We start from the raw sequence: 72,089 nt of genomic DNA, 5'->3' as shown, positions 1-72,089 counted from the left end.
TGACAAATATAAGTAAGCACAATAACAAAACCCGAATAGAAACATTTCTAAGGAACCTCCCATTGGCCCTTTGATAACTCTATCCAGGCACGCTTGGAGTAAGATTTTATTAATACTAACCCCTCGACCCATTGCCTCAGGTCGGGGATCACTTCCAGGACAACGGCCACAACTACAACACAAAAAACATAGAAAAGGGGAAGGCAAGAAGCAAAATGGCGAAATGAATATTCAAAGGTAAAACGGTACTTACGTTTCATGTTCCACTTTTCGGGCAACGACATGTCTTCTACAGGGATTAGATCCGAAGACTTTTTTCGGACAAATCTGCCCATCCAACCTCGGTCTCGGGTCTCATCTATGCTCGAGAACGGGGGTTTGGTGGCTCGGCGATTAAGCTTGATCATGCCACCACGATAAAGTCGGGAACCGTAAAGGCGCATGAGGTGATCAGGGATAAAAGGATGTCCCTCGATCTTGCTTACAAAGAATCGAAAAAGGAATACGATCCTCTAGAACGACGGATAGATTTGGCCTAGGGTGACATCACACCTCTTGCAGAAGGCGACGATGATGGGATCTAAGGGAGCTATCGTGAAAGGGTAAGTATAGGAGACCTTCCATAATCGTACACACGCACCTTGACATCGGCTCACATCGACCCGGAATCGGGGGTGTGTTCTCCACCTTGAAATTAGTAGCAGTAGCACACTTCGTCGGAACAAAGTCCTCAAGGGGACGTTCCGTTGCGGCCGCGGTGCTGACTGACTTTGATGAAGAAGCGGTTTCCTTATAAGGGACAGTTTTAGAAGTCTTAGCCATTTTTGTGAACAAGGAAGAACATGGATTAGGATATTTGGTGTTTTAAAAGAGGTTAGCAATAAAATTAGAAGATTTGCAGAATGAGGAACTTGAAGAATGCAAGGAGCTTTGAAGATTAGAGTAGAAGAGATTGAGAGTAAAATTTGAAGGAATGGAAAAAAAGGTCTATCTATGGGTTCCACGATGACGATTCAAAGTTGTTAGTGGCCGACCGACAACTCACGTGCAATAAATGCATGGGAAATTGAACCGGTGGGACGTTTCGGTCACCTCTGCCGCTTACGTCACGATGCATACGACATGATAAATCGAGGGTAGATTCGAAGACTCAATTCGTTTCTTGTCATTGCACTCTAAAAAATGAGGAGACTATCTGTATACGGTCAGTATTGGGCTTGCCTAATTTCATACGACTAACCAAAATCGGGACGTAAGATCAAGGCCCGGCCTCAGTTATATCGGAACATGGTACAGAGATGGATTGGTAAGCTCGTGGATCAATGGCCGATCAGGATCGAGGTCAATTCGAGACCGAAGCAGAGATTGAGCATGATCGAAGGAGGACTGCTACGTCGAATAACAGAAAGCCGAGATATCCGTGATCGGGCGAGGATCGTGGCAGGAATCTCGGCACATATCAAGTTAGGATCGGATATTTAGCCTATCATGGAATTTACTTATGTAATTAGAATTATACCATAAATAGGATTCCTCTGCTATATAAAGAGGGTCTTAATCCTTTTGTAACAATCATACATTCACGCATAACAAAGCAATATATCATATTTTCTCTTGCAAGCTCTGTTGTTAAAGTCCATACTTTTTAATAGCATATTTAGCTGGTTCGAGGGCGGTCTAGCTCGAGGGCCATAGTTATTCATCACATTGGTTAGCTTTATTTGCAATTAATCCCTAGCATTAATTCTGACATTTATCAGTTAGTCCCAAGTGAAATCAAATATCCTTATAATCACTTATAAGTTTAATTATTGTCCGATTTTAAGGCAAAACACCCTTTTTACCATTTAGCAAAAGACACAATAAAAAACCATAAACCAAGTAATGCACGTATAATCAAAGATTTAACCCCATGTAAATACCCACTTCAAAAAAAGCATAAAAGAGTAATCTTTACACTTCAAAAAAATGCATAAAAGAGTAATCTTTAAGAAGAAAAAAGAACACACACACAGAAATAGTAAAGAAAACTCACTAGCTAGAGTTGAATTGCAAGGTTGTGTACAGAATATTTCAAGCAGTTTTAAGTGTTTTCAGCGAAGAAGATACAAGCTAAGGGGACTATACGTAGGGGAAAGGACTATACTTAAAACATCCAGTAGTTCATATGGTAGTTCCTTTAGCTATGAAGTAGGGGTAGAGATGACTTTCTAACTTCATTTTACTTGTTCAAAATGCTTCTTTGAGTTTCTGGGATTATATTTCAGCCTCTCTTTCATTTAATTTTGGTTACCCATTTTTCATGCTATTCGAATGGGTCGTCGGCATCTCAACCGGTGCTTATTTTCTGATGAAAAATATTACGTTTAAAAATGACTTGAAGCAATTGTGGATTTAGAGTGGCTTAACAGGGCCGAATTGTCTTTGGCTTTAGCATGATGTAATTAGATTATCTATATCTATATCTGTCTGTCTGTCTGTCTGTCTGTCTGTCTATCTATCTATCTATCTATCTATCTAACTATCTATACTATATTAAAAGTACGAATACCATTAGTGAAATGTCGTTCGCCTTTTTAACCCTTCAAAAATTAATTTCACACTAGATAAAATAATTATTTAATTAATTTCTCTAATATTTAGGCTTATGAATTAAATTATTTCCGTATTGAAATTAGGTAAAAACTCCTAATATTTAGGAATTTAAATCGAGTAAATTCTATTCATATAAATCCTTTGCCTAAATTAACTAAAAATACACCCCATGTTTTCGTACGTGAAAATACGCCATAAGTAAATTGATGAAAGCTCGGAAAAGAAATTATTTTGAAGTTACAAGTATTATGTTATTTCAAACAAATGATAAGTAAATTCGTGAAGGTGAGAGGGTAAGCGAATCGAAGAAAATGAGTTTAGTCGAAGGTTGTCATTTTGAGATAAAATATGGTCCGAGCTATAATACCCGGTATTTATGGACTAGTACCATACAAGGTACCATATGACCATGATAGTAAGGTATATAAAGTGTGTTAAAAGTAAGAGTGTCACGGCCCAAACTAACCCATGTCATGATGGCGCCTATCGTGGAACTAGGCAAGCTGACTCATTTCCAAAACGAACCGATATTTTCATTTCAAAGATCTCAAGGTTATTTAACATAAAAACCTTCGTAAAGGAGTTCAAATCAAAACAAAAGTGCGAAAAAAAAAAGTCCGACATCGTGGTGTCACTAGTCATGAGCATCTTCTACCATTTGTATGAAAATATCAAGACTAACATAGTCTGGAAAATAGCTAAATACAACTAAAGGAAGATAAGAGGGAGAAGAACAGGGGATGCGATCGCCAAGCAACTACCTTGCTATCCCCGAGAAAATCTGCAACTAGAATAATCAACAACTGCTACCGTGTCCAGCTACACCTGGATCTGTACACAAGGTGCAGGGAGTAACGTGAGTAAGCCAACTCAATAAGTAACAACAATAAATAAAGACTGAGCAGTAGTGACGAGCAATAAGCATATAAAGTTCATATCATGAAATCTCGGTAAAATATAACATGCTTTAAAAATCAGTGTTTGAATCAAATCATCTCATTTAAAACCCAGTTCCAGCAAAAATTATTTAAAGATATTTTTCAACAGTTTCAAACAGAGGCTCAATGCGAAGGTGAGCAAAAATAATAAAATTATGAACAACAGCCCCTCAGGCATACCTCACAATCACTCGTATATAGCCCCTCGGGCAAACCTCACAGCCACTCGTGCCACTCGGGCATACCTCACAACCACTCGTGCCACTCGGGCATACCTCACAATAAATCTTGCCATTCAGGTATACCTCACAATCACTCATGCCTCCCAGTCACACAGCACTCGGCACTCATACTCAGTAGGTACCTGCGCTCACTGGGGGTGTGTACAGACTCCACAGGGGCTCCTTCAGCCCAAGCGCTATATCAAGCCAAATCATGGCATGAATCACTCAGGGCCTCGGCTTATATCAAACATGCTGCGCTGTGCAGCCCGATCCCATAAATATCCTCACAAATCAGGCCCTCGGCCTCACTCAGTCATAAACCTCTCAAGCCACTTGGGCATTTCAGTAAAAACAGGGTACTCAGCCCAAAACAACAATTATATGCATCAAAATAGAGTAAGAAAACTGAGTTATACAGTAAACATGTATAACCATGACTGAGTATAGATTTTTTAAATCGAAAACAACGATATGATAGTAAGAAAAGGCCCCTAAGGGTCCAAACAATATTGGCACAAGGCCCAAACATGGCATTCAGCCCAAATTACAGAAACTCATTTCTAAAACTCATAAGTATCATATAGTTTCAACAAAATATGCAACTTTACAGTTGCTACGGGACGGACCAAGTCACAATCCCCAACGGTGCACACCCACACGCCCGTCACCTAGCATGTGCATCACCTCAAAATAGTAAATGATACGAAATCCGGGGTTTCATACCCTCAGGACTAGATTTACAATCGTTACTTACCTCAAACTGGTCAAATCTCTACCCCGCAATGCTCTTGCCTCTGGACACGACCTCCAAATGCTCCAAATCTATTCACGATCAGTACAATACAATGAATATACGCTAATGGAATGAATTCCACAAGAAAAACTACCAATTTAGATCAAAAACCCGAAATTGGCTCAAACCCGTCCCCCGGGCCCACGACTCAAAATCTGACAAAATTTACAAAACTAGAAAACCCATTCAGTCACGAGTCTAACCATACCAAATTCATCAAAATCCGACATCGTTTGGTCCTTCAAATCCTTATATTACTCTCTAAAAATTCCAAGCCCTAACCCCTCATTTTCACTAATTACATGATTAAACAACGGAAAATCATCATATATACGTATTTTGGGATCAAGAAACTAACCTCACTGATAGTCCTTGAATCACCTTTCAAATATCACTCCAAAAGCTCCAAAAACCGACTTGAAAATGGTGGAAATGAACAAAATTCACGAAGGGTTCTATTTATGGTTTCCGCCCAGGCTTTTTCGCACATGAGGACCATTTCTCGCTTCTGCGCAACCGCACCTGCGAAAAAATCCATCGCAGGTGCGGAACTCACTTATGAGCCCAGGTTCCGCATCTGCGGCCAACCTTCGCACCTGCGCGCGACATGCCGCATCTGCGAAGCCAGCCTTCTTCCTTCCTTCCGCATCTGCGTCCCAAGTCTCGCACCTGCGGGCTCGCAGATGCGATAGACTTCTCGCACCTACGTATCCTACCTAGCCTAGTACTGCCCGCACCTACGAACCCCCATGCACACCAGCGGCCCTGTACTTGCGACTCCCTTTCCGCAGGTGCGGAAATATCAGTAGCAGCAGCTTCAGCTGCATTTTCCAAGTTCGACAAATCCGTTAACCACCCGGAATCACCCCGACGCCCTCGGGACCTCAACCAAAAATACCAACAAGTCCTATATCAACATAAAAACTTAGTCGAACCTTTGAATCACTCAAAACAACATCAAAACACCAAATTACCCTCGGATTCAAGCCTATGAACTTCTAAATTTCCAAATTCGGCAACAGATGCCGAAACCAACCAAACCACGGCCGAATGACCTCAAAATTTTCACACACATCACAAATGACACTACGAACCTACTCCAACTTCCAAAATTCCATTCCGACCCCGATATCAAATTTTCCACTGCCGACCGAAATCGCCAAATTTCCAACTTTCGCCAATTTAAGCCTAATTCCACTCCGGACCTCCAAATCACATTCCGGATGCGCTCCTAAGTCCAAAATCACCTAACGAAGCTAATGGAGCCATCAGAATTAAATTACGAGATCGTTTATACATAGGTCAACATCTGGTTGACTTTTCCAACCTAAGGTTCTAAATAAGAGACTAAGTGTCTCATTCCACTCCGAAAATACTCCGGACCCAAACCAACCAATCCGATAGATCACAATGCATCTAAATAACACGTCAAGAAGCAGAAATGGGGGAAACGGGGCTATAACTCTCGAAACGACCGACCGGGTCGTTACATCCTCCCCATCTTAAACATCTGTTTATCCTCGAACGGGTCTAGAAACATACCTGGTGTCTAGAATAGGCGTGGATATCTGCTCCGCATCTCCCGATCGGTCTCGCAGGTGGCCTCCTCCGCAGGCTGACGTCTCCACTGCACCTTCATCGAAGCTATATCCTTTGACCTCAACCTTCAAACCTGTCGATCCAAAATGGCCACCGGCTCCACATCATAAGTCATATCACCCTCCAACTGAACCGTGCTGAAGTCCAAAACATGGGACGGATCGCCAATATATTTTTTGAGCATGGAAACATGAAATACTGGATGCACACTCGACAAGCTGGGTGGAAAGGCAAGCTTATAAGCCACCTCCCCTATCCTCTGAAGATCCTTAAAAGGCCCAATGAACCGGGGGCTCAACTTGCCCCTCTTCCCAAACCTCAAAGCACCCTTCATGGGTGATACCTTTTGCAAAACCTTCTCCCCAGCCATAAAAGACACATCACAGTCCTTCCTATCCGCGTAGCTCTTCTGCCTAGACTGCGTCGTGCGAAGCGGCTCCTAAATCAATTTCACCTTATCTAATGCATCCTGGACCAATTCTGTACCTAAGAGCCTAGCCTCACCTGGCTCAAACCATCCTACCGGAGATCTACACCTCCTCCCATATAAAGCCTTGTACGGAGCCATCTAAATAATCGACTGATAACTGTTGTTATATGCACACTCCGCGAGTGGCAGAAAATGGTCCCATAAACCCCCAAAGTCAATGACACAAGCACGCAACATGTCCTCTAATATCTGAATAGTGCGCTCGGACTGCCCGTCCGTCTGAGGGTGAAAAGTTGTGCTCAAATCGACTTGAGTACCCAACTCTCGCTGCACTGCCCTCCAAAACTGCGATGTAAACTGAGTGCCCCTATCTGAAATGATGGAAACTGGGACACCATGCAGGCGAACAATCTCTCGGATGTAAATGTCAGCCAACCGCTCTGAAGAGTAAGTAGTACCAACTGGAATTAAGTGCGCGGACTTGGTCAGCAGATCCATAATAACCCAAATAGCATCGAACTTCCTCGAAGTCAGTGGGAGCCCAACTACAAAGTCCATGGTGATCTGCTCCCACTTCCACTCTGGGATCTCTAATCTCTGAAGCAAGCCACCCGGTCTCTGATGCTCATACTTAACCTGCTGACAGTTGAGACAGCGAGCTACAAACCCAACTATATCCTTCTTCATCCGCCTCCACAAATAGTGCTTCCTCAAATCCTGGTACATCTTCGCGGCACCCGGATAGATGGAGTACCGCGAACTGTGGGCCTCCTCAAGAATTAACTCCCGAAGCCCATCTACATTAGGCACACATATCTGGCCCTGCATCCTCAACATGCCGTCATCACCAATGGTCACATCCCTAGCATCACCTCTCCGAACCCTGTCCTGAAGAACGAGTAAGTGGGGGTCATCATACTGACGCTCCCTGATACGATCATAAAGAGAAGACATGGAAACCACACAAGCCAGTACCCGACTAGGCTCCGAAATATCCAATCTCACAAGCTGGTCCGCTAAGGCCTGAACATCCAATGCCAAAGGTCTCTCTACTGCTGGAAGATATGCTAAACTCCCCAAAATCTCCGCCCAACGACTCAAAGCATCGGTCACCACATTGGCCTTCCCCGGATGGTACATAATAGTGATATCGTAGTCCTTAAGAAGCTCCTACCATCTCCGCTGACGCAAATTAAGATCCTTTTGTTTCATACTGCAAACTCCGATGATCAGTCTAGATCTCACAATGAACCCCATATAAATAATGGCGCCAAATCTTTAAGGCGTGAACAATGGATACTAACTCAAGATCATGGACAAGATAGTTCTTCTCATGGGTCTTCAACTAGCACGAGGTGTAGGAAATCACCCTATCCTCCTACATCAGAACACATCCAATGCCTATCATCGAGGCATCACAATACACGGTGTAAGAACCTGAAGCTGATGGAAGAACTAACACTGGAGCTGTGGTTAAGGCAGTCTTGAGCTTCTGAAAGATCTCCTCACACTCGTCCGACCACCTGAATGGAGCACCCTTTTGGGTCAGTTTGGTCAAGGGCGATGCGATAGACGAGAAACCTTAAAAGAACCGACGGTAATAACCAGCCAAACCGAGAAAGCTCCGAATCTCTGTAGCTGAGGACGGTCTGGGCCAACTCTGAACTGCCTCTATCTTCTTCGGATCAATGTGAATACCCTCACTGGACATCACGTGTCCCAAGAATGCTACTGAACTGAGCCAAAACTCACACTTGGAGAACTTTGCATAAAGCTTATCCTCCCTCAATCTCTGTAATACAATCCTCAAATGATGAGCATGCTCCTCCTAGCTACTAGAGTACACCAGGATGTCATTAATGAATACAACAACGAATGAGTCCAAATAGGGCTGGAATACACTGTTCATCAAATGCATGAACGTTGCTGGGGCATTGGTCAGCCCAAAAGACATCACTAAGAACTCATAATAGCCATATCGGGTCCTGAAAGCTGTCTTAAGAATATCTGAATCCCGAATCTTTAGTTGGTGATAACGTAACCTCAAATCAATCTTGGAGAACACCCTCGCTCCCTGAAGCTGGTCGAATAAATCATCAATACGAGGCAAAGGATACTTGTTCTTGACTGTGACCTTGTTCAACTGCCTATAATCAATACACATTCTCTTGGAACCATCCTTCTTCTTCACAAATAGAACCGGTGCACCCCAAGGTGACACACTAGGCCGAATAAATCCTTTATCAAGGAGTTCCTGAAGCTGTTTTTTCAATTCCTTCAACTCCGCCGGTGCCATACGATATGGTGGAATAGAAATGGGCTGAGTGCCCGGCACCAAATCAATATCGAAGTCAATATCCCTGTCAGGCGGCATTCCCGACAGGTCTGTAAGAAACACATTCGGAAAATCACATACCACCGGAACAGAATCAATGACAGGATTCTCTGCACTAACATGCCTCACAAAAGCCAAATAAGATAGGCAACCCTTCTCAACCATGCGCTGAGCTTTCAAATATGAAATCACCCTAATTGGTACATAATCTACAGAACCGCTCCACTCAACCCTCGGAAGTCTCGGCATAGCCAACGTCACCGTCTTAGCTTGACAATCTAGAACAGCATGATATGGAGATAATCAATCCATACCCAATATCACATCAAAGTCGACCATACTGAGTAGCAAAAGGTTCACTTGGGTCTCCAGACCCCCAATAGTCACCACTCATGGCCGATATACGCGGTCCACAACAATATTATCGCCCACGGGAGCAGATACATGAACAAATGAAACTAAAGACTCACGAGGCAAATCCAGAAAATGGGCAAAATATGAGGAAACATATGAATACGTGGAACCATGGTCAAATAATACTGAGGCATCTCTGTGACAAACTGAGATAATACCTGTAATCACAACATCTGAAGCAATAACGTCTAGTTTGGCAGGGAGGGCATAGAAATGGGCCTGGCCACCCCCTGATCTGCCTTCCCCTCTATGGCGACCCCTAGCTGACTGACCTCCACACCGAGCTGACTGGGCGGGTGGTGAGGTATCTGGTGCTGAAGTCGGAGGCTGACTTCTGCTGAGATAGACCTCCATGATGACGAGGACAATGCCTCCACATATGCCCAAACTCCCCACACTCAAAAACACTCCCTGGTGCTGGTGGCGGGAACTGAAGGGAACCCTTAGCACCGGGATAACTAGTAGAAGAACTGGGCATTGAAGAGCCCTAAACAGGTGGAGCACGAGATGAACTCTGAGCTGGAAGGGCACTAAGTGATGAGTGGCCCTGATGAGAACTGTGAGAACCATGGCTAGATGATGCACCACGGTGAAATGGCCGAGCTGACTGAGCCTGCCTGAAATGACGACCTCTACCGTGCTGAAATTGACCTCCAAAAGGAGCACCGCTGAATCCACCCTGACCACGAGGCCTCTTGGACTCCCTCTCAACCCTTTCCTGACCGCGAACCATCTCAATCTACCGAGCAATGTCGACAACCTCATCAAAAGTAACACCTGAAACCCTCTCTCTGGTCATGAGCAACTGTAGCTGATAATTGAGACCATTAATAAACCTCATGATCCTCTCCCTGTCCGTGGGAACCAACCAGATAGCATGACAGGCCAACTTAGAGAACCGCATCTCATACTGTGTCACAGATATATCACCCTGGCAAAGCCGCTCAAACTGTCTGCGTAGCTCCTCTCTGCGAGATCGAGGCACGAACTTCTTCAAAAAGACCACGGAGAACTGCTTCCAAGTAAGGGGTGTTGCGCCAACAGGCCTACGCCTCTCGTAAGTCTCCCACCATCTGAGTGTAGCCCCGGAGAACTGAAAAGTAGTGAATGAGACCCCACAAGTCTCCAAAATACCAACAGTATGGAGTATCCTCTGACACCTGTCCAAGAAGTCCTAGCATCCTCTCTCTCTATGCCACTGAAAGGTGGTGGTTGGAGTCTCCCAAACCTCTCCAACCTACGCTGATCATCCTCAGGCATAGTAGGAACCACATAATCCTGTGCAGCTGCAATCGGCTGGGCTGGTGGTGCCTCCGGTGTCTAAAGTCCCTGAACAACCTACTCGGGTGTGCGAGCGACGGGAGTCTGAGTGCCTCCCCCGACCTGAGAAGTGGTTGCGGCCGTCGAGATAGAGACCGCCTAAGCAAGGCCGGTACATGCTGTCAGAATCTGAGCTAGGGCCTCCTGAAGGCCTAGAATCACAGTAGGCATAGGTGGTGCCTGAGCTGGTGCATCAACAACTGAAACCCGGTCCTGATCTGGGATAACTGGTGGATCTGCAGGTACTGCCCCAGCTATTGTACGGGCTGCACCTCTGCCCCTACCACGACCTCTACCGCGGCCTCGGCCTCTCGCGGCCCTGGCTGGTAGTACTGGTGGCTGGCCCTCCTGACCGGTAGCACGAGTCCTCGCCATCTGTGAGAGAATGAAACAACAGATATTTAGCTACTAGAATCAATAGATTTGCATGACAAGAATTCAAGAATGTGGAGTTTCCTAAAGGTTTTGCAGCCTCTCGAAGATGAGTACAGACGTCTCCGTACCGATCCGCAAGACTCTACTAAACCCGCTCATAACTCGTGAGACCTATGTAACTTAGGCTCTAATACCAATTTGTCATGACCCAAACTAACCCTTGTCGTGATGGCGCTTATCGTGGAACTAGGCAAGCCGACTCATTTCCAAAACAAACCGATATTTTCATTCCAAAGATCTCAAGGCTATTTAACATAAAAACCTTCGTAAAGGAGTTCAAATCAAAACAAAAGTGCAGAAAAGAAAAGCCCGACATCAGGGTGTCACTAGTCATGAGCATCTACTACCATTTGTCTGACAATATCAAGACTAACATAGTCTGGAAAATAGCTAAATACAACTAAAGGAAGATAAGAGGGAGAAGAACAGGGGCTGCGATCGCCAAGCAACTACTTTGCTATCCCCGAGAAAATCTGCAACTAGAATAAACAACAACTGCTACCGTGTCCAGCTACACCTGGATCTGTACACAAGGTGCAGAGAGTAACGTGAGTAAGCCAACTCAAAAAGTAACACCAATAAATAAAGACTGAGCAATAGTGACGAGAAATAAGCATATAAAGTTCATATCATGAAATCTCGGTAAAATATAACATGCTTTAAAAATTAGTGTCTGAATCAAATCATCTCGTTTAAAACCCAGTTCCAGCAAAAATCATTTAAAGATATTTTTCAACAGTTTCTAATAGAGGCTCAATGCAAAGGTGAGCAAAAATAATAAAATTATGAACAACAGCCCCTCGGGCAAACTTCACTGTCACTCGTGCCACTCGGCATACCTCACAATCACTCTTGCCACTCGGGCATACCTCACAATCACTCATGACTCCTAGTCACTCAGCACTTGGCACTCGCACTCAGTAGGTACCTGCGCTCACTGGGGGTGTGTACAGACTCCGGAGGGGCTCCTTCAGCCCAAGCGCTATATCAAGCCAAATCATGGCATAAATCACTTAGGCCCTCGGCCTATATCAAATATGTTGTGGCGTGCAGCCCTATCCCATAAATATCTTCACAAATTAGGACCTCAGCCTCACTCAGTCATAAACCTCTCAAGCCACTCGGGCATTTCAGTAAAAATAGGGTACTCAGCCCAAAACAACAATTATATGCATCAAAATAGAGTAAGAAAACTGAGTTATGCAGTAAACAGGTATAACCATGACTGAGTATAGATTTTTTAAATCGAAAACAATGATAGGATAGTAAGAAAAGGCCCCTAAGGGTCCAAACAACATTGGCACAAGGCTAAAACATGGCATTCAACCCAAATTATAAAAACTCATTTCTAAAACTCATAAGTATCATATAGTTTCAACAAAATATGCAACTTTACAGTTGCTACGGGACAGACTAAGTCACAATCCCCAACGGTGCATGCTCACACGCCCGTCACCTAGCATGTGTGTCACCTCAAAATAGTAAACGATACGAAATCTAGGGTTTCATACCCACAGGATTAGATTTACAATCGTTACTTACCTCAAACCGGTCAAATCTCTACCCCGCAATGCTCTTGCCTATGGAATCGGCCTCAAAATACTCCAAATCTATTCACAATCAGTACAATACCATCAATATACACTAATGGAATGAATTCCACAAGAAAACCCGAAATTGGCTCAAACCCGACCCCTGGGCCCACGTATCGAAATCCGACAAAATTTGCAAAAATAGAAAGCCCATTCACTCACGAGTCTAACCATACCAAATTCATCAAAATCCGACATCGTTTTGTCCTTCAAATCCTTAAATTACTCTCCAAAAATTCCAAGCCCTAACCCCTCATTTTCACTAATTACATGATTAAACAACGGAAAATCACCATATATACCAGTATTAGGGCTCAACCAACTTACCTCACTGATAGCCCTTGAATCACCTTTCAAATATCACTCCAAAAGCTCCAAAAATCGACTTAAAAATGGTGTAAATGAACAAAATTCGCGAAGGGTTCTATTTATGGTTTCTGCCCAGGCTTTTTCGCACATGCGGACCATTTCTCGCTTCTGCGCAACCGCACCTGCGAAAAAATCCGTCGCAGGTGCGAAACTCACTTATGAGCCCAGGTTCCGCATCTGCGGCCAACCTGCCGCACCTGCGCTCACGCACCTGCGCGTGACACGCCGCATCTGTGAAGCCAACCTTCTTCCTTCCTCCAACATCTGCGCCCCAAGTCTTGCACCTGCGGGGTCGCAGATGCGATAGCCTTCTCGCACCTGCGTATCCTACCTAGCCCAGCACTGCCCGCACCTGCGAACCCCTATGTGCACCAGCGGCCCCGCACCTGTGACTCCCTTTCCGCAGGTGCGGAAATATCAGTAGTAGCAGCTTCAACTACATTTTCCAACTTCGACAAATCCGTTAACCACCCAGAATTACCACGACGCCCTCGGGACCTCAACCAAAAATAACAACAAGTCCTATATCAACATACAAACTAAGTCTAACCTTCGAATCACTCAAAACAACATCAAAACACCAAATTACCCTCGGATTCAAGCCTAAGAACTTCTAAATTTCCAAAGTCAGCAACCGATACCGAAACCAAAACCGAAACCAACCAAACCACGTCCGAATGACCTCAAATTTTACACACATGTCACAAATGACACTACGAATCTACTCCAACTTCCGAAATTCCATTCCGACCCCGATATCAAATTTTCCACTGCCGACCGAAATCGCCAAATTTCCAACTTTCGCCAATTTAAGCCTAATTCCACTCCGGACCTCTAAATCACATTTCGGACGCGCGTTTGACTTTTCCAATCTAAGGTTCTAAATAAGAGACTAAGTGTCTCATTCCACTCCGAAAATACTCCGGACCCAACCAACCAACCCGATACATCACAATGCAGCTAAATAACACATCAAAAAGCAGAAATGGGAGAAACGGGGCTATAACTCTCGAAACGACCGGCCGAGTCGTTACAAAGAATATTTTAAGTAATTTGAGATAATTATTAATTATATGAGTAATTGGTTAATTATTGGTTAATGGGAGGTTAACTAGTTGATTAAGGAATTGGTGGGTGATTAAGGCTTTTGGATAAGCCCCAATGTGGCAGCCCACTATGCCCATATTTGACTTTTAAATCACATTGCAAGGTGGCATAGGGGAACTTCAGCAAAGTCATACGAAATTATTTTGTGTAATAGTAACGTGAGTTAATTCAACAAGAATTCACATGAGACTTCTTAGCACAATAGCAACGGGAGTTTGCAATTCTAAGGGAGTACGGTGTAATCTTTCTCAAGAATATCATACGGATTTTAACCTACTTCGATCCGGCGTTACGTGTTGTCGCAATTGACGTGTGTTAGAGGGATTGCCAAGAGAATCGGCTCGGGTATGTTAAGGCTATACCTTCTTTCTCTTTGGCATGATCCAAATGATACAAACGAAATGAGCAAAATACGCAACTTTCATAAATGACTCTATTCATAGAAATATTAGGGGTGTCTATATTCTTGATTCCCCATGTGAATTATTATTATATCCTCTGTTCATGGGTCTCAGAAAAATACGTATTTGGTAAAGTTTATCCGAAAGGCATATTGATTTTATGATATTCCGAGAAATCTTATTAACGTATTTCTTATGCATTTCATGCATTTATATATGTACATTGACCCATGACCAGATGGCATTATATACGCATATATTATATGTATATGGAATATGGTAAAAGTTTATGGCGTTATATACGCACCATCACCTGATCAGCTGGTATACGTTGATGATTTTGCCCACAGTGGCCGAGATGATATGATGGGAGGCCCTCAGAGGCTTGATGATGTTATGAACGCATATACCTATACATGGTATGACATTTATATGCATATGCATGACATTATAATATGAAATGATTCACAGAGCTATTCAGACATACATGTTGAGTCTTTTACTCCATGTTTCTCTCATGTCTACTATTTACTGATTTTTATTCCTTACATACTTGGTACATTATTTGTACTGACGTCCCTTTTTCCTGGGGACACCGCATTGCATACCTGCAAGTCTCGATAGACAGATTGAGAGTCCTCCAAGTAGGCTATCAGCTCAACGGGAGGTGTCGGTGCACTCCATTTGCTCCGGAGTTGCTTATTGGATCAGTATAATTAGGATATGTATTAATTGGTATGGCGGGGCCCAGTCCCGATCTTTATAGTATTTATCTACTCTTAGAGGCTTGTAGACATATATCATGTACGTAAAAGATTGTATGGCCTTGTCGGCCTATGTTCAGTATATGAGTGATCATTTTAGTCTTATAGGCCTGTATGTCTTATGTATAAGTTGTTATTACATGTTTTATTCTAGTTATCCCACGGTAGCCTTTCCGTCTTATTTACCTATGATAGCATGATATGAAAAGATACGTTACGTTGGTACTCGTTTGAGTAAGGTACCGGTGCCTGTCGCGGCCCATCGGTTTGGGTCATGACAAAAGTGGTATCGGAGCAGTTCTGTCCTAGGGAGTCTACAAGCCGTGTCTAGTAGAGTCTTGTTTATGGGTGTATTGTGCACCACACTTATAAGCAAGAGGCTACAGGGCATTTAGGACTGTCACTCTTTCTTCTTACTCTAGATCGTGTGGTAGAGCTCAGTTGTAAGAACTCAATTTCCTAAACTCTATCTTATTCATAATACGACAATGCCTACTTCCAGAAAGTAAGTTGGTAAGAAATTGAATGTAGCTATGGAAGAATTGAGTCTGAGGAACTCGATTTGGTCATTATTATGATGGATAAATGTGAGGTCTTCAGCAGAGCATGTGTGTAATAAGACATGTAAGCTTCTTGATAAGGAACCTTAAGGCAATAATATCTATCCACCCCTATGGTGAAAGTCAATGAGAGATTCAGAAGATAGATACAAATTTCAATAAGTAAAAGAAGCAAGATGAAAAAGGGTACGAGGTACCCAGCTAATGAAGATTATCAGTATTTACAATTGAGGCAGAGGAACATAAGACTTTTGAGTTACCTTCAACAATAACAGAGGTATGTACAATTGGCCACACCCATCTCATTTATGCTCTATGGGGCTAACATAAATAGTATAAGAGAAGGTAGGATATCAGGATCTAGCTGGGGTTAGGGTAACCCAAAATGATGGATGGATTGTTAGCGTTAGCTGACATTTCTGAAGGATATTACAAATATGCTAATAGATCTCCTTGTGAGACACCCAGATGGTGCACTCTAAAATAGTACAGCTAGATATGAGTACTACAAAGATAGGCACTGGAATCCTGGAAGGGATAAATATTACCTTACTGTGGCTCCCGCCCCTAGTAGAGGGAGAATGTTAGGCAACCCGAAGAGCCAGTAGATGGAGCAAGGGGAGCTAAAAGCAAAAGAATGTCTTGTTGAAATTTTCAGAATAAAGTGATAGACAGAAGTGTTAGCAGGGAAATAAGAAGAGAATTAATGAAGCATTATGAGTAAGATGTGATACATGGATGACAACGGTAGAAAAATAATGACAGTATTACAGAGTCTATAGTCAAGTGAAGGAAAAGACGAGAGGTGACATGCCTTGAGACAACAAAAGAGTATAGGCCATAAAGTCATATCCTCATTTCGAGAAATAAGTTCGTGACACTAACGTGATTACCAGAAGAAAAAGTTAGACCCCAGAGTAATACAAATCAGTATGGACTGGTGAACAAGATAAACTAAACATGAATTAGGGACTAAGCGATTTGATAATAGTAGGCATCATGAGAATTTCAGATTGCGTTCCAGCGATAATAGAATGGACAACAAAAGAATATTCATGAGAAATTCAGAGAAAGTTCATTCAGGAAGACGCTTCCCTAAAGCAAGCAATGAGAGAAAAGTTAAGCTTAAGGGACTATGTGTGCCAGTTACACTAAGTGTCACCCTCATGAGTAAGGAATTTTGTTATCCTTGGCACAAAGGATTATCGCAAGGCGAGTAAGGGTCATCGATGATGTGAAAAGATGCCAAACATGAAGAGGTAAAATATCTATAGGAAGATCGTCGTAGCTCTAAATCTTAGTGCTCCCCTAAAGGGAGGAATATGGAGTAATGTGGCATTAAGTCAGAATTAAGTGGTTCTAGTAATTATGGATTGGTAAAGGAAGAATGCGATAAAAAAAATGAAAAAGGAATGAGATTTCACTTATCCAAATCTTACAGATATGCTATGATTCCAAAACATTATGCAAGCACGACGTCAAGGAGAGGAAGTAATGGTTTCTGCCCGAGATGTTATTGATAAATAAGGGGCCAGTGTGAGACGTAAGTTAAGACAAAGGAAATAACCCAAGAAAGATTACGCGGAATATTGATATAAGAATGGGCCAACGAGTAGTTAGTAGTTGATTCAGGAAGAGCCTAGTTATGGCTAGATAAGAGGATACAAACAAATCAGCAGATCATGCAAGATAAACATAGTGAACCCCAGCATGGGGAATGCAGTCTTGCAGATATGACATTGCAATACTTGAGAAATATTCATATAGGAGTTGGGATAGTTAAAGGTAACGTATGAGTGTTACGAAAATAAAAGAGTGCCACTGGGAAAACAGTCAAAATACTAGTTCAGAAGCAATTGTATGAGCACATGAGTGTGTAGGTAAGTAACTACGGATAATTAGAGGCGAGGAAGAACATCAAAAATTCCGTCGAGTATTCGATGTAATAAGCTCGTATCTTTACAAGAGTCAGAGGGTCCTCCCTAAGTACTATAATAAAAGACTAGCTGAAGAAATAAGGAAGAAGGATTCAACCTAAGCACAGTGACCTAAAGAGGAAATGGTCTTGAAATAACAGTCTCACTACAACATTGTATGCACTCCATAAGAAAGTGGCACCTACCGTGGCTAATGAATGGGGAAAAAAAAATCAAAAGGTGATATTCAAGATCATATGGGTTGTATGGAATTCCAATATATATGGGCACTAACATAAGCCAGGTATTCATGCAACAAGTGGCAGAACGACCAGGAAAAGCAATTGATTACATTTAAAGAAATTTGAGAAGAAACGAAAGAAATTATTCGGTCGATAATCCAAAGTTAGATACGTTATGAATGCACTCAATATTTTGAAGTATTAACCATGCATCATATATGTTGACAATCATACATCCGTAGAAGACTCCGGTATAAGTTAAAAGAAAGAATTGATCCCAGGGCATAGATAAATGATTGAATTGTCAGAAGATTATATCATGGATATTCCATAGCGCCCATGAAAGGCTAAAGTAATAACTAACACTAGGAGTCGCAGATCGGAAGATAGCTTAAGCCTACATGAAGGCTGATAAGAAGAAAGAGGAAACTAAAGAGTTTAATCAACTAAGTAAATCAGAAGTCTGATTATTGGACCCAAAAAAATTACAGGAATCGTGATTGAGAACATAGCAAAATCACTCTTCATATCAGAGGTACAAAAGAGATAGTACAACAGCCATATTCTATAACGGATCTACGATAAAGCCAGTTAGAAGAGTACTAGCCTCATAAGAAGTCAGTAAGAAGCTCCCACCAGATTGTGTATTCACTAGAGGTGCAAGTATTATAATAGAGCTTCAAGTTGTGGATGTGAATTATACATGTGTGAAAGCAAGGTCATGAAAGAGATAGAAGATGTGATGCGAGATTTTAAGGTAAATAAGGTATAGGTGAACAACGTACAAGATACTCAAATGCAGAAGGTTGCAAATAATCCATATTGCAGATAGAAGGCTAGAAGCGCTGGGATTCAGTATCCAAGAATGGTAGAGGCGTCGTCAGTGGCATATCTTCCAGCCTATAGGTTCTAGGTATATAGAGGCCTAGTCAAGAGAGTAAAGAAGAGTTAGAGACGATGTGATGTCTTACTTGATGTTCCAGAATAACATAAGGAAATGTATGGTGCAAGCAAGTTGAAGAAAGGTTGCAGGTAGTATAAATAGATATGTGTAGGTCGCAAGCTAAAGTATGGTGGAGCGACAAGGTTTTAGGAAGACATGAGTAAGGATAAGAAAATGTGAGTGAGAAGGTGACGAGAATAGATAAGTTCTCAAGATTAAGCCCATGAAAACAGGAGAGCTGATGGGTTCTCTAAGTTATAGAAAGCTCAGTATAGCATTTAGAAGAGATGGAATGCTGCCCTGGTAGTAGAATGAGGGTGTAATTGTGGTAGATAAAGGATGATATTTGGGCCTTCGATTGAGTTATGATTTGAAGAAAAAAAAGGGGGATTTCATGAGTTGTACAAGATTAAAATACCCACGTAAGGTGAATCACATTGGGATGCTATGAAATATGTCTATGGAAGCATGGTATCACCCCCAGGTGGATCAGTCTAATCATTTAAGATGTTCTCTGATGAGACGTGAGCCCTAGCGGCAGTGTTACATAAGAGGTCAAGTTATCAGTGGTAGATTGTGGATCAATATTGAGGTGAATCAACAATGGATGGATAAAAGTTACAAAGTATGAGATGAGATTAGGACGTCATTCTTAAGATGAACAGTAATGAGGAAGCATTAAAGGACTTAGACTTATACATATAGGATAAGCAACAAGAGTAAGTTGGAATTTGGTAGCAGACCTCAGCAACGATAAATAGAAGTAAGAGTTACGGTATAGTATGACCTACCTAGATGCAGTAAAGTCATATGGATAGATGACCGAGTCTATGAGATAAGATATAGAAATATTCGTGAGTTCAACAAAGTACCGAACAAAGAACTTCAGTATACCTATAGATGCCCAGAGGGACATCTTGTCAAGCTCTGCATATGTTCACAAAGTGAAGCCTAGAGATTGGCTAAAAGCTGGAGAGAAGAGTCCCATAGGCGCATATACAAGTAAAACTTTACAGGCTACATGACAGAAGGTAGCAAGAGTTACGAGATTGGATTTATTCACATAATAGTTTCCTAGATGGCAAGGAGAGTACTAAAGTATTCACAACATCTATAGGTTATGATGATGATAAGTGCATCAGTCAACATTCGAGGATGAATGTTCCAGGGGGGAGGGAATGATGTTACACCCCATATTTTCGTACGTGAAAGTACGCCATAAGTAAATTGATGAAAGCTCAGAAATGAGATTATTTTGAAGTTACAAGTATTATGCTATTTCAAACAAGTGATAAGTAAATTTATGAAGGTGAGATGGTAAGTAAATCGAAGAAAATGAGTTTCGTCGAAGGTTGTCATTTTGAGATAAAATACGGTCCGAGCTATAATACCCGGTATTTATAGCTAGTGCTACAAGGTACCATATGACCATGATAGTAAGGTGTATAAAGTGTGTTTAAAGTAAGTAGTATTTTAAGTAATTTAAGATAATTCTTAATTATGTGAATAATTGGTTAATTATTGGTTAATGGAAGATTAACTAGTTGATTAAGAAATTGGTGGGTGATTAAGGCTTTTGTATAAGCCCCAACGTGGCAGCCCACTATGACCATATATATGACTCTTAAATCACATTGCAAGGTGGCATAATTAGAAGAATTTTGGTGGCCAAGTCTTACAAAGTGGGACCCACGCCACTAAGACTTAAAAACCTTTCTAAATCAATTAAGAAGATGCTTGCATCTCTACAATAAAGTGAAGGGGAACTTCAGCAAAGTCATACGAAATTATTTTGTGTAATAGTAACGTGAGTTACTTCAACAAGAATTCATACGAGACTTCTTAGCATAATAGCAACGTGAGTTTTCCTCTACTTTGATCCGTCGTTACGCGTTGTCGCAATTGACGTGTGTTAGAGGGATTGCCAAGAGAATCGGCTCGGGTATGTTAAGGCTATACCTTCTTTCTCTTTGGCATGATCCAAATGATACAAACGAAATGAGCAAAATACGCAACTTTCATAAATGACTCTATTCATAGAAATATTAGGGGTGTCTATATTCTTGATTCCCCATGTGAATTATTATTATATCCTCTGTTCATGGGTCTCAAAAAAATACGTATTTGATAAAGTTTATCCGAAAGGCATATTGATTTTATGATATTCCGAGAAATTTTATTAACGTGTTTCTTATGCATTTTATGCATTTATACATGTACATTGACCCATGACCATATGGCGTTATATACGCATAAATTATATGTATATGGAATATGGGAAAAGGTTATGGCGTTATATACGCACCACCACGTGATCAGCTGGTATACGTTGACGATTTTGCCCACAGTGGCCGAGATGATATGATGGGATACCCTCAGAGGCTTGATGATGTTATGAACGTATATACCTATGCATGGTATGACATTTATACGCACATGCATGAAATTATAATATGAAATGATTCACAGAGCTATTCAGACATACATGTTGAGTCTTTTACTCCTTGTTTATCCCATGTCTACTATTTACTAATTTTCATTCCTTACATACTTGGTACATTATTTGTACTGACATCCCTTTTGCCTGGGGATGCTGCGTTTCATGCCCCAAGTCCCAATAGACAGGTTGAGAGTCCTCCAAGTAGGCTATCAGCTCAACGGGAGGTGTTGGTACGCTCCATTTGCTTCGGAATTGCTTATTGGGTCAGTATAATTAGGACATGTATTGATTGGTATGGCGGGGCCCAGTCCCGACCTTTATAGTATTTATCTACTCTTATCGTTTTGAGTAATTACTCTCCTTTCTACTATTTGAAGTCTTGAATAGCTTCATATGATGTATTATGACGTGTGTGAATCGCCAGTTTTGATTTCCAGGTGTTTCGAGATTTGTTCGGAAGAATGAATTTCATGTTGGAAGCTTAAATGAAAAGGGTTGACTGGAGTTTGACTTTTATGCAAACGACTCCGAAATAGAGTTTTGATGGTTCCAGTAGCTCTATATGGTGAATCTGGATTTAGGAGTGTATCCGGATAATTATTTGGAAGTCCGTAGTTAAATTTGGCTTGAAATGGCGAAAATAGGAAATTTAAAATTTGGAAATTTGACCGGGGAGTTGAATTTTTAATATCGGGGTTGGAATATGATTTTTGAAAATTTTGAATAGGTCTGTTATGTCATTTTTGACTTGTGTGCAAAATTTGAGGTCAAACCGACTTGATTCGATAGATTTCATCATCGAATGTAGAAGTTGGATATTTCTAGTCGGTTTCGATGTGGTTTCTTCAAGATTTAAGTGGTATCATATTAAGCAAATAAGCTCCAAATTCAGTTTTGATTGAAGAATTAGATCCGCATTGAAATTATGGAGCCATAACAAAAAGAATCGTCGAATTCGGACATCTTATGAGAGAGTTATGCCTATTTCCGTGTCTTGAACGATATTTCGTCGCCGCGAGCGCCCAGGGTAGCGTGGGGCGCTAGCCCTGGCGCTGGGAAATTTTAGAATTTTGGAAACTGCACCACATGCAGCACCCCACACTACCTGTGGCGCCCGAAATAGCTGAAATCCCATAAAACGGGGAGTTTTGCCATTTTTACTCATTTTTGAGTTTGGGGAGCTCGGTGAAGGCGATATTTGGGCGATTTTCACGGGAAAATATTGGGGTAAGTATTCCTTATCCTATATTGATTATATTTCATGATTCAATATTCATTTATATCATGAATCCGTGAATTTATGGAAGAAAAATCAGATTTTTATAAAATTTTCCAAAAATATAAAATGAAGATTGGAAGGTCAATCCGATGTCGGAATTTGATAATTTTTATATGGTTGGACTCGTATCAGAACAAGTGTTCGGATTTTGTGAGTTTCGTCTGATTCCGAGATGTGGTCCCCACTATCGATATTTCGAGCGGAGTTGGAAATTTTTGTAAATTGTTAAATTGTAAGCATAAGAGTAAGTTGTGATTAACTTGCACGTTGTTTGAATAGATACGAGTCGTTTGGCTTGAATTGAGGAGATAGGAAGGCGTATGGAGGTTGATACGCGCGGAATGGAATTTTCGGAGTATTGTACAGCTGGCTCGGTATTCGAGGTAAGTAACTCTTCTAATCTTGGAGCTGAGGGTATAAACCCTGAATTATACGTGTTATGTGTTTGCTGTTGAGGTGACGCACATGCTAAGTGACGGGCGTGTGGGCGTGCACCGTGTGAACTATGATTCCGTTATTCTCGTGGTACTGTGTAGCTACCTGAACTTATCTGAAATCATGGAAATCTCTATGTACTAGAGCTATTGAGCTGAGAATTATGTTAAAATCATGTTGAGGCTATATGCCAGTATTATTGAGACCCACAGAGGTCATATTGTTGTTGAATTTATTTAAATTGAAATTTTAAAACTCAGCCATATTCATTCATTTCATATCATCTCTCAGTCTCTGTTGCTATTTATTGATTCATCATATCATCATTTTGAGATGATTTTCATGACATTGTGAGCCCAAGAGACTGGAGATATTGATGACTGAGTGAGGTCGAGGACCTGATTGTGAGGTTAATTATGGGATCAGGTTGCATGCCGCAGTAGGCCAGATTGGCTTATTATAGTACGTGAGTTATCCATGCAGATACAGATATTGATACTACAGCATGTGAGTTGTTCGTGCAGCATTTGAGTTGTCCGTGGAGATTATAGCGCTTGGGTTAAAGAAGCCCCTCCGGAGTCTGTACACCCCCCCAGTGAGCGCAGGTACCTACTGAGTGCGAGTGCCGAGTACGAGTGCCGAGCGCGAGTGCCGAGTGACTTAGGAGGATTGAGTGACTATGAGGCATGAGTGACTGTGAGGATTGAGTAACTGGGAGGACTGAGTGACTGTGAGGATTGAGTGACTGGGAGGACTGAGTGACTGAGAGGATTGAGTGACTTGGGAGGACTGAGTGAAATGATACTCTAAGAGTATGCATATGGTTTTATCATTGAGGTGCATCGCATTGACATGCACACTTGACATACATGCATAGAGATGCATTTTCCTCATGTTGGCATATGGGCATATTGGTACATTTTCCACTGGCTATGTGGAAAGAAAATGAAACATCTTATTTATTGTTAAAAGAAATTTTGGAAAAATTACTGTTTCAAACTTACTCATATTTTTGGCAACTTCGGTAAAAGACTTGAATTTTCACCGATACACTTGAAAGGCAGAGCTATTTTCAGAAATCATGATTAAGTTGAGCATGTTATTGTTGAATTATTACTTGTGCTGCTTAAAATTATATTGTTATGAAATGCTGTTGGCTATTGGTGTTGGACCCCGACTTGTGTTCCAGCTCGTCACTACTTTCAACCTAAGGTTAGGTTTGTTACTTATTGAGTACATGGGATCGATTGTACTCATACTACACTTCTGCAACTTGCGTGCAGATATTGAATGTTGATGTTGCTGTGATCGACGAGAGCTGGATTTGAAGATGTACCTGAGTTCCGGTCGTAGCTGCCTCTTGTTCATGGTAGCCTTAGATTTATAAGAATCTGCTTATGTACATTTCGAATAGATGATCTATTTATTTCATACCGGTTTGTAAATTCTAATCTTAGAAGCTCATGATTTGTACTACCAGTCCTTGGGAAAGTTTTGTATAAAAGCGGTGTATTATCATTTCTTATCTTAATAAATCTCATTAAATTGGATAGTTGTTAATTAGCAACTATGCAATTCCAATGAAACCTAATGAGACAAATAAATAAGAGAAAATATCTGAATCTTATACATTTTCCAAGGACTGGTAGTATAAATCATGAGCTTCTAAGATTAGAATTTACAAAGCTGGTATGAAATAAATACATCATCTGTTCGAAATGTACATAAACAGATTTTCTTTATAAATCTAAGGCTACCATGAATAAGAGGTAGCTACGACCGGAACGCAGGTACATTTCCAAATTCATCTCTCATCGATCACAGAACCATCAGCATCCAATATCTGCACGCAAGGTGCAGAAGTGTAGTATGAGTACAACCGACCCCATGTAATCAATAAGTAACAAACCTAACCTTAGGTTGAAAGTAATGACGAGCTGGAACACAGGTCGGGGTCCAACACCAATAGCCAACAACAGTTCATAACAACATAATGGAAGTAATAAAAGAAGTAGCTCAGAGATAAAATGCTCAGCTCGTTCACAGTTCCAGACAAATAGTCCTGCTTTTCAAATATATCAGTGAAAACCCAAGTCCTTTACCGAAATCACCAATTTATGAGTATGTTTGAAAACTGTGATTTTTCCCAAAAACTTTCAACAGGTAAATGTTTCATTTTTAAATGGCATGAGGAAAAATGCATCTCTATGCATGTATGTTGTGTGCATGTCAATGCAATGAAACTCAGTGATAAAACCATATGCATACTCTTAGAGTATCATTTCACTTAGTCCTCCCAGCCACTCAGTCCTCACAGTCACTCAATCCTCCCAAATCGTACGGCACTCGGCACTCGCACTCAGTAGGTATCTGCCCTCACTGGGGGGTGTGTACAGACTCCGGAGGGGCTCCTTCAGCCCAAGCACTATATTAATCCAATCATGGCATAAATCAATAAAACACGCCGCCCGATCCCACCATAAAATGAATTTTTGAGATTTGAACATCGATTCGGAGTCGGATTTGAGTAAAATTAGTATGGTTGGACTCGTAATTTAATACCAACTTGTCACGATCCAAAATTCACCTAGTCGTGATGGTACCTAACCCAACCCGTCAGGTAAGCCAATTAACAACTATCCAATTTAATGAGATTTATTAAGATAAGAAATGATAATACACCGCTTTTATACAAAACTTTCCCAAGGACTGGTAGTACAAATTATGAGCTTCTAAGATTAGAACTTACAAAGCTGGTATGAAATAAATACATCATCTATTCGAAATGTACATAAACAGATTTTTTTATAAATCTAAGGCTACCATGAACAAGAGGCAGCTACCACCGGAACACAGGTACGTCTTCAAATCTAGCTCACGTCGATCACAATAACATCAACATCCAATATCTGCACGCAAGGTACATAAGTTTAGTATGAGTACAACCGACCCCATATACTAAATAAGTAACAAATCTAACCTTAGGTTGAAAGTAGTGACGAGTTGGAACAAAGGTCGGGGTCTAACACCAATAGCCAACAACAGTTCATAACAAAATAATGGAAGTAATAAAAGAAGTAGCTCAGAGATAAAATGCTCAGCTCGTTCATAGTTTAAAAAAAATAGTCTTGCTTTTCAAATATATCAGTGAAAACCTAAATCATTTACCGAAATCACCAATTTATGAGTAAGTTTGAAAACTGTGATTTTTCCCCAAAAAACATTCAACGGGTAAATGTTTCATTTTTAAATGGCATGAGAAAAATACATCTCTATGCCTACATGTCAATATGTAGGAGAAGTCATGAATGACGCAATATCGTATAGCATGAGAAAAAATACATCTCTATGCTTGTATGTCAAGTGTGCATGTCAATGCGATGCAACTTAGTGATAAAACTATATGCATACTCTTAGAGTATCATTTCACTCAGTCCTCCCAGTCACTCAGTCCTCACAGTCACTCAATCCTTCCAATCGTTCGGCACTAGCACTCGGCACTCGGCACTCGTACTCAGTAGGTACCTGCGCTCACTGGGGGTATGTACAGACTCTGGAGGGACTCTATCAGCCCAAGCGCTTTATCAAGCCAATCATGGCATAAATCAATAAAACATGTTGCGGCGTGCAGCCCGATCCCATCATAAATCAATATATATAAAGCCAGCATGGCCTGCTGTGGCGTGCAGCCCGATCCCATAAACATCCTCACCATCAGGCCCTCGGCCTCTGTCACGACCCAAATCTCCCTCTGTAGGATATCGTGATGGCACCTAGGCTTAGAGACTAAGTAAGCCTAACTTTTACCAAAATAATAACAACATTAAATAACGATTGACAAATGCTAATTAGAAATCTCTATACAATACTTGTAATCCCAAAATCGGTAGTACAAGTCATAAGCTCTACTGAGTTACTAAAAAGCCTATAAGTATAATTGTTTTGAAGTAGAGATAAACCAGAGCAAGTACAATATTAGAAGGTGACTCTGAATCCTACGAACGCAGCAACAGGTTTACCTTGAGTCTCCACAGCAAGATCCGTACAGCTAGCTAGCGGTCAACTGACTCCAAATTACCCGGCTCTGCACAAAAATATGCAGAAATGTAGTATGAGTACACCACAGTCGGTACCTACTTAGTATCAAGACTAACCTTGGTAGAGTAGTACGAGGTACAGTCAATACACTCACTAGTCAAATAACCTGTGCAATATAACATACAAAAATAATCAAAAATAAATAGCAGTGATAGTGTTACACCCTATATTTTCGTACGTAAAAGTGCGTCGTAAGCAAACTAATGTAAGACCAAAAATGCGATCATATTTGGAAGTATATAAAGTAAGTTATGATGTTACCTCAGAGGTTACAAATGTTGAAGATCATGAACAACAAGTACAAATAGGGTTGGAAGGTTCAGAAGCTAAAGGAATTGAAGAAAATAATGTTTCGTCGAAAGTCGACAAATTGGGAATGTTAAACATGTACTTTTGGGGTGAGACTAGGGTGCTTAACATGATAATGAGGTTATGTTATGAGTTATGTTAGTCGTATGATAGTTGTGTGTTATGTTTTGAAGTCAAGCGAGTTGTGGAACAAAAGTAGATAAAAGTCATCACAAGTTGCGTTCATAAGTTTTACTGAAACTTTAGGTCAAATGTAACTGCGATTTTCTCCCAATATACTTAGAGTTATGGGGTGTTCCACCCATCAAATTGAATATCTATGAGTTTAGTTTCTATTGCATTGAACCGCTTGTCAATGTGACATTGGAGTAGAGAGATATAAATATTTTTGTGAGACTGTGCAAGCTGCTAGGTGACAAGTAGGTATGTCACCTACTTGCTTAAATGAGAGTCCGAAAATGGGCCAGCTCGGGTCGTCCAAACAGGCCTTTTAAAGGCCTATTTCCTTCATATATTAGACTGATAATAGGTCATAATAACCAGACATAAGCGCTACAAAAATCCTCCCAAAAATTGCCCACAAACCCTAATTGATTTTCTCTCCCTTTCAAGTTCTAATTGGAGGTAAAACCTAGAGTTTGAAGAACTAAGATAGGAGCTGAGTTATCCAACAAATAAGGTATGTTTACTGCTATATTTCATCCATTTTTGTATGCTATAAATGCATAGTAATTCTTTCTATATTTGTAAGAACACACGGAACGGTGATCGGAAGCCGTGAGTTCGAGTTATTCACTTGTAGCGGACTATTTTGTGGACTGTTTTGTGTTGCTGTTGGGCTACGTGTTTTACTACTATTTTGTAGAGTTTTGGAGAAGTAAGGGTGTGAAGAAACACCACATAAATGCAGGGTGGTGGGCTGGTCATTCGTCGTAACATTTTCGGAATGTTTGACACTACTACGGTGGTCGTTTTATGTATGAAGAGATTGGAGTGTGTTAGGCTATTTTGTAGTATTTTGTGGTGTATATAAGGTTGGAAAATAATGTATATATGTTGTTATCATTGTGTTCTTGTATTGTTGGTCTTATCTTGAATTTGGAAGAAGTAAGGACTATAGGGGAGATGCTGTCCGTTTTAATACAAAATAAACTTGTAGTTCGTTGTGCGATAGTTGTACCTTTCGTAACTTAATTATAGTATTATTATCGTTGTTGTAGATTAAGGTGCGAAGAGGCGAGTTCAACTTGGTGATTGGAAAGATTGTGATAAGGTATGTTAAGGCTAAGCCCTTCCTTCATTTTAGCATGATCTCTAACTACATGTGTTTGATAACGAGGCATAAAGAGAAGTTCATACTCCCAAATTTATATACATTATCCTAGTCTCATAAGTTACAGTATTCTCCCTTATCGGGACTTTATATTCAATTGAGTATTGTCTTCTTCCAGTCAAGAGAGGAGAAGGTCCATATATATATAGTATTACAGTATTTTCACCACCATCGAGCTATAATCGGTGGGCAGGCCCCTATTGGACAACCTCTGATCAGATGGTAAGTTATATACCGATCCTAATGTGGTCTAGCGCCTATGAGCGAACCCGGGATGGCCGAGATACAGAGCCTAGTATGGTCGAGCGCCTATGAGCGAGCCTACTACTGCCGAGCAGTTACACGTACCGAGCCTTATAGGGCCGGACATTTATTTTACTTACTATGTTAAAGGAGTTGAGTCAGTATTAGCAGGTAAGTATATCTCTAGATCATTTTTGACTCCCAGTTACTTTCAGTTATGATATTATCAGTTCAGTTTCAGCTTTCAGTTATTTTATTGCCTTACATACTCAGTACATTATTTCGTACTGACGTCCCTTTTCTGGGGACATTGCATTTCATGTGTGCAGGTTCAGATAGACAGACGGGTAGACCTCCTCAGTAGGTGTTGTCCGAGCTCAGCCTGATCGGCAAGCTCCACGTCCTTCGGAGTTGCCGGGTCTAGAGTGTTTTGTACATATTATGTATATATGTTATGGGTAGGTCGGGGCCCTGTTCTGATTATAATACATCCATCAGTAGAGGCTTGTAGACATATCCTATCAGTTAGTGCAGCATGTTGGGCTTGTAGGCTTTGTAGCTATATTTTGTTGGTTTATCAGCTATAGTAGTTTTGACATCCTTGTCGGCCCATCTTTATATTGATGTTTAGTCAAAGCTAGTTTCTGTTCTGTTTTATATTTTGCTTCACAAATTGTCTTGCAATGTGGCCCCATGGCCAAAGTATGACAATGTATGTTCAGAATCCCTCAGTCGCAAGTTGGTGTGCTATGTTAAGTGAGGCACCGGGTGCCGGTCTCACCCCCAGGTTCGGGGTGTGACAGATAGCAACAATAATCAACTAGTGATATAAACAACAAGGCAGCAAGAACACTATAAATATTGCCCAAACGAATAATGATCACAATCACAAACAATTAATCAAGTCCTTCAAAATATACACCTTTTATCTACTAGTTTTTCAAATAAAAATCTTTGGAAGAAAATCCTTTCAATTAAATATCTTATATCATAATCAGAAATACGGGTCTCAGCCCCCTTTCATATTCTCACGGCACCTCGTGCCCATATCTCTGTCACAATCACACGTACAACTCTCGCGCCAAATATATCAATACATAAAATATGCACGATCAATTTATTTTCAATAAAATAAGGTTACAATTCTTAAACCAAGTAAGAATTTAAAAAAGAAGTGAGTTTATTTTAGAAATAGTTTGAGCGAAGAAAATGACATTTCAATTTAAATAAAGCATCAGATAAGCTGCTGATTTGGATGTAAAACTTATTAAATTAAAATATAATAATAATTTCTTTTATTTAAAATAACTCAATCATCAAGAACAAGCACAAACCAAAAATACAAATCCTCAGAGTCTCGTACGAAAAAATCAAAGCCAACATAATACTACAAGAAATACAAAACACTTAAATATTAAGTCAAATAATACATGGAGAACACAGGAATTTACATATCACGGAAAAAAAAATAATCAAAAGCAAGTGCAGCCATAGAGAAATATCAACAAAAGGGCACTCCCGAGGTACCGCCTAGTAGTCCCAAATCATAAATAAATTTCAACAAAAGGGCACTCCCGAGGTATCGCCTCATAGTTCCAACACAAATATCAACAACAACAATGCCCCCAGGCCATCACAAGTTATCACAAATCAATCCCCGATATAGCCCACCTTGTCTCGCCACGTGCGCAATAATAAAATAAATGCCCACCTTATCTCGCCGCACACGCATAATAATATTCTCACCTTGTCTCGCCACATGCGCAAACCCACATATACAGCCCGCCTCGTCACGCCGCATGTGCATATATCAATAGTAACAATAGCACGACAGAAACCTCGTGCAAACACCCGAACAAACCTCTCAACAATATCACGCGCCAATATCACAACATCTCATAAATTGCACCTCAAGTGCTCAATTATCACAACATATCATAAATTGCACATCAAGTGCTCAAATATTATATCTTGTCACAGAAATCAACAATACATTAATTTTCACAATAAGTAACCCATGGCTCAACCATAATGTGCACAAATCTTAACAAAAATATCCGGGAGTGAACAACTCAACGGAATAATATTTTACAATTTAATACTTTACCTCAATATGATTTACGACCTTTATAACTCAATACCAATTTCCACAACATGAACTGGAAAATAATTCATCAAGGAACAACGCCTTCTTTAATTAAAAAATTTTGGCAATTAGATTAATGCCTCCTTTAAAAATTATTTAATAAATTATTTGCAAGTGAATAATCCATAATATAATTATCTCCAATAAATATCAACTCAACAAAAATACGGGATTCACGTAAAAATCAAGGTGGCAATCACAGCAAATTATCATATAAAAATAAATTCAACAAGCAAAGATTTACTATGTTCCAATAATTTTCTAATTTAATACATAAGGGCGCCTACGAATTTCAACCAATGTAATTTGCACATATAGACCAAGCACGTACTCGTCACCTCGCGTACATGGTTTTCAATTACATAATTTCCACATAAGACTCAATGCCTAAGGGGTAATTTTTCCACTCAAGGTTAGACAAGATACTTACCTCAAACCGTAAAATTCTTTACTCTCCTATGCCTTTGCCTCACGGATTGGCCTCCGAAAGCCTTGTATCTAGTCACAATTAATTCGATTAAGTCAATACAAATTATTGGAATTAATTCCATATGAAAATACTAATTTTTCAAAAAAAATCAAAAATTTAAATAAAATATCGCCTATAGGGCCCACGTCTTGGAACCCGACAAAAGTTACAAAATATGAACGTCCATTACACCACGAGTCCAACCATACAAATTTTACCAAATTCCGAGATCAACTCGACCCTCAAATCTTCAATTTAAACCAAGAGGGTTTTCACAATTTTCCAACTTAAATCGCCAATTAAATATTTTAAAAAAACTATGAATTCGGGTACTTTAACCAAAATTGAGTTAAGAACACTTACCCCGATATTTTCCTTGAAATATCGCCTGAAAATCGCCTCACCGAAGCTCTTTAAATCCAAAAATGGGTAAAATGGCCAACCCCCGAGTTATATGTTCTGTCCAGCGCTTTTCACACATGTGACTGAACTAGCCGCATCTGCGGTCTCGCAGGTGCGGCCCAAAATTTCGCACCTGCGCTGCCCGGCCTCCTCTCCATTTTTTGCTTCTGTGCTCTTCCCTTCGCACATGCGACCTCGCAGGTGCGAAAAAATGCTCGCACATGCACACTCTGCCTCACCAGCCCCTGCTCGCTTCTGCGGGCTCGCACCTGCGAGCCAATTTCCGCAGGTACGATTGCATCAGTAGGCAACAACAAGTTTCAATTGTTCTAAATCCAAATTTGATCCGTTAACCATCCGAAACTCATCTGAGGCCCCCGGGACCTCAACCAAATACACCATCAACTCCTAAAATACCATACAAACTTAGTCAAAATCTCAAATCACATCAAACAACACTAAAACCACGAATCATACCCCAATTTAAGCTTAATGAAACTTAAGAATTTTTAACTTCTACATTCGATGCCGAAACCTAACAAATCAAGTCCGATTGACCTAAAATTTTGCACACAAGTCATAAATGACATAACGGGCCTATTTAAATTTTTCAGAATTGGATTCCGACCCCGATATCAAAAAGTCAACTCCCCGGTCAAACTTCCAAACTTAAGTTTCTATTTTAGCCATTTCAAGCCTAATTGAACTACGGACTTCCAAATAATTTTTCGAACACGTTCCTAAGTCTAAAATCACCATACGGAGCTATTGGAATCATCAAAACTCTATTCCGAAATCATTTACACATAAGTCAACTCCGGTCAACTCTTTTTTTTAAGCTTAAAAAATAAAAATTATTCTTTCAATTAAATCTCAAATTATCCGAAAACCAAACTTGATCACGCACAAAAGTCATAATATACATCACAAAGTTACTCGTGAACTTAAATCAGTGAACGAGAGCTAATTCTTACAACGATAAGTCGGGTCGTTACAGCCTCACTCAGTCATCAATCTCTCCAGTCTCTCGGGCTCTCTGTGTCATGAAAAGAAATAACCCAAAAATAATGATGTGATGTATCAATAAATGGTAACAGAGACTGAGATATAATATGCATATAAATGCGTATGACTGAGTATGTAAATGCAATGTAAGCAGATAACTCAACAGCAGAAATGACCTCAGTAGGTCTCAACAGAATAAGCATATAGTCTAGACATGGTTTCTAATATGGATCGCAGCTCAATAGCTCTAGTACGTATAGATTTCATGGTTACAGATAAGATCAGGTAATTACACAGCACCACAGAAGTAACAAAGTTAAAATTCACACGGTGCACGCCCACACACCCGTCACCTAGCATGTGCTCACCTCAACACCAAATACATAACACGTATATTTAGGGTTCATACCCTCAGCACCAAGTTTAGAAGTGTTACTTACCTCGATCAAGCCGAATCACATGCCAAGCAAGATAAACATTACTCCGAAAAATTCCAGTCTGCACGTATCAACCTCCATACGCCTTCCTGTCTCCTCAATTTAAGCCAAACGATTCGTATCTATTCAAACAACGTGCAAATTAATCACAATTTACTCTAATGCTTACAATTTAACAATTTACAAAAATTTACAACTCTGCTCGAAAAGTCGACAATGAGGGCCACGTCTCGGAATCCGACGAAACTTACAAAATTGGATAAACCATTCAATTACGAGTCCAACCATACTAATTTTACTTAAATCCGACTACGAATCGATGTTCAAATCTCGAAAATTTATTTTATGGAATTGTAGAAAATTCCTCTGAATAATCTAACACCGAAAACGGAAATTAATTCATGGAATATGATCACAAGGGAGTCAAGAATACTTACCCCAAGTTGTGTGGTGAAATTTGCCTAAAAGTGGTGTATTATCATTTATTATCTTAATAAATCTCATTAAATTGGATAGTTGTTAATTTGCTTACCTAACGGTGCCATCACGACTAGGTGAATTTTGGGTCGTGACAAGTATTGGAGCCAAATTTCTCCAAATATTGACTACATTATGGCAAAATGCAGCAGCGTTGGAGATGGCCTAAGAATGCCTATTTTTAGGGGTGACTGTTGGCCGGTTCGGTTCGGTTTTCATGAAGTTCGATTTGGTTTGTTCGGTTTTCGATTTTCTATTTGGTGCACCAATAACCGAACCAAAATTAGTTTGGTATCTTCGATTTTTGCTAATTCGGTTAGGTCAATTTTCGGTTCAATTCGGTCGGTTTGGTGTTGTCGTATTGAACTTTTAAATCGGACTTTTTCTACTAAAAATATGACTTATTTTATGTTTTAGTGCAACTAAAACTCGAAAATGCAATACTTATAATATGATTAGCCAAATCACTTAGTTGATGTAGGAAATTTAAATTTATTTAACAAATATTACTTACAATATAACTATCTCGTAGACAACAACATTGGCGATTCACAAGCAAACAAAGATGAAAGATGCATTAGCAAACAAAAAGGGATAATTTTTAGAATGTGGGACTTTATTTGGGTTTGGACTTCAAGTTTTTTAATGTAAATATGTGAAAAAGTTGGGCTAGACAATTTAAAAGGAACCCAGAAGCTAGGACCGTATTAGAAAACTTTGGTTTTTCGGTTTAACCCAAAATTAAAGTTGCAAAATCGAGCACCGAACCAAACACCGAAATTATAGAAAATATAAATCGCAAACCGACTGAATAAGCCGAAAAATTAAAATCGAATGAACCAAAGTTTACGATTCGGTCGGTATTATGCCAATCCCTACCTATTTTTGCTCCCCATATACTGCTACTTGGCATCCTTCACATGGAAGGGTAATGCATTTGCTGCCACATAAATATTTTTTTGTCCATATGTTAATTTTTTTTTAAATAAAATTTATTTCTTACATTTATAAATTCATTATTTTGGGGTTAGAAGTTGAAGGGAAAAAAAATATGGAACTCCAGTATTTAGTCAATTTTTTAATTTAGTTAAACAATTCTTTTAACTGATTTGAGCCGTAAAAGAAAAAATACGATTGACTTTGCTATAGAAACAATTTTCTATTTGATTATTACTTCAAAACGGCATAATTTTTAACGATCAATTCAGGTTTATGGACATTTGAAACAACCACAGAACATATAACAAATACGGCATAGGTCCAAACTTACTGATTTTGATAGGAGCATATTTTACTAAATGTCAAGGGAATGAATTACATAGGTAGGATATCTATGTGATCCAACATTTGAATTCATAGTGAAAACAAATCATCATTGCATTTAAAAATGACATAAAAGAGAATACACAATTAGACTTCTATATAGGGTAAAATATATTTATATTAAATGATCGCATAAGAAAGTGACATGTGAAGCCGAAAACAGAAGGCAGACGGATCCGGAGGCAATAATCTTGTTTGTTACCGGAGAGAACGACACTCATAAAAGTAAAATAAATGCATGCCACCCAATAGCATTTAATGAAGAATATTCTACAATATTAAGTACGCGACCTGTTACAAAGAATATGACATTCACTACCTGCCATTACACATTCTTAAATGGCCCTCATAATTGTCATTAAAGAGGGACTTGATCCTATGACCTTGTTCCTTAGATGTAGCTATAAATAGTGAGCTCAATTATCATTGTAAAGGACACGAATTTTCTGACAAGCATACACTATACTCTATCAAAAACTCAATAACATTTTACTTTCTTTCTTATTTATACTGTTTTTACTGCCCCGGTAGCTCCGCGCCCGGGATTAATATACCTACCATTTTATTTAAATTTCAAGGCTAAGTCTCATATTTTTGTCTAATTCATCTATTATTGTTGGATAAAATTAATTCACTTGTCTATAAACCACATATAAATTCAACTGTACCATTTTACGGGTAAACAGTTTGGCGCCCACCGTGGGGCATACACAGTTGTGTAATTGAATTGATCCCTGCATCTATTATTAACTTGTTTGATTCTTTGTCCTTAGCAAAAATCATTAAAAATGACATATAATGGTGTTAACAACACACACAATGTTGAGGCCCAAGGAAATCAGCCTCAGAACGAAGATTCTATCAGCGATACCTGTAACGAGGTGAATGAGACCATGCCGGTCTACACGGCCAATATACGCGACATGCTCGGGAGGCGACTCCTAATGTTGCTGAAGAAGAGCACACCGTCGAAGCAGTAAGGGTCTTGCAGGAGCAACATGAGGCCATTATAGTCTATCTCACACGACATGATAAGGTCATGATGGAGCTGAAGCAGGCGTTGTTGGATGACTACAACAATGCGAGTGGACGAGGTCCAGTTCTTTCCGGTGCTCCCACAAATCAAACAACATAGAGGGTCGACCATAATATTCCGAGGGGTGAGGTCGACTTCGATGGGGCTGGGGGAAGCAGATCCGGTCATAACAATGAGAGTGATCCCTTTAAAATCGAACTCATGCGGTTTATGAGGGAAGTAAACTCCCGAATGGATCAAATTACAGGCTCACCAGTGCTGAAAGGGCTGGACTCAAAGAAGTACATGCAATTGTCATACAAACCAAGCGCGGCACCAGAATTGATCCCTAAGTGGTTTAAAATGCCAGACGTGCCGAAGTATGATGGGACTTCAGATCCTCAGGAGTATATCACCACCTATATAATGGCGATGAAGGGGAACGATTCAGCTCCCCACGAGATTGAGTTAGTTTTGCTTAAGAAATTCGGAGATACTCTTATGAAGGGAGCTCTGACATAGTATTCGCTTTTGCCCGAGCATTCCATAGACTCCTTTGAGATGCCCGCGGACTCTTTCATCAAGGACCATGCCGGGGCCAGAAAGGTACATGCCAAAAGGCCGATATATCAGGATTGCACAAGGAGAGTCTGAGTTGCTGCGTGGAGTTTGTAACCAGATTCCATAAGGAAGTGATGTTGCTACCGGTCGTACCAGACGAATGGGCGGTTGAAGCGTTCACCAAAGGACTGAATCCGAGAAGCTATGAAGCTTCCCGGAAGTTGAAAGAAAGTGTGCTCGAGTTCATGGCAATGACTTCGGCGGATGTTCACAACTGGTACGAATCAAAGATAAGAATTGAAGATGACCAGCTCAGTTTCCCGGCGTCGGTCAAGGGTCGGGACCTGGAGAAGAATAAGGAGAAATCGAAAGATGATTTCGACACAGATTGATGATCTTCAAAGAGTCAGGTTTTGCTCTATGAACTGGCCGAAAGATGCCGCAGAGTTTTCCGATCGGCAGATAGATTTGCTATCGATAAGAGAACTGATCGCGGCCGAAATAACAGGTCATTACAGGGCAAGAAAATGTCAGGTTCTCGAGATTCTTCCTATCCCAGGCTGTGTGAATACAACTTTAATGTCAACGTAGTGGAGCTGGTGTCGACCATGAGGAACATTAAAGAAGCACAGTTCCCGAAGCCAATGAGATCCTATCCCAGCCAAAGGGATCCTAACTTATGGTGCAAATACCATAAGACAAATGGTCATCGAACTGGGGACTGCCAGCATCTACGTGAAGGGGCTAAAAACAACTACGGACGCAATCGTGATAATGTAGTACCTTCAAAAGCAAGAAAAGATCCCCCGCGCCTCAAGATCAACATGATTTTCTGGGGGGACGAGATTAACGGGGTTACATTCTCGGCGGAAAAAAAGATGAAGATGTCAGTAACCCACAACAAGAGACTCTGGGAAGTCACTGAAGACGACATTACTTTCACGGAGGAGGATGGAGATGGATTTTTGCTACCGCACAATGATGCATTGATGATCTCTTTAAATGTCTTAGATTTTAAAATTAAATGTGTTCTGGTAGATCCAGGAAGTTCGTCCAACATCATACAATGGAGGGTATTGGAGCAAGTCAAACTCACCGGAAGCATTATTTTGGCCATAAAACTCCTTTCCGGGTTCAACCTAGCAAGTGTGACGACTAGATGAGAGATTTTTCTGCCCACGAATGCCGAAAGGGTAATGAAGATGAGCCTTTTCGAGGTGGTGGATGGCGATATGGGCTATAATATTATCCTGGGTAGACCGTGGTTGTACGAGATGAACGTTGTGCCATCAACATATCACCAGTTGCTGAAATTCCCAACTCCCGAGAGAACTAAACAAATAAGAGGTGACCAACTGACAGCAAGGGAGATGAACGCAATCTCAGTCTCCTGTAGAAAAGGGAAGGAGTTTGCGACATAGAAATTACACGAACCGGCGCCTGCTCCCGAGTCAAGATAAGTCTACCAGGGGAAGAGTTGTCGGGACCCTATCAGGTGCCAAGGTACTTTCAGGTACCAGAAGAGACGGACGCAACAAAGTCCACAAAGGAAGAACTTGAGCAAGTCGCATTATTCGAAGAGTTCTTGGAGAGGAAGTTCCACTTAGGGACAGGATTGCACCCCGAACTCAGGTCTGGATTTATTAAATTTCTCAAATTTAATGTCAATTGTTTTGCGTGGTCGCATGCGGATATGATAAGTATCCCGCCGGAAGTGGTCGTACATAAGCTAAGCTTAGATCCTAGCATCCCTCTGGTAAGATAGAAAATGCGTCCTATTGTCGAGGCCAGAAATAAATTTGTCAAAGAAAAGGTAACTCGCTTGCTCTATATCGGTTCAATCCGGAAGGTAAAGTATCATGACTGGCTAGCTAACGTAGTAGTAGTTCCAAAGAAGAGTAATAAATTTTTCATGTGTGTAGACTACAAAGATTTAATAAGGCGTGCCCGAAAGACTCGTTCACATTACCAAACATTGATCAAATGATTGATGCAATGACCGGGCACGAGTTATTGAGTTTCCTCGATGCTTACTCCGGGTACAACCAAATCAAGATGAACCCAGAAGATTAGGAAAAACCTTCGTTTATAACAAACTTTGGCACATATTGTTACAGTGTGATGCCTTTCAGGTTAAAGAACACCGGAGCCACTTATCAACGGCTCGTGAACAAAACTTTTGAAAAGAAAATAGGAAAAACTATGGAAGTTTACATAGATGATATACTTGTCTTTGAACGCATGTGATCATCTTAAATACTTGTAAGAAACTTTTGACATCTTAAGAAAGCATAACATGAAGCTTAACCCCGAGAAGTGCGCGTTCGGGGTCAGCTCCGGTAAGTTCTTGTGATTCTTTGTGTCACAAAGGGGGATCGAGGTTAACCCCGATAAAATCAAAGCCATCGAAGACATCCCGGACCAGCTATCAAGCATAAAAGAGGCTCAAAGGCTAACTGGGAGATCGGCCTCTTTTAGCAAATTCATTTCCCGGTCTTTAGAGAAATGCCATCATTTTTTTTTGCTACTCATAAAGAAGAACAACTTTGAATGAACCTCGGAATATCAGCAATCTTTGAGGGATTTGAAAAGGTATTTGTCAAGTCCCCGTTACTATTAAAACCGGAGGAAGGCAAAAAATTATTGATCTACTTAGCAGTCTCGAAGATAGCTGTAAGTATTGTTTTAGTCTGTGAGGACAAAGGTACGCAATTGCCTATTTATTACGTTAGTAAAATTTTAACGGGAGTAGAAACTCGCTATCCACATCTGGAAAAGTTGGCCTTACCCCTCATGGTCGCCGCCCCAAACCTAAGGCCTTATTTCCAATGTGACCTGATAGCTGTAGTGACTACCTTTCCCCTGCGGAATATCATTCATAAACCCGAACTTTTGGGTAGGCTGGCCAAGTAGGCCGTCGAAATGAGTGAATTTTACATAGAATATAAAACAGGATTGCAATTAAGTCACAAGTTTTGGCCAACTTCGTGGCAGAGTTCAATCCGGGACTTTTACCTCTGGCTATGAAAGAAGCAATAATGGTGTCAGAATCTACATCAGGAGTTTGGACCTTGTTTACGGACTGAGCTTCCAATGTGAAAGGGTCTGAGCTCGACCTAGTATTAACCACGCCCTCGGGAGAAACCCTAAGATAGGCTATAAGAACTGTTCCCTTGACTAACAATGTGACGGAGTATGAAGCTTTAATTACGAGTAAACAACTCCATTATCTTGACAACAAATATTAATGGGCTCACGCCAATTTCTAAGATTTTGCTCCAAAAAAATAAGTACACAATAAAAATAAACAGTTTATTGCATCTAAAAAAGAAATAAAATAAATGCACACTTGAAACTTCAATATTTGGCTAAAACTTTTTATCTTGCTAAAATATTGGAGTTTCAGTCAATTTCTTTTTTATTAATATAGATTTTACCTAAAAAAGAAAATATACAAGTCGGAACAAATAGTATTGCACATAAAGAAAATAAAAAATATAAAGTCGAGATAAAATATGCCTGATTATAATATATTAGTGTCACACCCCTTTTTACCCCCCAAAAAATATAATGTTATAGATTGTTGTAGGTTAAAGAGTTTTTCTAATTAAAGTGATAATTTTGAAGTAGGGATTATTTTATTATTCAGAGTCGCCACTTGGAATTTGATTTTTGGGTGTTCCAAGTCACATTTTATTTGAATCCCTATTCAAATGAAGATTTGACTCTTTTATTATTGGACCGCGAAAATAAAGTCCGGATAACAAAATTTTGTTGACCGGGAATAAGGTGTAAGGCATTCCCCGAGTCCCGTGGTTCTAGCACGATCGCTTTATTGACTACAACTTGGCTTGAGTTAATTTTGAATAAATTGTGATTTATTGGTTTTCATATTTTATCTATCCACTTTTAATTATTAAAATATGAAATTATCTTTGAAACGAATCACGTGTGTGAATCCGTTTTGTTTATTGTGCCAAAATTATGCCACGCGTACGTGTATACAATTAATAGCAATTTATTATATTAAGATTGTTTTGGCCAAAGTTGCGCGAACACATACTTCGGTTTTAATTTTGAAAATCACAATTATGCAATGCGAACGTATACATAATCGCGATAAACTAATTAAAGCGCGCCTAAAGCACTCTATCGGTGTTCATTATTCTTCCTAAATTTTAAGATTATTGTAAGATCATGAATTATGAAATTACTTGTGGAAAAAATATATGATTTTAGATATTTGAATAAATAAACAATCGTATACCAATACCCTACAACCCAACAATTGAAGCCCAAACTTATTAGGGTCCAAATCTTCCCAACTTTAAAGTAAGTTTGAATACTATATTTCCAGAAACATGATTAAGCATATAACATTTAAGGACTAATTCACATTATTATTTAAAAAGTTTAAAGGAAAATAAATAAAATCACATAAAATAAGATAAAAAGAATAGAGGAAAGAATAAACCTTTAATGCAAAATTTTCAATTAAATGAGTCTCCAAAAACAGGTACAATAACTCAAACGAACGTCGAACAAGCATAAGCGAAGAAGAACATCAAAGCTAGTGAACGGAGCTCCAACGTAATCCTCGACCTTGACTATTGACTCTACCGTTTGGCGTGTAAAAAGGGATATTTTGAAGTATTTTGTTGGGTTTTGGGTGATGAATTACTGGATTTTTCGAAAGAAAGAATGACACGAGCAGAAATTCTCTTAGCGTAGAAAAGAAAAAATAATTTCTCTCAATTTCTTCTCTATTTTTTCTAAAAAAATTCGAAATTTTTCAGATTTTGTTTTAATTTTTTAAATATTTTTTTAATAAAAAATTTCCTCTTCCCATTTTTCTTCTTTTTTAAAAAAAAAATATTCCCCACATTCCTTTACTTTAGTAGCGTAGGGTAACGAAATGAAGAAGAGAAAGTGTAAGCAAAGATATATATATATATATATATATATATATATATATACACACACACACACACACCAAAATAATACTCCCTCCGTTTCAATTTGTTCGACACAATTTTTTAATTATTCTGTTTAAAAAAGAATGACATATTTCTATAATTAGAAATAATTCAATTTAAATTTTTCATTTACCCATTTTATCCTTAGTGAGAAACTTTTATAACTACACAAATATTATAACTCACAAAACTTTTACCCCTTAAGCTTTTAAGACCACAAATTTCAAATGTCCCCTTGTTTTCTCTTAAACTCTGTATCGAATCAAACTAGTTCATCTAAATTGAACCGTACGGAGTAATATAGTATACAGTAACTACTTATAATAGGAAAAGAAAGTAAAACTAGTCCTAGAAAAAGCTACAGTCTACTAATTCACAGACTTGTATAAGGAGTACAGTAATTAAGTTTGAGTTTAGGCTGCGTGCGTGCTACCTGACAATTAATTAGACAAGACCTTCAAAATCCAAAATCACGCGCCTTAGTTATTTGTACAAACGTTTTTGTATTCTGTTATCTCCTACATTTTGCCTCTTTCAATTCCTATTCCACTTCTTCAGTTCCTAAATGCTTCATCTCTCTTCATTTTTTCTTTCCTTCTTTCACCATATCCTGCCTCTTCAGTTTCCTAAATTCTTCTTCAGTCCAAACATCTCTCTCTCAACTATAGGTGTCTTCTTTAATTTTCTTCTTTCACTCTAAACAAACAATGGCGGATGATGCAGGTTCCGGCTCCAGCTCTACGGACCAAGCACAAAATCAGCGAACAGCTCAAAAGAACAAGTCTAAACTTACTCCTTTTTCTAAAGTGTGGAGCGATGAAGACGAAGTATCCATACTTACAGGTATTATCAAGTTCCGTAAGGAAAAAGGACTTGATATACAAACAAATATGTTTGCATTCTATAATTACATTATAGATTCTCTTATGCTTCGAGCAACATTAACTCAGTTAAGAGAAAAAGTTAGAGCTTTGAGGAAAAAATATGAGAAAAATGTTAGCGGTAAAAAGAGTCCAAAAACTCCACATGAGGTGGAGTTGTTCCAGTTGTCTCAAAAAATATGGATGGTTAATGCCAAAGAATCCGAACACCAAAAAGAGTTTGTAGGCGGGAAATCGGAAACCCCAAACACATCGGAACCCAGGCAGCCAGTAAAAAAGAACGTGCTGGAAAATTGGCTGTCGCAGCAACACATTCCAGAAATTGAACAGCCAATACAGGAAATAATACCGACAATTGGGCTGGGTTCGCAAAATCTGCTAGCATTGCTAAAGCGTATAGCAGAAGATGTAGAACTTGTAGCAAATGCTATGTCACGTTCGCAAAGGCAAGTTGATGGAGAACGGTTGGATCTTTATTTTCTAAGCACGGATTTACTTGTGAAGTTTGGGAGAGTGGTGAAGGAGATCAAAGTGAAACCAGAAATGGTAAAATCTTGCTCGGTTTTCTCATTCATTTCCTATGATTCAATAGCAAATTTAATCATATTATTCTCATGCCTTATTTAGCATTTATAGAGTTTGCAATTCCTGTGTCTTATGTGAAACTAATTCTTATTCTTATTAACATGTCAAACTCGTCTGGTCTTTGTTTAAATATTTTGATTTTAAATGGTAAGCATCTATAGTTTTTTCTTTTCTTTTTTTGGTAGGCTAAGCTGAATGTCGCTTTTTGTTGTACTTCTCATCTCAATGAGCTGTTTTAGTGTCACGACCCAAAATCCAACTAGTCGTGATGACACCTAACCCAACCCGCTAAGTAAGTCAACTTTCAATTATCCAATTCCAATAACAATTATTAAAACAATTTAAGTGAATAAAGATCTTAATCTTATACATCCCCTAAGAACTGGTAGTACAAATCATGAGCTTCTAAGAATAGAGTATACAAGCGGAAATGAAATAAATACATAGTCTGTTTGAATAATACATAAACAGAGCTTTTATAAATCTAAGGCTACCATAAACAAGAGGCAGCTACAACAGGAACGCATGTACATCTTCAAATCCCGCAACCATCGAGCACAGCAACAACAACAGCCAACATCTACACGCAAGGTGCAGAAGTGTAGTATCAGTACAACCGACCCCATGTACTGAGTAAGTAACAAACCTAACCTTAGGTTGAAAGCAGTGACGAGCTTTTACCAAGGTCGGGTCCAAAACCAATAGTGCACAACAATATCTAGAAAATAAATCTCATAACAACAGAATTGAGGCAGCACAATGAATAACTCAATAATAAAGTGCTCAGTTCGTTCACAGTTCCTGAAAAATAAATATTTTTCTTTTCAAATATAATAGTAAAACTCAATTATTTTCACTAAAATCACCAAAATATTAGTAAGTCTGAAAACTGTGATTTTTTCAAAATCCTTTCAATAATAAATGGGATGTTTCATTTTCTTTTCAAATAACCCGTATAAAACAATTGCATCATTATGCTCATCTGTCAACATGTATGAGAAATCATGAATGATGTGATACAGTACAGTATGAGGAAAAAATCCATCTATATGCATGTATGTCATGTGTGCATGTCAGTGCGATGCAACTTAGTGATAAAATCATAAACAGCCCCTCGGGCTTACCTCACAATCCCTCGTAAACAGCCCTTCGGGCATACCTCACAATCACTTATAAACAGCCCCCCGGGCATACCTCACAATCACTCGTAAATAGCCCATCGGGCATACCTCACAATCACGCATGCCTCCCAGTCACTCAGCACTGGGCATTCGGCACTCGCACTCAGTAGGTACCTGCGCTCACTAGGGGTGTGTATAGACTCCGGAGGGGCTCGTTTAGCCCAAGCGCTATAATCTGCACGGACAACTCACGTGTTGCACGGACAACTCACGTGCTATAATATCATATCAGAATCTGCACGGACAACTCACGTGCCATAATAATAAAGTATGTTGCAGGCGGGCAGCCCCGATCCACACGCATCCTCACAATCAGGCCCTCGGCCTCACTCAGTCATCAATCTCTCCAGTCTCTCGGGCACACAATGTCATGAAAAATAGCCCAACAACAATGATATGATGCATCAACAATAAATAAGAGAGACTGAGGTATGATATGAAATGAATAAACATGACTGAGTGAACAATTACCATTTGAACATATTATTCAACCACAAAAATGACCCCAATGGGTACCAACAATAAAAACATATGCCTAAGCATGATTTTTAATACGAGTCTCAGCTCAATTTTCTCTAACACATAGAGAATGTACGGATATCAACAGATTATTCAACTATATAGTCCCATGGAATTTGACCAAATCACAATTCCTACGGTGCACGCCCACACTCCCGTCACCTAGCATGTGCGTCACCTCCAAACAATTCACATAATACGTATATTCAGGGTTCATTAGAAGAGTTACTTACCTCAAACAAGCCGAATCCAATGTCGAGCAAGCTAAACAATGCTCCAGAAATCCCATTATGTGCGCATCAACTCCCGAACGGCTCGAATCTACCACAATTAATTTGATTCAGTCCACACATTTTATAGGAATTAATTCCATATCAAAATGCTAATCTTTTTCACAAAATCCGAAATTACGCCTCAAAAATCACCCATGGGGCTCACGTCTCGATATCCGACAAAACTCACAAAATACGACAACCCATCCAATTACAAGTTCAACAATACAAATTTCACCAAAATCCGACACCAACTCGACCCTCAAATCTTCAATTAAAGTCTACGAAGATTTCTATCATTTTCAACCCAATTCTTACCCATTTGAACTTAACAATCTTTCCATAAACCTTATTGATATGTATAAATAATACTATTATACTCAAGAATCATACTTTTAATTACCCATCTTTACCCAAACTCGAAATTGAAGACTATGGGTTAGAACCTTACCTCTTGGGTGAAGATCTTGTGATATTTCCTTGTTGGATTTCAAAGCTTGAACAAGATCTTGATGAACAAAGCATTTGAGCTTATTCCTCTCTCTAGAACACTCTCCCTTCTCTCTAAAAATGTGAGATTTTTGCTCCAAAATGAGTCCCAAAGCCTATTTATCAAAATGGGGTCGGGTTATGAAAATAGAAAAATTAACCCTTTGAAAGCAGGTCTGCGGTCGCATAATGGACCGCAGAATGGGTATACGGACCGCAAAATCGGTGCCCAGAACTGGGCTACTCTGGTCCATTCTGCGACCAGTTTACGGTCGCAGAAGCAGCTTTGCGATCGCATAATTGGTCGCATAATTGTATTTTTCCAGTCTTTGGTAATTTGGTCATAACTTCTTGTGGGAATGTCCAAATGACGAACGGTTTAAAGATCTAGAAACTATACTCAAAGAGCTTTAATTTGATAGGTAATTCACCATATAACACTTCGTGACCTTAGAGTTATTCTCATTTGAAGTTAGGTCTTGTGCGAACTCACTTGACTTTAGTCTATTATGAAATTTCCAACTTCTACATTCGATGCCGAAACCTATCGAATCAAGTCCGACTGTCCTCAAATTTTGCACACAAGTCATAAATGACATAACGGACCTATTCCAATTTCCAGAATCAAATTCTGACCTCGATATCAAAAAGTCAACCCCCGGTCAAACTTTCCAAAAATTCAACTTTCGGCATTTCAAGCCTAATTCCACTACGGACCTCCAAATAATTTTTCGGACACGCTCCTAAGTCCAAAATCACCATACGGAGCTATTGAAATCATCAGAATTAAATTCCGAGGTCGTTTACACATCAGTCGATATCCTGTCACTATTTTAACTTAAGCTTTAAACCTTGGAACTAAGTGTTCCAATTCATTCCAAAACCTCACCGGAACCGAACCAATTGCCCCGGCAAGTCACACAACTGTAAAGCCCAATTTGAGCAGTAAATGGGGAAACGGGATTGTAATACTCAAAACGACCGGTCGGTCGTTACATTTAAGTCTTCTCTTTTTAAATAAAATTTAAAAATCTCGGTGACTTCTATAATCTTTGACCGTGTTTGAATTATATTTCAGAGACACTCTTCTGAACTACTTGAACAAGAGATATTAAAAGCCTACTTGGAAGCAAAGATAGAGCACGCACAATTAGTTTCAAATGCCTATAATACTTTCATTCAGGTAACCATTTTATCTCATTTGGTTCAACAGTATCCTGAGTTTCAATTAATTTCCCTTTTTTTTTGTTTTGTTTTGTTGTGTGTGTGTGTTTTTTGCAAGGCTGATGTTGCTGTAGCTGCTCCGACCAAACCCATGAAGAAAGGTTTGATCTTTTGCCTCTTTTTGTTTGTGGATTTTAAGGTTTTGTTCTATTTGCTTTGTTTGTATACGGATCTTAGAGTTCATGTTGTATGAGCACAAAAATACTTTTTTCATGTACCCTTTTACCATAGGAAATTCAAAGGATTGTTTTTTGCTGGTTCTTGGTAGAGGAGGAGATATTTGGTTGGCGGTGTGACTAATTCGTGTGTGTTTACAGGGAAGAGAGAAGCTGAGAATGAAATTGAGAAGTTAGTGAGTACAAACAAGCAAAAGAAACATTTGGCTGTAGCACAAGCTGCTGAGAAACAGAAGAGCGATGCAAAGGCTCAGAAGAAGAAGAAGAAACAAGAAACCAGTTCCTGTGACGATAGCTCTCAGCCAGAAGAAGAGAAGGTAATACATGCACGGACTGTTTTCGTCTAGCCAAGTTATTGAGTGCAGAATTTTGATTTATATTGTATTGCGTAGTATTAGGGTAGGGTATCTGCATTACACCCCTTGGGTGTGCCCCTTCCCCGGATCATGCGTGAACGCGGGATGTTTTGTGCACCGGGCTGCCTTTTTTATTGTATTGTGTAGTATGTCTGTTGAATTCATTTAGATATGTAGTCATTGTTAGTCCTGCCAATATTGTTGTATTTGTAAATAATAATTCTGCAAAATATAAGTTATCGTAATGAAATAGAAATTAATTCGAGCCCACTGAATTCACAGTGTTTCCTTAAGGAATTTAATCCCCTCCAAGTACCCAAGGATATGGATTATTTCCTCCCAGGATAGAACGAATAACACACTGGTGTAGCGGTACTTCAAACCCCAGTGTTTCAGCGAACACAAAGTTCGGTAGCAAATCACACTTACAGTTGCTTTGTTTGAAGTTAAAACAATGCAGAACGAAGGAGTAGAAACTCAGAAAATCGTATGGAAATGCTGAGAGGAAGGAGTGCAATGTATAGCCAAATCTGTTGAGCGTTTTCAGTTTTATGTCTTGTGTATTGTGTGTGTCTTTCTTCAACAGCTGCTGCACATATATATAGCAGCTAGTGTTGAAGAAGAATGACCGTCCACCCTCCATGGTGGAGCATGCATTAGCTTGTTTGTGGAGCAAGCACTTGGCCATGGTGGGAAGAGCATTAGGCGGCTTGTTGTCGCAGCTGGTAGTCAGTACACGGATTGGAACATATCTGTTACAAATGCGGATAATCTTACGTTAATATTTACTATTAACAAATAAATTTGATCAAAAAAATTAATCAATCAATCGATCATTTGACCGAATCCGAATCCGAATCCGAAGCCGAAGCCGAAGCCGTAGCCGTAGCCGAAGTCGAGCCGAGCGAGCGACGACGACGACGGCGCGAGGCTTGCTTTCTTCTTAACTCTTTAAGAGCTACAAGAAGAGCAATTATATATATACCCACCAAAAATCTTTTCATCTTCCAATATGGGACAATGTCTCATTGTCAAGAGGGGAAAACTTAAAATTTTACTCAAAAATTTCATTTTCCCTCTATTTCCCATTCACCCTCATTTTAAGACTATTTCATCTTAAATAACAAAACTTTCAACAATCCCCCACATGAATGGGGAATGGCTATATCACGGAAGTATGCATGGAAAAACTGTGTGATTTGCAAGCAAGGATTAATCGCATCTGGATAAGTAGGTTTCCCTTTGAACTTTCCGTAGTGAACTTATGTCGGATATACTCGGTCAATCAGTAGATTTGATATCTTTGAACCGTCGATCTTTGGTGTATACCTAGACAACCATAAGTCACACAATTAACCCTTAACCGTCTTTGGTTCTCATTGTTGTGTTCGTTTCAGCCATGAACACCGCCTGGTTTCATAAGTGCGTAGAGAACTGGCCTTACAAAGTTCTCCTTGAAGCGGCTAACACTTCACACTTACATAGGTGATTCCTAAACGTGTCATCCTGTAGATACACTATTTGATATACCCCGTATCAAATTTAGAAATCATTAAAAAGCCTTAATGCTTTATCCTTGGTACTGAACATTGTCTCATCACGAGAACGGACTAAAATTTTATTTGACAATGTTGAACCGTCATTAATGATTTTGTTTGATCTCCTTGAACCTAGATCTTGGGATCTCCAGTCTTCTAGGTAGAGTTACCGCCACAATGACTTGTTCTCGGCCATAGCCCCATTCCCCTTGATGATTTCTCAACTACCTCTCTAGTTAGGCCTTTTGTAAGTGGATCCGACACATTATCACTTGACTTTACATAGTCAATCGTGATAATTCCTCTAGAGAGTAATTGCCTAACGGTTTTATGTCTTCGTCGTATATGACGAGATTTACCGTTATACATAACGCTCCCAGCCCTTCCAATTGCCGCTTGACTATCACAATGTATGCATATTGGTGCCAACGGTTTGGGCCAAAATGGAATGTCTTCCAAGAAATTCCGGAGCCATTCAGCTTCTTCACCGGCTTTATCTAAGGCTATGAATTCAGCCTCCATTGTAGAGCGGGCAATACATGTTTGTTTGGACGACTTCCAAGATACCGCTCCTCCACCAATAGTGAATACATATCCACTCGTGGACTTAGAATCAGTTGAACCGGTGATCCAATTTGCATCACAGTATCCCTCAATCACCGCAGGGAATTTACTGTAGTGCAAGTCAAAGTTCTGGTATGTTCTAAATATCCCAAAACTCGTTTCTTGCCATCCAATGAGATTGGCCTGGATTGCTCGTATATCGACTCAGTTTACTTATAGCGCAAGCTATATCTGGTCGTGTACAATTCATGATATATATTAAGCATCCCAACACACGAGCATAATCCAATTGTGATATGATTTGGCCTTTATTCTTTGCTAATGCAAGATTCACGTCAATTGGAGTCTTTGCAACTTTAAAGCCCAAGTGCTTGAATTTTTCAAGTATTGTCTTAATATAATGAGATTGTGACAATGCCAGACCTTGAGGAGTCTTATGGAATCTTAATTCCCAGAATTAAATCAGCAACTCCCAAGTCTTTCATATCAAACTTGCTATTGAGCATACGCTTAGTAGCATTTATGTTGGCAATGTCATTACTCATTATCAGCATATCATCCACATATAGGCAAACAATGACTATGTGATTTGGAACATTTTTAATGTACACACATTTATCACATTCATTTATCTTAAAACCATTTGACAACATTGTTTGGTCAAATTTCGCATGCCATTGTTTGGGTGCTTGTTTTAGTCCGTAAAGAGACTTAACAAGTCTACATACTTTCTTTTCTTTACCTGGAACCACAAACCCTTCAGGTTGTTCCATGTAAATTTCTTCCTCCAACTCTCTATTTAAGAAGGCCGTCTTAACATCCATTTGATGAATTTCAAGACCATACACTGCAGCTAATGCTACTAACATCCGTATGGACGTAATTCTTGTAACTGGAGAGTATGTATCAAAGTAGTCTAGACCTTCTCGTTGTCTATACCCTTTGACTACGAGTCTTGCCTTGAATTTATCAATAGTGCCATCATTTTTTATTTTTCTCTTAAAAATCCATTTAGAACCCAAAGGTTTATTTTCAGGAGGAAGATCAACCAATTCCCATGTATGGTTGTTTAATATGGATTCTATTTCACTATTGACTGCCTCTTTCCAAAACAATGATTCCGAAGAAGTCATAGCTTCTTTAAATGTTTGAGGCTCATTTTCCAATAAGAAAGTCACAAAATCTGGTCCAAATGAAGTAGACGTTCTTTGACGTTTACTACGTCTTGGATCCTCCTGATTACATATACTTTCTTTTGTTTCTTCCCGAGGTCATTTAGATCCTTCACCAAACGACTCACATTCCTTTTTATACGGATATATATTTTCAAAGAACTCAGCATTATCTGATTCTATAACCGTATTATTATGAATGTCAGGATTTTCTGATTTATGAACCAGAAATCGATATGCTTTACTATTTGTCGCATATCCTATGAAAACACAATCAACGGTTTTCGGTCCTATCTTTACCCTTTTGGGTTTAGGAACTTGCACTTTTGCCAAACATCCCCACACTTTAAAATAATTCAAGTTGGGCTTCCTTCCTTTCCATTTTTCATATGGAATGGATTGTGTTTTGCTATGGGGCACTCGATTTAATATTCGATTAGCCGTAAGAATGGCTTCCCCCAACAAGTTCTGTGGCAAACCAGAACTTATCAACAACGTATTCATCATCTCCTTTAATGTGCGATTCTTTCTTTCCGCAATCCCATTAGATTGGGGCGTGTAAGGGCTGTTGTTTGATGAATAATTCCATATTCTAAACATATTTCTTCAAAAGGAGATTCATATTCACCACCCCTATCACTTCTTATCATTTTTACTTTCTTGTTAAGTTGCGTTTCAACTTCATTTTTGTATTGCCTGAATGCGTCTATTGCTTCATCTTTACTATTCAGTAAGTAAACATAGCAATATCGAGTACCATCGTCAATAAAAGTTATGAAATACTTCTTTCCACCGCGAGATGGTATTGACTTCATGTCACAAATATCTGTGTGAATTAAGTCTAAAGGATTTGAATTCCTTTCAACTGACTTATAAGGATGTTTAACATACTTAGATTCCACACATGTTTGACATTTTGATTTTTCGCATTCAAACTTAGGCAGTACTTCCAAGTTAATCATTTTTCGCAAGGTTTTATAATTGACATGACCCAAACGTATATGCCATAAATCATTTGACTCAAGTAAGTAAGAAGAAGCTGAAATATTATTATTGTTTTCCACAACCATTACATTCAGATTGAAAAGACCCTCGGTGAGGTAACCTTTTCCTACAAATATTTCATTCTTACTTATGACAACCTTGTCGGACACAAAAACGCACTTAAAACCGTGCTTAATAAGAAGTCCAGTAGAGACTAAATTTTTTCTCATTTCGGGAACATGAAGGACATTGTTCAAAGTCATGACCTTGCCAGAAGTCATTTTCAGAAATATCTTCCCACATCCTTCAACTTTTGCTGTTGAAGCATTTCCCATATAAACTGTCTCTCCGGGTCCAGCAGGAGCATAAGTAGCAAAAGTTTCTCTAACTGCACAAACATGGCGAGTGGTTCCTGAATCAAACCACCACAGTTTAGGATTTCCCACCAAGTTACATTCAGAAAGCATGGCACACAAGTAATCAACATCATCATGGTTTACTACTATGTTTGCTTGACCCCTTTTCTTGTCTTTCTTCGGAGCACGACACTCCGTAGATTTGTGTCCGATTTTCCCATAGTTGTAGCAGTTTCCACTGAACCGCTTCTTGCTTGGGTTGTATTTCGGACCAGAAGCCTTCTTCCTCTTTTTGTTATCTTCAACAATATTTGCTCCCATTATTGTTGAATTTCCACGGCCTCTCCTTTCAGCAGCTTTATTGTCCTCTTCGATTCTCAACCGAACAATGAGATCTTCAAGGGACATTTCCTTTCGTTTGTGTTTCAAATAATTTTTGAAGTCCTTCCACAACGGAGGCAACTTCTCAATCATTGCTGCTACTTGGAATGCTTCATTGATGACAAGACCTTCAGCAAGTAGATCATGAATAATCACTTGCAATTCCTGGACTTGGGTAATAACAGACTTGCTATCTACCATTTTGTAGTCCAAAAATTTTGCGGCAACGAATTTCTTCATCCCGGCATCTTCAGTTTTATATTTCTTTTCAAGCGCATTCCACAATTCTTTTGACGTCTCCACGCCACTGTATACATTATACAGATTATCATCCAGTTTGCTAAGAATATAATTCTTGCACAAAAAATCAGAATGCTTCCACGCTTCAATCACGATAAAGCATTCATTCTCTGGAGTTTTATCTGGCAGATCAGGAACATCTTCCTTGATGAACTTCTGTAGACATAACGTAGTTAAGTAGAAGAACATCTTCTGCTGCCAGCGCTTGAAATCAATTTCGGAAAATTTTCCGGTTTTTTCTGCCGGTGCCAACGCCGGTGTTCGGCTTGTCGATGCGTTGGCAGTCAAACTCCAGTGTTTCATCCCCTCCAAGTACCCAAGGTTATGGATTATTTCCTCCCAGGATAGAACGAATAACACACTGGTATAGCGATACTTCAAACCTCAGTGTTTCAGCGAACACAAAGTTCGGTAGCAAATCACACTTACAGTTGCTTTGTTTAAAGTTAAAACAATGCAGAACGAAGGAGTAGAAACTCAAAAAATCGTATGGAAATGCTGAGAGAAAGGAGTGCAATGTATAGCCAAATCTATTGAGCGTTTTCAGTTTTGTGTCTTGTGTATTGTGTGTGTCTTTCTTCAACAGCTGCTGCACATATATATAGCAGCCAGTGTTGAAGAAGAACGACCGTCCACCCTCCATGGTGGAGCATGCATTAGCTTGTTTGTGGAGCAAGCACTTGGCCATGATGGGAAGAGCATTAGGCGGCTTGTTGTCGCAGCTGGTGGTCAGTACACGGATTGGAACATATCCGTTATAAATGCGGATAATCTTACGTTAATATTTACTATTAACAAATAAATTTAGCCCAAAAAATTAATCAATCAATCATTTGACCGAAGCCGAAGCCGTAGCCGAAGCCGTAGCCGTAGCCGTAGCCGTAGCCGAGCCGTAGCCGTAGCCGAAGCCGAGCAAGCGACGACGACGACGGCGCAAGGCTTGCTTTCATCTTAACTCTTTAAGAGCTACAAGAAGAGCAATTATATATATACCCACCAAAAATCTTTTCCTCTTCCAATATGGGACAATGTCTCATTGTCAAGAGGGGAAAACTTAAAATTTTACTCAAAAATTTCATTTTTCCTCCATTACCCATCCACCCTCATTTTAAGACTATTTCATCTTAAATAACAAAACCTTCAACAGTCATATAATTGATAATGTGGGATCTCATTCTTAGTTTTTTATATATATGCAGCTTACTGAAACACTGACACCTCCTAAGAAAGTGACTCTTGCCAAGAATGGAAAATTAGCCAGCCGTTCGGATGATTCAGATTCTTTAGGCGAGGATGAAGTAGTATCTCTTAACTTAGCAGAATCTAGCATATTTTTGATATATTTTGGCTAGTGATGTAACTAACTCTGCTTCTGTTGGTGTATAGGCTCCTTCTAAGAAGGCTGTTGCAACTTCAAGTAAGAATGGTATTGCTGCTAATAAGAATGATGATTTGAGTGATGATTCGAGTTCTGAGGAAGATAGCAGTTCTGAAGCCAAGAAACCTCCTGCTAATGTCTCTGCTGCAGCTTCTAAGAAAGACGAGTTAAGTGATGAGTCTAGTTCTGAGGATGATAGCAGCAGCTCTGAGGAAGAGGATGCTGTTGTTAAGAAGGCGCATGTTGCTGCCTCAAAAAAGGAAGAATCTAGTGACGAGTCCAGTGATGATGATGATGATGTAAGGGCATATGGAGTTGATGAAATTGGTGCTATATTGATATTTTAATAATGTTACTCCTTGATGCTATAGTTGATTTTCTTTTTGACAGGAGCCTCCGTCTAAGGTAGTTTCTCAACCAACAAAAGCTCCTCAAGCCGTGAAAAAGAATAGTGACAGCTCTGAAGAAACCGACTCTGATGAAGATGATTCTGATTCGGACAAGGTTTGACCACTTGATATTTGATTTGTGTTATTTTTGTCCTCTTGCTATCGCATGAAATCCTTTATTTACTTAAGTGAGTATTTTACTTGCCTTTTGAGTATCTTATCATATTTTGCTTGCATTTGCATGTTGTCTGATAATTTTCTTTCTTTAGGGAAAGGCTGTTGTTGTATGTAAAAAGAAGGTAGGCTGGAAAAATCTTCATCTTCTACTTTTATTTTTTATTTACTTTGATAAGTCTCCATCTTTTTAATTGTATTTCATAATGTTCTACTTGGCAATATAATGAACCTTTCCCTTTCGTTCGTGCAATTCAGAAATGAACATCTACGGTAATCAATGTTTTCTTTAAAAAAGCTTATTTTTTTATAGGTGAAATGACATTACATCTTCGACCATGAATCATTTTAACCAACACGAAAATCTATCTCCATTTCTTTGACTTGATGTTAGTAATTTGTTAGCCTCGATTTACATTCTGTAGTTCATTGCTTTCCCCATCCTTTGCAGGTTCCTTCAACTGCAGACGGTGATGATGAGAGTAAGGATGATACTTCTGAAGAAAGTGATGAAGAGCCTCAAAAGAAAAAGATCAAGGTCTGGATATGTTTCATTCGTGATATTTTAACTTGTATTTCATTTTAGTTCATTGTCTAACAATTGTGTTTCACAGCCCTCTAGCACTCCAACTGTCTCAAATACTCAAAAGGAGAGTAGTTCTGAGGAAGATGTTCCTGCAGCCAAGATACCTCCTGCTAATGGCTCAGCTGCAGCTTCGAAGAAAGACGAGTCAAGTGATGAGTCTAGTTCTGAGGATGATAGCAGCGCTGAGAAGGAGGAGGAGGCCGTTAATAAGGCGCCTGCTGCTGCACCTAAAAAGGGTACTGCCGCTGCCTCTAAAAAGGAAGAATCCAATGACGAGTCTAGTTCTGATGATGTAAGGGCATATGCTAGGTGATAAATGCAAATATTCCAACTTGTATTTCGTTTTAGTTCATCATTTCACAATTCTGTTTCACAGCCCTCTAGCACTCCAGCTATCTCAAAGAAGGAGAGTAGTTCTGACGAATCTTCTGATGAAGACGAGTCCTCTGAAGAAGAAGAGGATGAAAAACCATCGAGTACTCCCAAGAAGGTAATATTTTCGTATCTTTTGGGTTGATCAGAATATTCCTTTTTGGCATAACTAGATGATCTGCATCTCTTCCAGCTGATTTCATAATTAGTTATAGCTTCGCTCTTACAATTGGTTGAGCTGCACTATTTATTATGTCTCGTTGCTTTACAAAATTATATTTGCGTTTTGTATTTTACTTAAAACTATGCTGTTCATAATGCAGCAAAAGACCCCTATTACTCCTAAAGCTCAAACTCCGGGATCAAAAACATTATTTGTTGGAAATCTACCCAACTCGGTTGAGAATGGTTCTTTTGAGGGCTCATGTTGAATTTTTCACTGCACAGAAGGTAAGTTATTTTCTCCGTAACAAAGTTGTTAGTCTGATGCATGCTGCCAGATGAAGAAAAAAAAAGAATCTTAAAGACGCTAAATCACCACCTGCATTTTCTTGAACCGATAAACAGCTAAGCTCTATCAACTAGTTTGGGTTATTTGTCCGTAAAAACATGGATAATTGCATTCTATTAATTGATGCAATTTGGTTCTTCCCAGTTCTTCGCTTGTATTTTGTTTTTACATTCAGTTCTAGCAAATTCTGTTCACTTTGTGAGTTTTACTTATGTTTACCCGAAAAACGGATAGAGTTGAATTTGTACGTAGTTGTAAGGATATGTGATATGGCTTGATACAAATCGTAAGGACAAATAGAAATATCAAATATGGATTGCAAAGAATGCAAAATAAGCAAGGTTGAAAAGAAGATGATTGTTTAGACTAAGCAAAATGAATCAATTAATAAAGCCTCAAAGAATATTCTTTGAATATAGGAGAATATGGTTCTTGAATTACAATGTAAGCAAAAAACTGTCTTGTACAGAAATGTAGCTATCCTCTTTATAGTGGAGGATCCTACTTTAAATATAATTAAAAATACATAGTGGAGATTCCATGATAAATCAGCTTTTCCCTTATTCCCGCCGAGATTCTCTCCCTTAGTGTGTTTGCAACGGCTCTTGTCTGTGGGCTCGAGCTTGATCGGCCTCGGTGCCGGTCGGTAGTGCTTCTAGAGCTCGATACGGATTCGGGATCAGGTGATGATTCGGAGTCGGTCCTGGTTGGCATTTGCCCCTTAAGCTCGAAATCATCTCATCATAGTTCGATCCGGACCCGAGCTCGGTGATGACTTCAAACTCGGTGTTTGACCTATACCCGGAATCCGAAACTTGTTTGTACCATCTTCGGAACCCATCTCGATATTACGAAGTCTTCCTTCAATCCATTATATTTCGATCTTGATCAATCATACGAAGGCCAAAATCTATTTCGACCGTATACAACTTAGTTACTCTTGATGTTCCTCTGAACGAGTGTACGATGATGTGATTGTCTACTTGTACGGATAATATGCAATGCTTCTTCTTGATGCCCGATGGTTACTCAGTTTTGCTACTGATATCTTATTATACATGATCTATCTGAAAGTTTAAAATATATTCTTCCAGAGTGTTATACTCGCTTATTTTTCTCCTTTTGGTTTTCTGGCCCATCTTGTAGGATCTTGGTGATGCAGCGTGATAGCTATTAATGGCTGAAGCTTACGGGTTGTTCAAGATATGACAAACTAATGTTGTTTTTTTTGTGTTCTTGAAAGCATTAACAACTAGCTTCTTTGGATGTGGTGTCTAGTAGCATACTATATCTGTTTATATTTTTACAGACTGTTATTTTTATGACTCAAGACTGGCTCTTGGATGCTTGTTTTTGTAGATGACATGAGTTTCATACTGAACTTTACAGGCCTATGTTATCTTATATATGAAAAGCTTGTTCTAACTGAAGTTATATATGATATTTTTTAAAGTTTTCAGCTTCACCCTCAACTTTCATCGATACATCTTTTTTCCCATGGTCTAGTTTTCTAGCACTCGAATAATATACGATCACATAAGTATGACTTCTGCCTCTCCAATTTCTCATAGATCGCACCTCGTCATTCGTCAACACCCTTCAGGTCAGCCAATCTATTGTTATCAACATAAGGCTTCAATTCCTCATCAAGATCCCAATTTTGTGGGTTCCCCATATTGATTGTTTTTCAAAGCAGTCATCATCTCACCTACAATAATACTCAAGGGCCTGAGATTGTTTAAATGGACAAAAAGGAGACAACTAATTCTGGACCATTTCTCATCCCTTTGCTTTCCTTTTGGGGGCAAGAATTTGCGTGACAGACCCGCTGAGCCTGGTATTCAAACTTTTTCCCCATTTTTAAATGTTGTTTAAATATAGGCTTCTTGATGGGAACAAACCCCTTTCTTCGTAAAAGAAAGAAAGAAAAGTAAAAGTTATATAAAAGAAGACAGAGAAAAAACAGAAGAAAGAAAACGTGAAAAAAATTTGGGGCAGCCTCTCTCACCCCCACCAAGTCAAAATTTGCAGGCTGCAAATTTGAAAGAAGAATTCGGTTAGCAATTTGCGGTACCGTCTTCTTTGTATTCACATTCCCTGAAAAATTTCTTTCAGCAGACGTTCTGCCCATAAATAGGCATCCCCTCCTTCAGTTGTAAATCATCCCTCAACTTCTTCTTTGTCTTCAATTAATAAAGAGATATTCTTTGTGTGACCGTCGATTAGGCAAAAATTATCGAACCACGTAAATCTTGTGCAACTTATTGCTTTTCTCTTTTGAATATTTTTTCCCTTCTATTAGCCTGACACGCCTCCCAATAACTGGTATCAGAGTACAGACAGTGTAATTCTGGTAGAAAAGTACGACATTGGTGCATGTACTATTCACAAGAATAGTACGGCACTATTAATCATCATTACTAACATTATTCACAATAGTGAAGTACTATTCATTCACAGTGATAGTTCTGTTCACCAATAGTGATTTTTGTCTATCTGTTGGGATATTTGTTTCTTACACGGAATAGTATTCATCGTTACTATTCACATGCACTATTCACATAATTTTTTTTTGTGAAAAATGGCATCGGAAGAAGGGAAGGTTAAGATCGACAAGTTCAATGGCAAAGATTTTGGATTTTAGAAAATACAAATAGAGAATTATTTGTACCAGAAAAAATTACACTTACCTCTGACCGAGGTCAAATCAGAGAATATGGCCAAAGCAGATTGGGATTTATTAGATCGCCAAACTTTTGGTGTGATTCGTTTGACGCTAACACGAAATGTGGCATTTAACATCATTAACGAGAAGACCACTACAGGCCTGATGAATGCGCTATCAAATATTTACGAGAAGCCATTTGCTTCAAATAATGTCTATTTGATGAGTCGATTGTTCAACTTAAAGATGACACAAGGTGGATCTGTCACAGAACATATCAATGAGTTTAATATAATATTAACTCAGTTGAGTTCTGTTAATATAACATTTGATGACGAAGTCACGGCATTGATTCTACTAGCATCTCTACCGGAGAGTTGGTCTGCAACGGTAGCTGCAGTTAGCAGTTCATCGGGAAGTACCAAACTCAAATTGAATGATATTAGAGACTTGGTTCTAACCGAAGATATTCGCCGAAGAGAATTAAGTGATTCCCCAGGATCTGCTTTTAATACCGAAAGCAGTGGGAGGAGCAACCAAAGAGGACAAAGTCATGGTCGTGGCAGATTAAAGTCAAGGAGAAGAGAGCAATCCAAAAATCCAAGGACATTACTTGTTGGAATTGCGATAAAAAAGGTCACTACAATAGTCAATGTAGAGAACCAAAGAAGAAGAAGGAAGAAAATTCAGCAAATGTAATTGCTGAACAAGTTGGTGATGCACTAATTTGTTGTGCAGATACTCCAGTCGAATCTTGAATTCTGGACTTAGGTGTATCATTTCACTCTACATCATGCAAAGAATTATTGCATAATTATATTGCTGGAAAATTCGGGAAGTGTTATCTAGCATACGGTGAACCTCTGGACATTGTCGGAAAAGGTGAAGTTCATATAAAGACTCCACAAGGCACGATATGGAAATTGTAAAATGTCTGACATGTTCATCGCCTCAAGAAAAATCTGATATCTATGGGTCAGATTGACAGTAAAGGATATACAACAATATTCGGTAACGGATCGTGGAAGATAACCAAAAGAAATTTGGTTGTGGCACGAGGCTTCAAGAAGGGAACACTATATGCAACTGCAATACAAAGAGATACTATATCAACAGTTGATCATGGTCATGATACAACATTGTGGCACTGGAGGCTCGAGCATATGAGTGAGAAGGGAATGAAGTTGTTGGCATCCAAAGAAAAGTTTCCAAACCTAAATCATATTGAATTAGGTTTGTGCGAAGATTGTATTTACGGAAAACAAAAGAGAGTTAGTTTCTCAAAGGTGGGAAGGACTCTAAAAAAAAGAAGCTAGAACTAGTGCATACATATGTGTGGCGACCAGCTCCTGTACCTTCTCTGGGAGGCTCACACTATTATGTCACTTTCATTGATGATTCCACAAGAAAGGTATGGGTTTATTTCTGAAAAATAAATCTGATGTGTTTGTTACCTTTAAAAGATGGAAAGCTGAAGTTGAAAATCAGACAAGCCTAAAGTTAAAATGTCTGAAGTCTGACAACGGAGGAGAATATGATAGTCAAGAGTTCTGTCATGACCCAATTTCTCTTATAGGCCATGATGGCGCCTAACATCGCCGCTAGGCAAGCCTATGACGAATTTACTACGTGATTTCTTCTTTTAAACAATTTCCAAGTAATTAATTCCCATTAATTTTAGAAAGTTGAATAATGGAGAGTCATGTGATTAAAATGTAAACGTCTGAATACAAGCATAAATATGTAAATACACCAAAACCATAAAGTCTACTAGAGTGTGTGCCAAGATCTGGTGTCACAAGTGTATTAGCAACTAGTAGAATGTACAAAACTCTAACCATTGTCCGAAATAAAGTAAACAGAATATAAATACAAAATAGAGGCTTTAGGGGCTGCAGAGCGGCTCGGGAAGCAGCTCACCACTAGGCCTCGGGATATCTGGGATGCGCGCCGGTAGGACCGCCAGATGAACCTGCATCAGATCCTGCACGGTCAGGTGCAGAAGTGTAGCGTGAGTACATAAACAACATATACCCAATAAGTATCAAATCTAACCTCGACGAATTAGTGACGAGGGGTCGACATCGACACTTACTATGGGCTACCAATAAAAGTACAGAAGTTCTAAATAGCATGGGTTATGTAATCAAGATAATAACTAAATAACAAGCAGGAAGCAATGAATTTCTTTCACACATGGTAAGTCCCAGATTAATTCCATCATATATAATTTTAACCTTTCAAGCCATGAAATGATATCAAATATATAATTAAACTCACGATTATGTCGAGGTCGTATGGCCCGATCCAAAATAACGTGTATACTGCCGAGGGTCGAGCGGCATAAACCATAGATGTATCTATCTACTGCCTAGGCGTTCGCCCCGCTCCACAAGAAGAGAGGATACTTTGTAAGCATTTGACTTAACATTATTAAAGGCTAGCACACAACGTAGTACACATTCCATTAACAATCTTTCACAATTCCTCTAACAAGTTCTAATATATTGTAGGCACTTTAATTAACAGATAGGGTGCGACATTTCAAATAAATCATAATTTGGGTCCTAAACTACCCGGACACAGAATAAATAGTAGCTACGCACAAGCTCTCGTCACCTCGTACGTACGTATCCCCCATAATTAGATGCAAACATTAATTTTAATTACATATGGGGTAAATTCCCTCTTACAATATTAGACAAGAGACTTACCTTGTCTCATGGCTCACTTGGTCAAAATTCCGCTCTAAAGTCCCAACTCGGTGTCGAACAATCTAAAACTAGCCAAACGTTATATAAACTAATCAATACATGTTCAAAAATTCATATTCAAACTATTAGAGTGATTACCCAACCCCAATTTGAAGGATTCCTATGATTCACCCCCCGGGCCCACATGTCCGGATTCCGGAAATTTTTGAAGAAAGTTGTTACCCATTACCTCATGAACTCAAATATATAGTTTTCACTAAATTCCATAAGCATTTTTGTGGTTAAATTTTATTTTTATCAAAACCTAGATTTTTCAACTAAACCCACAATTTTTCATAATTTATATGTTAAATCTACCCATAAATTATGTATTTAACTCACATTAAGTAGAAATTACTTACCTCGAATAGCTAGTGAAAACCCCCTCTCTAACCAGCTCCAAAATCACCCCAAGAATGAAATAAATAAACCCAAAAATGCTCAAACCCCGACTTAAATGTAGGTTCTTCCTTCAGCGATTTCCGCACCTACGGCTCGGCATCTGCAGAAAGGGCCTCGCAGATGCGGTCCTCCCCTTCAGTTGGCTTCCTCGCTTCTGTGACCAGTAGCTCACTTCTGCGAGACCGCTGTTGTGGCGAACTCCTCACATCTGCTCCATCACCGCTTCTGCGACCGTCTTCTTCGCACCTGCGACGATGTAGGTGCGGTCCCTTCGCCGCTTCTCCGATCACTGGGCAGCATGTGCTGGACCGCTTCTGTGGTCCATGGCTCGCTTCTGCAAGATCGCACTTGCGGCTAGCCCTTTGTAGGTGCAATTACACCAGAAACATGGTGCTTCAGCTACTCTTCTAAGTCCAAATGAGTTCCGCGCCACGTCCGATTAACACCCGAGGCCCCCAGGGCCCCGTCCAAACATACCAACAAGTTTGAAATCATAAAATAAAATTGCTTGAACCCTCGGAATGCATAAAACAACATCAAACTAAGAATCACACCCCAAACCAAATCGAATCAACTTATAAACTTCAAGTTCTTCCAATTTACTGCGAATGCGCCGAATCGTACTTAAACTATTTGGAATGACAATAAATTTTGCGTGCAAGTCTTAAATAACCATAAAGAGCTATTCTCGGGGTCGTAATCCCAAAGGGAACTCTACAACACCAAAATCTACTCCAAACCAAATTTAAGGAAATTTAAAACCTTCAAGTTGACAAATATCTATATTAGGCGTCGAAACGCTCCCGGTTCATCCAAAAACCGATCCGAACATACGTCCAAGTCGAAAATCATCATACGAACCTATTGGAACTGTAAAATCCCAATTCTGAGGCCATTTACTAAAAATGTTGACCAAAGTCAAACTTAGCCTTTTTTTATTTTCTTATGAAAATAATTTTTAAACTTTTCTTGTCAATAATGAACCATCAAATTATTTTGAAATTATATCTTCTTCAAAAGCTAATTATTGGAAATAGACAATTAAAAATGAAATTGATTCTATTTTGAAAAAAAGATAATTGCACCTCCCAGTGCAAAACCTATTAGTTGTAAATGGATTTTCAAAAGAAAATTTAATCATGGTAGATCTTTAGATAAATATAAAGCTCGATTAGTAGCAAAAGTTTTTTCTCAAAAACAAAATATAGATGATTTTGATACATTTGCACCAGTGACTAGAATTTCTTCCATTCGAGTTTTAATTGGTAGTTCAGATATATGTAGATGACATAATCTTTGGAGCAACTACTGATAAACTAAGTAAAGAATTTGCTAAACTAATGGGGAGTGAATTTGAAATGAGCATGATGGGTGAGCTTAATTTATTTTTAGGCTTACAAATTAAATAAAATTCAAATGGAACTATGATCCATCAGCAGAAGTATGTAAAAGAGTTTCTTAAAAGGTTTTAAATGGAAGATTCCAAAGAAATCGACACTCATATTGCAACAGCTACAAAGTTGGATATAGATGAACCTGGTTCATCTGTTGATCAGAAGTTGTATAGGGGAATAATTGGTTCATTATTGTATCTCACTGCTAGTAGACCTGACATTGTTTTCAGTGTAGGACTTTGTACAAGATTTCAGGCAAATCCAAAAGGAATCTCACTTGACTGCTGTAAAGAGAATCTTGAGATACCTAAAAGGCACCACTGATCTTTGTCTTTGGTATCCAAAAGGTAGTAATTTAAATCTTGTGGGATATGTTGATGTTGATTATGCAGGTTTTCTTATAGATATAAAGAGCACCTCAGGTATGGCACACTTTCTTGGCCCATGTCTTGTGTCTTGGGCCACCAAAAAGCAAAATTCAGGGGCCTTATCTACTGCTGAAGTTGAGTATGTTGTTGCTGCTTCATGTTGTACTCAATTGTTGTGGATCAACAAGCAATTAATGGACTTTGAAATTGATATTGGTTGTATCCTTATTTTTTGTGATAACACTAGTGCAATTAGTATGACCAAGAACCCGGTTCATCACAAGAGAACTAAGCACATAGATGTTAGGCATCACTTTTTGAGGGATAACTATAAAAAAGGGTTGATCTCTGTGGAATTTTGTGCTACTGACAAGCAAATAGCTGACATCTTTACAAAAGCCTAAAGCAGAGATCACTTTGAAAGGAACAGGTTAGAATTAGGGATGATTAAGATCGCCTAAAAGGACCAGTTCAGAGTACACAACGAAAAAAAATTAAAAAAAAATCTGAAAATTGTGTACATAATTAGATTAATTTTTGCTCAGTCTCATACTTTCAATAGTATACTCTTGTGCCATGTGTTAAAATAACTCATTAATCTCTAATCATATTTTCTCTATTTTGGCAAATTTAGACTTACACAAGAGTATTCTCAGTGAAGAACCTGGTTCATCAAGATAACACGGTATGTTTTCTACACTCTGCATAATTTGAAATAATAATATTTGGATCATGAGCAGAGTCCTACTTAATTCCAAACTCCTTTTAGACTTATCTGTTACAAGTGAATCAGTTCTGTTCAAAAGAGTCCCAACCGAATTGAAGTACCTAGATTCTAGGGATACACTCCAAAATCTTTTCAAAACTGAAATTCAGTTTGATTAGACTTCCACACCCACTATCATCCCTTCCACCACCCCAACCTCTAAGAAAAGTGTAAAGATGCTTGCTCGCAAGGTTGTTGCAGGGAGAGAACAAATTTGGACAATAGGTTTGTACTAGTAGGGTCTAAAGCAGGTGTTAAAACTACAGAGTTTGGAGGAATTGGTGGTAAAAATAAAAAAGGAAAAGAAAAAGAGAGCAAGGGTGTTCAAATGCTGTGAGGGAAAAGGGTAAAAGAGTGGTTGATTCTTCACCCACTCCTGTGAGTTTAACCAAAGACACAGGTGCAATGGTTGTTTGGCATGAAAAACCTGCTGGAGTAGAGGAGAGTGTAAAGCAAACAGGGGGAAGTGGGTCTGGCAAAGCCGCTGAAGGGCTGGTTTAACTTGGGAAAAATATAGATGAACTTGTTTCATCTGAACAGGAAACCCTCGCAGACCTACTGAAAAGAGTGACTGAAAGTTATAATCCAAAGAAGAAAGGGAGGTTGGTACAAGCAAGGATCATTTTGGGGCAAATACGCTGCATGCTTGTGACTATGAAGTCCATGTCACTTCTAAAGAACCTGGTTCATCTAAGAAGGTACCAGTGAATAGCAAGGTGTAAGACTTGGTGCAAGAAAGTGGGGCTAAGGATGCTGAGATTGAGAGGCTGAAGAAAAGGTTGGCTAAGGTGGAGACTGAGAGAGATGCTCTCAGAACTGAGCTGGCAAGAGAAAAGGAGAAGAATGATGGCATTCTTCAGGATATGCTGAAACTCCTCCAAGCCAAAAACCAAGCACCCAGTTCTTCCAAGTCTTAAACTTCTAGCCCAGTGTAGACCTTTCAATGACCCAGTTTGGGATGTTTTGTTTGCTCATGTTTTCAGTATTTTTAATTTTTTTTATGCTTTGTGGAAGAATCGTATCAATCATCAATGAAATTCACTGTTTTTGCTCTAACTGTTTGTTTATATTTCTTTGATGGTTAAAATTCTTAGCTTGATCTATGATGATTAATCCATGATTACATTTGAAGTAGACCTAGAGGCCATGAGTAAGTTTTAAAATCTGGTTATCTCACATTTTTATGCAACTTTTTGATGATGCCAAAGGGGAAAAAAGGTTATGCTTTACACTTTGAACAATGGTGTTTATAACCTAATGAACCTGGTCCTTGATAATAAGTGATAAAAAGGAAAAATATTTCTAACATTGTGTTGATGTTGAGCTAAGTTGAAACAGAGCCTAAGCTTATGGAAGCACAGAGTTTGTCATCATCAAAAAGGCAGAATTTGTTGGCCCAAGTAAAGAATAGTTTTGAAGATTGACAAAGGAACTCAGGGATGAACCAGGTCCATCACTGGAAGACATAGACACTGGTAGAGTCAAGGCACGTGAGGTGTACATGCAGGAGATAAGCGTATTCTGGTAGAATGAGATATCTCCTGATCGAAAAGATTGCAAAAACGATAAGGGGAAGGACTCCTTATTCAGTAAGAACAGTATCTAAGATAAGGAAGGTTTTAGGAGTTGAGTTTAACTAGAACTCTTCCACAAAGGAAGAGTAGCATTAGAATTCTAGTTAATCCTTTATCTACTAACTCCTATATATTGCAGAATGTTCTTATTGTACAGTGACGCACAAAAGCAGAAGTTAAACGTGAATTGAGAGCAAAATAGCAAGGCATTTTGCAAGCAGTTCGTGTGTGATTTAAGTGTGCGAACCTGAAGCTACATGAACCAGATAGAAGAACCAGCTCCAAATGTCTGTCTTTTATTCTAGTTCAATTGTAGTAGGTGTTTTCATATTGTACCTTTTAACTTTATCTAGAGGCAATTGTAATAGGTACTCAAAGTATTCAAGTTAGAGTTGACTTGAAGTTGTCGCAGCAGTTAGAGGCTGGTTGCCACAACGGGATTAGAGTTAATCCTAGATTTACAAAAGTATTTTGTAAATGCAGTTTTTGGCTCAGTGATTTAGTGGAAAGTTTAGGAAAATCCTACTGGGAAGTAGGTCGTGGTTTTTTCACCTTTTGAGCCAGGTGTTTTCCACGTAAAAATCTTTGTGTCCTTTATTTTCTATACTTATTATTCCGCAACAGTAGTAGTTGGAACACATAGAAGAACCAGGTCCTTCTATAATCTGTGCACACGAAAAATTGGATACCATACAAATCACCCCCCTCTTGTGTGGTATTGACGTATAAAACATCAATGGCAGATTAAAACAGTGGAGGAAAACATAAAGTTTGTTACAAATTAATTTGATTATATTAACTGATAAGAGAGACAAAGAGATATTAATATTTAAATAAAGAATTAAAAAATTATATATATAACAAGTATGTATGTGCTACAATGGCCTCTGACCTTTTGTACCATTCTAGGAAATACTTGCAAAATAGGTACTAAGGAACTGTTCTACATCCTAGGCATTTGGCCTAGACCTACGAATGTTAGAGAAGCAAACATAACATGTACACGTCTTGCACCTAAAACTGAAGACCAAAACATAGAGAAACTGGTGATGCTGCAATTTTCAAACTATTCTTTTTATAATGAGGCATAATTTTACAAGGACTTCCGAAAGCTGGAAATTATAACTTTTTATGCTTTATATAGTTGAACGTGTACCAAAACTTAAAAATAGATCTCAAAGATATTTAGCCAAATTTGCTAGCTAGTCCAGATATCGAGTTTGTGTTGTGATATTTCCAAAAAGTGGACAAATGTCCATCCATGTGGCAACTTGCATGGGAAGTTCAAAACAGGTGTCATGTTCTAAGCTTCTCAATTAGCCTATAAATAGGCCTTCAAAATAGCCATCAAGTATCAGTACATTTAACTTTACCTCTTTCATTCCTCTTCAGTTTCCTTTTCTTTCTTCCTTAAAACATTTATAGTCTACTTTGTTTGTTCCCCTCTTTTAAATAGCTGAGTTTGTAATTTAATAATTTGTTGATTCTTGTATCCTCCCTAATAGAGGTATGCTTGTTTAATTCTAGAGAGACATTTCGCACGACCCAAAATTCCCACCTTCGGTCCGTGATGGTGCCTAACATTTTACTTGCTAGGCAAGCCAATGTTAGAATAATATTAACCAATTTTTTAAAATAATTTTTAAATTATTAATAATCAAAGAAACAAATACGGAAGAAAAGTTTGAAATATAGTTAATAATTCATAAAAACAATGGTGTCTAAATATCATCCCAGAATTGGTGTCACAAGTGCACGAGCTTCTAGAATAATACAAATAAAGGTCTGAATAAAATGAAGATGTCTAGAAATAAATACACAACTAAAGTAAAATAGACGGGGACTTCAGAACTGCGGACGCCATGCAGTTATACCTCAAGTCTCCTCCGAGTAGCTGAAATCCGAGCAAACATAACATGTACACGTCTAGCTCTTAAATTTGTACAAGAAGTGAAGAGTGTAGTATCAGTACAACCGATCCCATGTACTGGTAAGTGCTGAGCCTAACCTCGACGAAGTAGTGACGAGGCTAAGGCGGTTCACTTACATTAATATGTACGCAATATTAGTAACAACAACAATAATAGAAATAAATCAGGTAACTCATTTATAATGATTGGAGCCAACTCAGCAGTTAAAACCAATTATCATTTCCATCAATTCTGTTGCAGTGTGCAACCCGCTCTCACAATATATTCACATTCAATTCTGTTGCAGTGTGCAACCCGCTCTCACAATATATTCACATTCGGTTATGTTGTAGCGTGCAACCCGCTCTCACAATATATTCACATTCGGTTATGTTGCAGCGTGCAACCCGCTCTCACAATATATTCACATTCAGTTCTGTTGCAGCGTACAACCCGCTCTCACAATATATTCATTTTAATCAAGTTTGTTGCGGCGTGCAACCCGATCTCTTAATATATATATATATATATATATATATATATATATATATATATATATATATATATATATATATATATATATATATATACGACTTTTAAATAATTTTGTTGCGACTTGCAACTCGATCCTCAAATATGGACTTTTAATAAGTCTGTTACGGCGTGCAACCCGATCCTCCAATATAGACTTTTAATAAGTCGGCGTGCAACCCGATCATGCAATATGGACTTTTAATAAATCTGTTGCGGCATGCAACCCGATCCTCCAATATATTCATTATAATCAATCTTGTTGCGGCGTGCAACCCGCTCCTCCAACATATTCATTTACCAATTCTTATAGAAGAATTTTTCCAATAAATGCAACAATTAATATAAAATTATAAGACAGCAAGCATACAATAATTATGATTTAATTACGAAAAAAAATACAAATAGCAAATTATTATAGAAATCAGAGAGAAAATATGCAGTTTAATATTTAATATGTTAAATGTCAAATAACAATTAAGGCACATAATTCAAATAGCATGTAACAATTAATGCAGGAATTCAAGAATTAATATTTGACAAAGAATAGGAGAGAAACAATTATTATAATAATTAATTCATGATTTAAAATAATTTATGATTTTTCAAGTAAGCAGGCAAACAATTAATTTGACGATGTATAGACACTCGTCACCTCGCCTATACGTCGTTCGCATGCAATTCACATAACAATTAATTTAAGGGTTCTATTCCCTCAAGTCAAGGTTAACCACAACACTTACCTCGCTTTGCAAATTCCAATCAATTATTCAACCACAACTTTTTCTTTTAAATTTTTCTTCGAAAGCTTCAAATCTATTCACAAACAATTCAATATAATCAATACAAATCATAGGAATTAATTCCATATGAATTTACAAATTTTCAGGATAAAAATCTGAAATTTATTTAAATATTCTACAGTGGGACCCACATCTCAAATCTCAGAAAAACTTATGAAATCTGAACACCCATTCCGAGACGAGTCCAACCATACAAAACTTATCCAATTCCGATGTCAAATGGACCTTCAAATCTAATTTTTTTATTTTTTTAAAGTTTTAAAAAAAATCCAATTTCTTTCGTCTAAATCCGAAATAAATGATGAATATAAAGTTAGATTTATGAAATACAATCACTATATGATAAAGAACACTTGCCCAGTTCAAAATCGTGAAAAAACAAATCGCCCCTAAGCCGAGTTATAATTGAGTGTTTGTGAAAAATGAGAAAAATCCTGTTTTGGTTTTGTTTTAAGTCACAGGCGTCAGGCCTTCTTCGCGTTCGCGAAGGGCCTGTCGCGTTCGCGATAAATAGAAGCCCGTGGCATTCACGTTCACGAAGGCTTTTTTCCCCTGGCCTTCGCGTTCGCGTAGAAGGACAACTGACCCCTCCCCCAGGCCTCTAAAGCTTCGCGTTCGCGTTGAGCTGGTCGCGTTCGCGAAGGGTAAAGTCCCCATAGCTTCGCGTTCGCGACCCAATATTCGCGTTCGCGAAGAAGGAAAATTCAACCAACTCATTTTGCTCTTCGCGTTCGCGAGAGTACATTCGCGAACGCGATGAAGGAAATACCAGTAGCCTGAAGTTGCAGAAAAACCAGATTTTCTAAGTTTCAAATCATCCTGTATCCTATTCAAAACTCACCCGAGCCCTTGGGGCTCCAAACCAAACATATACACAAGTCTTAAAACATCATACAAACTTGCTCGTGTGATCAAATCGCCAAAATAACACCTAGAACTACGAATCGGACACCAATTCAACGGAAATTTTCAAGAAAATTTTAAATCTTATATTTTTACAACCTGACGTCCGAATCATGTCAAATCAACTCTGATTCTCACCAAATTTGGCAGACAAGTCATAAATATTATAGTGGACATATACCGGGCTCCGAAACAAAAATACAAACCCGAGGTCAATAAATCCAACTCCAGTAATTTCATAAAAATCATTAAGCTTTCAAGCTTTTAGTTTTTCATCAAAATTTCATATCTCGTGCTACGAACCTCGAAATTCGATTCCGGGTATACGCCCAAGTCCCTAATCACGATACGGACCTACCAGAATTGTCAAAACACTGATCCGGGTCCGTTTGCTCAAAATGTTGACCAAAGTCAACTCAGTTGAGTTTTAAAGCTCTATTTCACATTTTAATCCATTTTTCACATAAAAACTTTCCGGAAAATTGTACGGACTGCGCACACAAGTCGAGGAATTATACATGGTACTTTTTTTTTGAGGTCTTAGAACACAGAATTACTTATTAAATTTAAAGATGACATTTTGGGTCATCACATTCTCCACCTCTAAAACAAACGCTCGTCCTCGAATGGAGTTAGAAAAAGTACCTGAGCTGGAGAAAAGGTATGGATATTTACTCCACATGTCCGACTCGGACTCCCAGGTAGATTCCTCTACCGCTGACCTCTCCATTGCACCCGAACTGAAGGATAAATCTTAGACCTCAACTGTCGGACCTGTCGGGCTAGAATAGCCACCAGCTCCTCCTCGTAAGTCAAATCTTTGTCCATTTGGACTGAGCTGAAATCTAACACATGGGACGGATCACCATGATATTTTCGGAGCATAGACACATGAAACACCGGATGAACCGCTGATAAACTAGGTGGTAGTGCAAGCCTGTAGGCTACTTCTCCCACCCTTTCAAGAATTTCAAAGGGTCCGATATACCTGGGGCTCAACTTGCCCTTCTTTCCGAACCTCATTACACCTTTCATAGGTGAAACCTGGAGCAATATTCTTTCTCCAACCATGAATGCAAAATCACAAACTTTACGGTCGGCATAACTTTTTTCCTAGACCGAGCTGTGTGAAGTCGATCCTGAATAATTTTGACCTTATCCAAGGCATCCTGTACCAAATTGGTACCCAACAACCGAGCCTCTCCCGGTTCAAAACCAGCCAACTGGCGAACGGCATCGCCTTCTATATAATGCCTTATATGGAGCAATCTGAATGCTCGACTGGTAGCTATTATTATAAGCAAACTCCGCAAGTGGCAAGATCTGACCCCAAGAACCTCCAAATTCTATAACACAAGCGTGAGGCATATCTTCCAATATCTGAATGGTGCGCTCTGACTGTCCATCTGTCTGTGGATGAAATGTTATACTCAACTAAACCCGCGTGCCTAACTCACATTGTACAACCCTCCAGAAGTGTGAGGTAAATTGCGTACCTCGATCTGAAATAATAGACATGGACACACAGTGTAGGTGGAAAATCTCACGAATGTAAATTTCAGCTAACCTCTCTGAAGAATAGGTAACTGTCACTGGAATGTAATATGCTGACTTGGTCAACCTGTCCACAATGACCCAAACTGCGTCAAATTTTCTCTGAGTCTGTGGGAGCCCAACAATAAAATCTATAGTGATACGCTCCCACTT

General features: G+C 39.0%; 3 protein-coding genes and 1 long non-coding RNA gene across 4 annotated transcripts; all 4 read left to right on the top strand.

Moving 5' to 3' along the window:
* The first annotated feature begins 37,476 nt into the window (after window positions 1-37,476).
* On the top strand, window positions 37,477-38,112 carry LOC138906331 (uncharacterized). Its single transcript, XM_070194868.1, has one exon. The coding sequence runs from the start codon at window positions 37,477-37,479 to the stop codon at window positions 38,110-38,112; it is 636 nt and encodes a 211-aa protein (XP_070050969.1).
* A 4,405-nt stretch (window positions 38,113-42,517) lies between these two features.
* On the top strand, window positions 42,518-54,628 carry LOC117274350 (uncharacterized). The gene is made up of 6 exons (XM_070194867.1): window positions 42,518-43,352; window positions 46,931-47,035; window positions 47,135-47,177; window positions 47,394-47,569; window positions 54,103-54,201; window positions 54,290-54,628. Exons 1-6 carry the CDS (start codon window positions 42,633-42,635, stop codon window positions 54,626-54,628), a joined length of 1,482 nt encoding a protein of 493 aa, XP_070050968.1. The 5' UTR covers window positions 42,518-42,632.
* A 30-nt stretch (window positions 54,629-54,658) lies between these two features.
* On the top strand, window positions 54,659-55,726 carry LOC108948507 (uncharacterized). The gene is made up of 4 exons (XM_033661333.2): window positions 54,659-54,785; window positions 54,940-54,969; window positions 55,296-55,382; window positions 55,459-55,726. Exons 1-4 carry the CDS (start codon window positions 54,760-54,762, stop codon window positions 55,724-55,726), a joined length of 411 nt encoding a protein of 136 aa, XP_033517224.2. The 5' UTR covers window positions 54,659-54,759.
* Window positions 55,727-55,806: 80 nt separating this feature from the next.
* On the top strand, window positions 55,807-57,743 carry LOC138906809 (uncharacterized). Its single transcript, XR_011414492.1, has 3 exons — window positions 55,807-55,920; window positions 56,126-56,252; window positions 57,460-57,743. It is a non-coding gene; the product is annotated as an uncharacterized lncRNA (long non-coding RNA).
* The last annotated feature ends 14,346 nt before the right edge of the window (window positions 57,744-72,089 follow it).

The sequence above is a fragment of the Nicotiana tomentosiformis genome, chromosome 2 (assembly GCF_000390325.3).
Source record: "Nicotiana tomentosiformis chromosome 2, ASM39032v3, whole genome shotgun sequence".
NCBI classification, from domain to species: domain Eukaryota; kingdom Viridiplantae; phylum Streptophyta; class Magnoliopsida; order Solanales; family Solanaceae; genus Nicotiana; species Nicotiana tomentosiformis.
The sequence above is the reverse complement of the archived record's forward strand: the minus strand, read 5'-3'. Positions and strand labels throughout refer to the sequence as shown.

Bases quoted from the DNA above. Each gene is read 5' to 3' on its own strand.
- LOC138906331 (XM_070194868.1), top strand. From the start codon at position 37,477: ATGTCAGGTTCTCGAGATTCTTCCTATCCCAGGCTGTGTGAATACAAC.
- LOC117274350 (XM_070194867.1), top strand. From the start codon at position 42,633: ATGGCGGATGATGCAGGTTCCGGCTCCAGCTCTACGGACCAAGCACAA. The intron at 43,353-46,930 runs GTAAAATCTTGC...ATTATATTTCAG, and splicing joins TCAAAGTGAAACCAGAAATG to AGACACTCTTCTGAACTACT. The intron at 47,178-47,393 runs GTTTGATCTTTT...GTGTGTTTACAG, and splicing joins GACCAAACCCATGAAGAAAG to GGAAGAGAGAAGCTGAGAAT.
- LOC108948507 (XM_033661333.2), top strand. From the start codon at position 54,760: ATGAAGATGATTCTGATTCGGACAAG. The intron at 54,786-54,939 runs GTTTGACCACTT...TTCTTTCTTTAG, and splicing joins ATGATTCTGATTCGGACAAG to GGAAAGGCTGTTGTTGTATG. The intron at 54,970-55,295 runs GTAGGCTGGAAA...CATCCTTTGCAG, and splicing joins TTGTTGTATGTAAAAAGAAG to GTTCCTTCAACTGCAGACGG.